The sequence below is a fragment of the Phyllobates terribilis genome, unplaced genomic scaffold (assembly GCF_046119375.1).
Source record: "Phyllobates terribilis strain yellow unplaced genomic scaffold, ASM4611937v1 Scaffold_205__1_contigs__length_3507201, whole genome shotgun sequence".
Lineage (NCBI taxonomy): Eukaryota > Metazoa > Chordata > Amphibia > Anura > Dendrobatidae > Phyllobates > Phyllobates terribilis.
The window spans coordinates 219953-292041 of NW_027362965.1; positions in this window are offsets into that span (position 1 = coordinate 219953).

The following is a 72089-nucleotide window of genomic DNA, read 5'->3' on the forward strand; positions in this document are numbered from 1 at the left end:
TCTAACAGTTGCTGGAGTTCAACCCTTTAGCCTTGTCATGTGTAGGAGTAAACAATCTTTTACGTAACAGCACCTGCGGTACCGAGGGCTGGCTGCAGCGCTGAGAGAGGGTGGAGTACGGTGAAACGCACAAACGGCTAGACCGTGAGTGAGGTGCAGGCGGAGATTTTTTGGTGGATTGAGAAACATGTGTTGTGCTCAGTTAAACAAACAAAGCAGGCATGTCTGCTTCTGTTACAGCTGGAGGACTCTCACTTAGCCTGACTGAAGCGACTATACAACCGCAGTTTCTGCAGTCGGAGACCTGCGTGACAATACTTGGTGCAGTAACAGAGGAGGAGGAGGAAGCAGCAGATGCATTTGATGGGGCGGCTGATGGTTGTCTATTGAAAACCAATTTTGAGTTCATCATGTTTGTGTACCCCTTTGTGGAGAGCAATATCAGCACTAAATAATTGATTTCACTGCAGTATAACTATACAAATGGATGGAGACCCAAACCTCTTCCACTACAGCCAACCAATAGATGGAGACCCAATCTGCATTCTCCACATTTCCAAAAATTAGTGGCAGACACTAACAATGTGTAATCAATTTCACTAGAGTAGAAATAGTGTAAATAAGACCTACACCTCTTCCAGTACAGCCAACCCAGGTGATGGAGACCTAACCAGGACTGTTCACATTTCCCTAAATTAGGGCCTAACACCACCGAAGTGGCATCAATTTCATTAGAGTATAAGTTTTGCAAAGGAAACCAAAACCTCTTCCACTACTGCCAACCCAATAGATGGAGACCCAATGAGGATTCTCCACATTTCCAAAAATTAGCGGCAGACACCAGCAAAATGGCATCAATTTCACTACAGTAGAAATAGTGTAAATAAGACCCACACCTCTTCCAGTACAGATAACCCAAGAGATGGAGACCTAACCAGGAGTGTTCACATTTCCCTAAATTAGGGCCTAACACCATAAAAGTGGCATCAATTTCATCAGAGTACAAATAGTTTAATGGAGACCCAAACCTCTTCCACTACAGCTAACCCAATAGATGTGACCCAATCAGGATTCTGGATTCTCCACATTTCCAAAAATTAGTGGCAGACTCCAGCAAAGTGTAATTAATTTCACTATAGTAGAAATAGTGTAAATAAGACCCACATCTCTTCCAGTACAGCCAACCCAGGAGATGGAGACCTAACCAGGACTGTTCACATTTCCCTAAATGAGGGCCTAACACCACCGAAGTGGCTTAAATTTCACTAGAGTATAAGTATTGCAAACGAGACCAAAACCTCTTCCACTACAGCCAACCCAATAGATAGAGACCCAATCAGTATTCTCCACATTTCCAAAAATTAGTGGCAGACAACACCGATGCGGCATTAATTTCATCAGACTACAAGTAGTTTAATGGAGACCCAAACCTCTCCCACTAGAGCCAACCCAATGGATGGAGACTAGTGTTGAGCGAGCACTAAAATGCTCGGGTGCTCAAACCTCGGGCCGAGCTCACCGTGATACTCGGGTGCTTGACCCGTGCAACGAGCCCAATGTTAGTCTATGGGAGACCCGAGCATTTTTGCGGCGCCACCCCCGGCAGTCTGTAGAAACCCTAAAAAGTGCCCAAAACGATAGTGACAGTGCTCAAATGACATGGGGACAGCATGGGGATTGCCCCAGGAAGCATTTCTGACCCCCAGGTCACTGCTGTCAACAACGTGGTCAGAGCTATTAAGCCACTTTTACGGGCTCACAATAAAACATTCCAAAAACGAAAGTGAAACGGTTTTCCTGTGAAATATGTAAAGGAACTTCCTTTCCAGGGTAAAAACTTGTGTATAAGGTAAAATAAATAACCAAAAACAAAAATACTCCTCCACACATTGGGCTATGTTCACAAGTAGCATTTTTTATGCGTTTTTGCACTTTTGTATTGCTTTCAACCGTGACAAATGCATTCACCGCAAAATGTCATTTTAACATTTTACAATCTTAACAGGCCATGTATTGTGTGACACATGCATACAGTGCTGAAAAGACATGGGAACAGCATGGGGAAGACCCCTGGAAGCATCTCTGACACCCAGGTCACTGCCTAAAAGTGTGCCCATCAGAAGTGATCCTTGCCGCATCAAAAGACGTAGACTTGCAACTATTCCCGTGCAAGTCCTTGTCCCAAGGCAGTGTTCAATTGTACCTTCCCATTCCTTGCAATGCAAGTGCAAGTATGCAGCCTGCCACCCACCCCCAGGCTGCAATACCATACTGCTTGCTTGCATTTGAAATTGGGTCTTTTAGACATGTGAAGGCGGAATCTGGCCACCATATCATGGCTGCGTCGGCAGCCTGGTATCCATACTCGGTCCCCAGCCGCCCCGCGGCCGGGTGTCCATACTCAGTCCCCAGCCGCCTTGCGGCCGGGTGCCCACAAGCAGTCCCCAGCCACCTGGGGGCGGCCGGGCGTCCATAAACGGTCCCCAGCCGTCCCTATTTGTCCTGGTGCGCCTTATACACAAGCGCGCATACCAAAACATTACCTGTGCTCTTAGTGGGAAGGACAGCCTAACCACAAACACGTGGACAAGTGAATGTGGCCAGGGATGGTCCATCTCACTGACGCCTTCACACTGGGTAAATATTGTGGAAGCCGGGACACAGTTGGACACTGGGATGCAACACGTCCTCCAGACATAGAGGATTGCAGGTCCTGGGTCAATCAGGCTTCCACACAAAGTTCAGAAGGTAGACAGAAGCAGTGGTCGGCCTCCTACACAACTTGTAAATTATTCATGATCATGAGGCAATCCATCTCCTTAGCTTTCTGCTCCTTGGAATGCAAGCACATGTATGTAGTAGCAGCTAGGCCTGAGGTAGTCAGCGTTTTGGCGCATATCCTACCTCCTCCGAGGATTGCTGGATGTTTTCCTGCTACTATCCAAGTTCTATGACTCCCGTTAAAACAAAGCTTCAGGTGATGAATGATGGATGAGGTGGTGGCAAAGGAGAAAGAGCAGGAGGAACAAGGACCATTCACATCAATATCAGGCCAACCACATGTCTTGTAGGATATGTTTCTGTAGCAAAAGGAGCGGTTCGGCTACACAGTTATAGGGCATACAGTGAGTGCAATGCTTACCAAAAATTACGAGGCACTCCAATGCCCCTTGGAAGTGACATGGAGTTCAGAGGGCCTTAACTAAACCTTTTTTTCCATTTATAGCAACTGGGTCTCCTGTGCACTGTTGGCCTAAGCAGTGAATGGAAGGCTTTCCAAAAATTATGAGGAACTGCAATGCCCCTTGAAACAGACGTGGATTACAGCATACTAAAAACCTTCTACCCATTATTGGGGAGTGGGTCTCACTTAGTGTTCGCCTATGCATTGAAAAGCAAAAGCTGACTAAAATTAGGAGGAAATGCAATGCCCGTTGGAAGAGTTGTGGAGGTTAGAGATAATTAAAAACAACATTACAATGCCCCTTGGAAGAGCTGTGGAGTTCAGAGTGGTTTAACAAGATGGTTTTAATGCCCCTTGAAAGAGACGAGGAGGTCACAGTAGCTTAACAAGACACTTTTAATGCCCCTTGGAAGAGTGATGAAGGTTACAGTGGAATAAAAAGACAATATCAATGCCCCGTGGAAGAGACGTGGAGGTCACAGTAGCGTAACAAAAAGGTTTTAATGCCCCTTGGAAGAGTGGTGGAGGTCACAGTGGAATAAAAAGACAATATCAATGCCCATTGGAAGAGACGTGGATGTCACAGTAGCTTAACAAGACGGTTTTAATGCCCCTTGGAAGAGACGTGGAGGTCACAGTAGCATAACAAAAAGGTTTTAATGCCCCTTGGAAGAGTGGTGGAGGTCGCAGTGGAATAAAAAGACAATATCAATGCCCCGTGGAAGAGACGTGGAGGTCACAGTAGCATAACAAAAAGGTTTTAATGCCCCTTGGAAGAGTGGTGGAGGTCACAGTGGAATAAAAAGACAATATCAATGCCCCTTGGAAGAGACGTGGAGGTCACAGTAGCTTAACAAGCGTTCTGGTTCAGCTCGTACCAGCAACTGCATAGCTGAGAAATGAGCCAAATTGCCAGACTGCAGCTGCTTGGCCACAAAGACAGCTACATCTGAATGCTTTTATACCAGCAAACATCATTGTAATCATCTGCTTTGGGCCCTGGAGCTTCAAGTTGAGTGCGTTGAGGTGTTCTGTGACATCTGCTAGAAATGCGAAGTCTGATAGAAAAGTTGGAAAGTAAAGTTGGAAAACGTCTTTATCTATCAGTGCCATAAAAAGCGCTATCTCCTGTTGTGGCGCCCCTGAGGGTTCAACCGCCACAGGGATGCTGCACTTCTTTAATGGAGTGTAGTGTTCCTCCTCTGAGGTAAGAACAGTGTGATAGTCGTGACCCAACCTTTTCATCCAACACCACATTTCTCCACCAGATGGGGCTAGTATGCACTAGGTACTGCTCCCCTGGTTACAGGGAGACTGGGGAACCAAGAGTGAGGGGAACCAGTTAGTGGGAGAGGGTGGAGGACTTACAAGCTTGTTACACTGTAAATTTCATATTTAATAAAGAGCCATCTTTGGTTTTGGTCGTTTTGTGCTGTCAAATACTGTGTGTAACCGTGACCTCCCACCCTGAGCGTGGATCCTGTGTGGACCTGCAGGGGAGGGAGACCTTGGGACGAGGGGCAGGTTGCAGACGGGGAATGTCTCAACCCGGCCAATGACCAGGACCAAGAAGGCCCGGAGCTTAAGAGTGTGGCTCCACAGCAAATGGATCCCAGGCAGGATGCAGACGGAGCGGTGTTCGCCACCTATCCTCGCCATGCTGATATATTCAGAGGGAGTCCGGCTGCAAGAGGGGTACCGGCCCCCGACACCCGACCTTGCTACTCCATGTCCTGGTTGGGAAAGCCCGGTAGGCCCTGAGGATCCCACTGGGCATCGGACGGAGTGGAGCTGACACCCATGCCCTCGTTCTGAGAGGAGCTCAGAGGGAGACCCGGCCTATTCGCACACACACGGACAGGAAAGGATTCGGTCTGTAGTTCAGGAACACTCTGGTGTAAGGTCCCGACTGAATGCTGGACTTACTTGGAGGGTGTCGGACCCCCGTCCCTGGTGACCGCAGGACTCCGCGGGGAAAAGGGAGTCGCCTTCCTTCTGCCATCTCTAAAGTGAGTAAAGCCTTCTAAGTTCACCGCTATGGCCTCCGGACTGTTTATTCTGCGCTACACCGCACGACGCGGCGCCCATTCTCCTCTACTGCTACTACCTCCATCCTGTCCCTCTGCCCTGAGGCCTTGCTCCGCCTGTGGGGAGTAGTAATAACTCTGGACGCCCTAACACCATGCCTCAGCGGACTGCAGCCGCGATGGTGGCCTTCACCAGGTGCCACAGGTGGCGTAGTCGTAAATCAGCCACTCAACCCGGATAAGCCCACACCATCCTTTTTAATGTGACGGCCCTGAGCACGGTCGTGTCCGGGCCATGGCTGCACCCCATCTCTCCATCACAGGACCCGACTCCGAGTCCCCCATCTCCCAGGGTAAAATAAAGGGCTTTTCGAGTAGAGGCGTCACAACCTGGCATAGTCGGCAGGATCGCGTGCCCGCAGCAAAGGAAGGAATTACCCATTGCTACCGGGTACTGTGTGCCTTACACCTTGAATTGTCGTTTTACACTTAAAATGGCGCCCGCCCAAGAAGAACAGGCGCCATAATGCTGTGAAAAGACTGTCTTTGAACACCTCCCATCGTGGGCTGGGCTCCCGCTTGGCGCCAAAAATGTGGACTGCCCCTTCCATCAGAGACTGTCCGCGGGGTAATACCCGTCAAACCGGATGGGCTGAACGAAGGCGGGCCTGTCAGCATTCCGCCCAGGAACCGCCCCGAAAGAGGAAGAGGAAGAAAAGCAACAAGGTGCGGCCATTGCAGTCGGAGCTTGGCAATCATCAGAGGCGGACATGGACGCTTCTGGAGAGCAAACCAAACGCACCTTATGAACCCGGTTCAGGCCCTTCACTTGGCAGAGAGCAAAGCAGCAGTTTCCTCACATCAGGAGATTTTGAATTTCTCCGGCAGGAAGCTCCAGGTCTCTTGCGGAGACAGAGAGAGGCCCAGGAGGCGGCGACGGCTGCGTGGCGGGAAGAGATGATGCTGCGTATCCGGGACCGCCGCCAAGGAGTTGAGGTCCCAGGACAAGGAGACGCGGTGACAGAGGTCGAGAGCGGCCCAGCGGGGGGTGAGTGTGCAACCCCTGCCCCGGCTGCAGAGCCTACCGTAACGATCCTGGACCTTATGACGGAGTATTTAAAGTATTTAATACCCCACGCGGCCACCTGGAAGCAGGCTTTGGCTCCGGAGCTGCAAGCGGCAGCTATAGGTTGGGACCTGCGATGCTGTCCTAACTCTGAACCCGAAGTGCCTGAAACTGCGGAGGAATCCACCCGCTCCAACCCGGACTGGTCCGCGTCTGTAGAGGACCCGCAGCAACCCGTCATGGCCCCACTACCCGCACCAGCAGTAACCTGGCCCGAGGCTGAGGAGTGGGCCTGGGACACCCAGGGGGGGACCTGATGGGCTTCCCCCGGGAGATCCGGGCTGAAGCGCGGAGGAGGAGCCAGTGGTGCAGTGACCAGATCTTCCAGCTCGCTCGGGAGCTACGTCAACGGGAGCTCCGCCGTGAACGTCTGGAGGTACGGGCCAAAGTTGCCAAATCCCGGGCTCGTCAGGAAGAGGCCACCCGTCCCAGTCCCCGAGTGGAAGGGCAAGTCGTCCGCTTCCACCATGAGGCGGGGTGGGGGTTTATCAGGAGTCCCCAGTACCAGGACGACGTCTTTGTCAGCCGCGGGACGTCGAGCCGCGTCTAAAGAAGGGACATCCTGGCCGGAACCTCTTCCCAGGCGACACAGTGACCTTTTCTCGCCACCAGGGGGAGTGAGGGTGGTATGCCCTGGATGTGCATAAAGTGTCCGGGAGCGACGCCACCCCGCGCCCAGCCTCAGGGGACCGGTTAGCATCTGTCGGGAGGAACGAGCCTTTTCCCAGGAGGCAGCCCGAGGTTTAAAGCAGTCCCCGGCTGTTGCAATTCGTTTATAAGTTTAAAGTGTTGACTTTTTCTATTTTTGCTTATTTTTATCCCCGGTTTCTAGAGACATGTGTCCCTGCGGACTGGCAGCAGACAGACTCTTTTCCCTTGTATATAGTTTGCATCATTTTAGGGGCTCCATATTGGTTTTATACAAAAACCGCGGATATTTCTACTGAACTGACTCTGCGTCTTTGCATCTTAACCCGTCTGTTTGCACATAAAGTCTCTGGAAAATGCTAGCACTTTTATAATTTTATACTTTTGTAATTTTCTACTGTATAACCTGTTATGCAATGTTTAAGAAGATGTGCCTCCCATAAAGGGAAGATAGTTCATGTTATATTAACCCTAGAACGCATGACCATAAAAATCTACTTTTTAACATACCTGGGGCCTTTTAGGCCCGTGTGCAAATAACATGGAATAACTCAAACAAAAATGACAAACAACTATATACCTGAGGAATACCTGGAGTTTCAAAATTCTAACTAAAGTAATCTTGCAGAAAATAGAAAACAATTAACAGGGCGGGCCTGCGAGGCCCCAGGTATGCGTTCTAGGGTTAAAAAGAAAATTTCCTGGGTGTTACTTCTTTTGCAGCACGTGGACGTGCTGTGTTTTACCAGGGGGGAATGTGGCGCCCCTGAGGGTTCGACCGCCACAGGGATGCTGCACTTCTTTAATGGAGTGTAGTGTTCCTCCTCTGAGGTAAGAACAGTGTGATAGTCGTGACCCAACCTTTGCATCCAACACCACATTTCTCCACCAGATGGGGCTAGTATGCACTAAGTGCAGCTTCCCTGGTTACAAGGAAACTGGGGAACCAAGAGTGAGGGGAACCAGTTAGTGGGAGAGGGTGGAGGACTTACAAGCTAGTTACACTGTAAATTTCATATTTAATAAAGAGTCATCTTTGGTTTTGGTCGTTTTGTCCTGTCAAATACTGTGTGTAACTATGACCTCCCACCCTGAGCATGGATCCTGTGTGGACCTGCAGGGGAGGGAGACACGGCCCTCGTACCCCGGCCTTGGGATGAGGGGCAGGTTGCAGACGGGGAATGTCTCAAACCGGCCAATGACCAGGACCAAGAAGGTCCGGAGCTTAAGACTGTGGCTCCACAGCAAATGGATCCCAGGCAGAATGCAGACGGAGCGGCGTACGCCACCTGTCCTCGCCATGCTGATATATTCAGAGGGAGTCCGGCTGCAAGAGGGGTACCAGCCCCCGACACCCGACCTTGCTACTCCATGTCCTGGTCGGGAAAGCCCGGTAGGCCCTGATGATCCCACCCGTGCCCTTGTTCTGAGAGGAGCTCAGAGGGAGACCCGGCCTATAAGCACACACAAGGACAGGAAGGGATTCGGTCTGTAGTTCAGGAACACTCTGATGTAGGGTCCCGACTGAATGCTGGACTTACTTGGAGGTTGTCGGACCCCCGTCCCGGGAGACCGCAGGACTCCGCGGGGAGCAGGGAGTCGCCTTCCTTCTGCCATCTCTAAAGTGAGTAAAGCCTTGAAAGTTCAACCCTATGGCCTCCGGACTGTTTATTCTGCGCTACACCGCACGACGCGGCGCCCGTTCTCCTCTACTACTACTACCTCCATCCTGTCCCTCTGCCCTGAGGCCTTGCTCCGCCTGTGGGGAGTAGTAATAACTCTGGCCGCCGTAACACCATGCCTCAGCGGACTGCAGCGGCGCTGGTGGCCTTTACCAGGTGCCACAGGTGGTGTAGTCGTAAATCAGTCACTCAACCCGGATAAGCCCACACCATCCTTTTTAATGTGACGGCCCAGAGCACGGGTCGGGTCCGGGCCACGGCTGCACCCCATCTCTCCATCACAGGACCCGACTCCGAGTCCCCCATCTCCCAGGGTAAAATAAAGGGTTTTTCGAGTAGAGGCATCACACTGTCTCAAAGCAAAAAATCTTTTCAACCCTCTTCCCCGACTCAACCATCTGACCTCGGTATGATACAGCAAATCTCCATATTCACTGTCCATATCAGACAGGAATGAAGTGAACGGCCTATGGTTAAGACCTCTTGCCCGTATAAAGTTGCCAGTCTTAACCACAAAGTCCATAACTTCTTTCATTTGTACACTTTTTCCGCACAGCGCCTCCCGATGCAGAATGCAGTGTATAGCACTGAAAGGATCTGACAATGAACGCTGGCCTCGTTTTGCTTTCAATAATCCCACAACACCAATGTTTTCAGAACACATTGCTGGTGCACCATCCGCTACCACAGACAGCAGTTTATCCCATGGCAGTCCTGCTGGGTTAATACAACCTTCAAGTTCTTTACAAATGTCACCACCGGTCGTTGTGCCTTTCATTGGTAATAAATCCAATAATTCCTGGGTTATGTTTAGGTTTCCCCACGAATGAACACAGCACAGTATGAAGTATCTGTTACCCCGGGGGTCTCGCCAAGCGCTATGGAAGATGCTTCAAAGCTTTGCGCTGCTGTAATCAGTTAGTGATGAGCGTCACTGGCAGAGTCACTGATTCTACTAGGAACAGGATTTGCCCACAAGCTTAGACCTTCAAACAGTTTATTGTGTCCGGACAAATAATTTCACTTGCTTTTATAAAACAGTCTTTAATAAACCGACCCTCAGTAAATGGTGGTGAATGTTTTGCTCTCATGTTACTGAGTAGAAAAGTGGCTTTTCCAGAAGCTTCACTTCACCTGTTAATACTTGAGAAGAAGTTTGGCTGTTTGTGAAGAGATGCTTTCAGCTGCTGAAGCTTTTCCTCTCTGTTTGCCAGACAGCGCTTCAGACTGTCCTCCATGCTGCCTCATGTAATGTCCACGCACACTGTACTCCTTAAGCACTGCGACAACCTGAAGACAAATCAGACACTGGGCTCTCTCCTACCTCTATGGCCCCGGAGGCACATACCTCCAAATCCCATTTTATATTGGTTCGGCCAGAAGCCCCGACGACGGGACCAACGAACATGGGGAAGAACACAATGTGAAAGGGGCCTTAGCAATATATGAAGCTGCTGTGTTCTGCTCGTACATTGCTTAGTTCACTGCCAGAGCAGTTTTCAGCTGATAAAGGGATGTGCCGGGCGCCCACTCCCCACTGATCTCATATCACTGATTTATTCAATGAAGCGGCCATATAATCATTAAAGGGGTTGTCAGACAATTTTATTTTGATGGCCTATCATTAGGACAGGTGATGGATATCTGATGGGTGGGATGTAACATCCAGCCCCCCCCACTAATCAGCAGTTCCTGGTGCCCGTGGTATGTGCTCACTTGCGGAGGGAACTACACAGCTGCCTCAACTGCAAAGTGGCCACGGCTGGGCACTTCATATCCACTCTTACTGAATAGACCTAGATTTGCATTACCCAGTTGCAGCCATTATTAAGGATAGGCCATCAATATAAAAGCAATGGACAATCCCTTTAAGTCCTGCAGAATCTCTTTATGTAGTTTCTCACCATAGCAATACCATACATGTCAACATTAAAGAGAACCTGTAATGTCAGAAAACGCTATTTACCTGCAGATTATTCCTGTATCTGACGTTTTCAGCTATACCATTTTTGGTATATGGCTTTTTGATAATTTTTTATTCTATTTTCTGTCAGTATGATGGAAAAGCTACATTTTTGGTGAGTTTATTATTTTTTATTCATCATAAGGCTATGATCACACATTAAGATTTTGCAGTGTTTTTTCTGCAACCAAAATCTGCTCTTGCTCAAAAGGGCTCTTTCACACATCAGTATCTCCAGTACGAGTGGTGACAGTTTCCACACATGCTGGAGACATTGATACACGTAGACCCATTCAAATGAATTGGTCTGTGCACATCTCAGTGTGTTTCCACATACTGACATGTCTGGTTTTTGCAGATGCACGGTCCGCATCCGTGTGACACGTACCGGTACCTGGGAATCAGCGCTACAGTTAGCGCTGTTCCCAAAGGCTGGGTCCTGAATGCTGCCCTCATCATGGTTCCCTTTCGGCGCTGCGATCAGCACCAGCAGGCACAATGATGAGGGTAGTAGTGTCTGATATCGCAGTGTCCACCTGTAAAAATAAGAATAAAAATAATCAAATTCATATACTCACCTCTCCTAGGGGTCCCCCGCTATAATCCTCTGACCGCTGATGCCGATAACCCGGGGAGAATGAGCGGCTCCGGAGCTGCGCTCAGTGAGTGACAGGACACGGCTCCTGAGCTCAGCTCCAGAGCCACTCATTCTCCCCGCCTCCTCGGTGTCAGAGGATTACACTGGGGGACACCTAGGAGAGGTGAGTATATGGATATTATTATTTTATTCTTAGTTTTACACATGGACACAGCGGGAGCAGACCCTACCACTACCCTCATCCTTGTCCCTGTTGGTGCTGATTGCAGCGCAGGAAAGGAATCATGATGAGGGCAGCGCTCAGTACCTGGCACTTGGGAACAGCGCTAACTGTACGCTGATTCCCAGGAGCCAGTATGTGTGATCTTGATGCGGCACATGGGCCGCACACGGATGCAACATGTAAAACGCATATGGACACGGATATCTTCAGTAACGGAAATATATGTGAAACCAGCCTAAAAAACAGGTATTGTGGTGTTTTTTGGTGGAGATTATAGGAATGTACAGTACGTTTAATAAAGTCAGTCTTATTCATCAAAAAAGCAGCAAAATCAGTGTTTTCCCACTTTCTTATTGCTATGAGTGAAAAACGTTGCAAAAACGCTTTTGTTCAATGCCCCCGTTGGGGCATACATTTGAACCTACAAGAAAAAGGGATACGGATAAATGTGCCTACAGGGCCATAGACTGTAATGATGCCGGCAGAGCAAATGTGCGCTCTGCATAATTTTCGTGAGTGCACATGTGGCGCCCCTGATGGTTCAGTCGCCACAGGGGTACTGCACCTCAGATAGAGGTGTGGTATCTCCGCTTTCAGGTAAGGATGGAGTACTACACAGGACCCCAACCACACACTCAACACTACACCACTCCAGTTCTGTAGGGGGCCTAAATGCACCATAGTGCCGCCCCGGTCCTGAACGGAGGAGTTGGGGGGAACCAAAGTGAGGGGGAACCAAGTAGTGAGTGAGGGTGGAGGAAGCACTTACTTAGCACATTAGCATATTCTATATAACGGGAGGCCATCTTAAGTTCAAGGTCTTTGGTTGTGGGTCTTCAGTCGGGGTCCAGCTGAGCCTGTAGCTGGCTGAAGGTCCACGGTCCCTGGTCTCAGGCCTTGAAACAGGGAGCGGGGCAGAGTATTACCCAAACCAGGGATTGAAGCTTGAAGAGGACAATTTGCATATTCCAGGTGCCTTCTGGGAAAAGCGAAGAGTCTCCTTCAGCTAGAAGATCGTTGGGTACAGCCGGGAACCAGCTGCTTGGAAAGCATCGCCAAACCAGGGATTGAAGCTTGAAGAGGACAATTTGCATATTCCAGGTGCCTTCTGGGAAAAGAGAAGAGTCTTCTTCAGCTAGAAGATCGTTGGGTACAGCCGGGACCAGCAGCTTGGAAAGCATCGCCAAACCAGGGATTGAAGCTTGAAGAAGACAATTTGCATATTCCAGGTGCCTTCTGGGAAAAGCGAAGAGTCTCCTTCAGCTAGAAGATCGTTGGGTACAGCCGGGACCAGCTGCTTGAAAAGCATCGCCAAACCAGGGATTGAAGCTTGAAGAGGACAATTTGCATATTCCAGGTGCCTTCTGGGAAAAGCGAAGAGTCTCCTTCAGCTAGAAGATCGTTGGGTACAGCCGGGACCAGCTGCTTGGAAAGCATCGCCAAACCAGGGATTGAAGTTTGAAGAGGACAATTTGCATATTCCAGGTGCCTTCTGGGAAAAGCGAAGAGTCTCCTTCAGCTAGAAGATCGTTGGGTACAGCCGGGACCAGCTGCTTGGAAAGCATCGCCAAACCAGGGATTGAAGCTTGAAGAGGACAATTTGCATATTCCAGGGGCCTTCTGGGAAAAGCGAAGAGTCTCCATCAGCTAGAAGATCGTTGGGTACAGCCGGGGCGGGCATCAGCGGAACGGCGCGCGAATTTGTTTAATTTGTTTATCCTAGGGTATCGCAAGAAAGAAGACAGACATCAAGTCAGCAGGGACAAGGAGCAGCATGGCAGATGTGACAACCTACATGGTGAGCTTTAACATGTGCTACATGTTCACAGATCGACCAGAAGCTGAAACCAACTTCACCTGCCAGAAGTGTAGACTACTGGCTCTTTTAGAAGAAAAGGTGCGGGGACTGGAAGAAAGAATTGCGACATTAAAACTCATCAAGGAAAATGAAGACTTCCTGGACAGAACAGAAGCGTCACTACTGGTCACGGAAAGTGAAGGAAGCGTCAGAAAGCCTCCAGAGGCAGACAAATGGAGGCAAGTGACCAAAAGAAGCAAGAAGACCATGGAGACACCACCAACCACACAACTGAGAAACAGATTCCAAGGACTTGTGGAGGACGAAGATGGCACACCTAAGGATGAGGCACTACCAGCAAGCAAAAAAGAAAAGAGCACCCAGAAACACCCAGAAGCGACAAGAAAAAGGACAGCCAAGAAGGGAAGAAGAGTGGTGGTGGTGGGAGACTCACTACTGAGAGGAACAGAAGCAGCTATCTGCAGACCGGATATAACCGCAAGAGAAGTATGCTGCCTCCAAGGGGCGAAGATCAAGGATGTTACCGATAGGATACCGAAGCTCATCAGTTCCAAGGATGTCCACCCATTTCTTCTGATACATGTTGGCACCAATGACACGACAAAGAAGGACCTACCGACAATCTGCAAGGAATTTGAAGCATTGGGGAAGAAAGTAAAAGAACTGGATGCGCAAGTAGTTTTTTCTTCTATCCTTCCAGTAGACGGGCATGGCGTCAGGAGATGGAACAGGATCCTTGATGTGAACAACTGGCTGAGACGATGGTGCAGACAACAAGGATTTGGATTCCTGGACCACGGTGTGAATTACCTCTATGACGGACTCCTTGCCAGAGACGGACTACACCTCAACAAACCCGGGAAACACACATTCGCCAGGAGACTCGCAACACTCATCAGGAGGGCGTTAAACTAGAAGAAGAGGGGATGGGAAGAAAAACGCTGGACACGAACATGCAACCAGAGAACATACTAATGAAAGATATGAAGTGCGACAAAGAAGGTCCAAGACAAGATACTTGGAAGGGAGGTAAGAAAATTTCTAATACAATCCACAGGGAGAAGATTGGAACAAAACAAAATCGTGTAAACTGCGTGCTAGCAAATGCCAGAAGCCTGACAAACAAGATGGATGAACTGGAAGCAGAAATATCTACAGGTAACTATGACATAGTGGGAATAACCCAGACATGGTTAGATGAAAGCTATGACTGGGCAGTTAACTTACAGGGTTACAGTCTGTTTAGCAGGGATCGAATAAGTCGGAAAGGGGGTGGAGTCTGTCTATATGTAAAGACGTGTCTAAAGCCTACAATACGGGAGGATGTATGGGAGGGAAATGAGGAGGTCGAGTCCTTATGGGTGGAGATACATGGGGCAAAAAACAATAATAAAATTATCATAGGAGTCTGTTATAAACCACCAAATATAGCAGAAGCCACGGAAAGTCTATTAATGAGACAAATAGACGAAGTAGCAAAAAATAACCAGGTGATTGTTATGGGGGACTTCAACTACCCCGATATAGACTGGGAAACAGAAAGCTGTAGATCTCAGAAAGGAAACAGGCTTCTGTCAATTATCAAAGACAATTATTTGTCACAACTTGTGCAGGAACCAACTAGAGGGACGGCCCTTTTAGACTTAATATTAACTAACAGGCCAGACAGAATAACTGAGGTGCAGGTCGGGGGGCACCTGGGAAATAGTGACCACAACATTATACAATTCCACATGTGCTTCAGTAGGTGCCCAGCAAGGGAGTCACAAAAACACTGAACTTCAGCTAAGAGATGCCCTTCAACTTATAGACTGGGATATGATCTTCAGTAATAGGAGCACGGATAGAAAATGGGAAATGTTCAAAACAGTCCTACATAGTCACTGTAGAAGGTCCATACCTTATGGGAATAAAAGGGCTAGGAATAGGAGGAAGCCAATGTGGCTAAATAAGGACGTCAAGAGGGCAATGAAAAACAAAAAAAGGGCTTTCGGTAAACTTAAACAAGAAGGCAGCGAGGAAGCGCTAATATCTTATAGGGAAAAAAACAAAATCTGTAAGAAACAAATAAGAATAGCAAAAGAGGAGACAGAGAGACTAATTGCTAAGAAAAGTAAAACCAATCCCAAACTGTTCTTTAACTCTATAAACAGTAAAAGGATTAAAACTGATGGAGTTGGCCCATTGAAAAATAACCTGGGTAAAATCATAGAGGGCGATGAGGGTAAAGCAAACCTACTCAATAGCTTCTTCTCCACTGTTTTCACAAAAGAAAACAATTTATCGGAGGAAATGCAGAGTGATAAAGTAAAACCTCCGCTAAATATCACCCACCTAACCCAGGAGGAAGCTCAGAAACGCCTTTATAATATCAAAATAGACAAGTCACCAGGCCCAGATGGCATACACCCCCGGGTACTAAAAGAATTAAGTAATGTGATAGACAGACCGCTGTATCTTATATTCAAGCACTCTTTATGGACAGGGACTGTCCCACTAGACTGGCGCCAAGCAAATGTGGTACCAATATTCAAAAAGGGGTCTAAAAGTGACCCTGGGAACTATAGAGCAGTCAGCTTAACGTCTGTTGTGGGTAAATTGTTTGAAGGATTTCTTAGAGATGCTATTGTAGAATATCTTAATGATAATAACTGTCTAACTCCATATCAACATGGATTCATGAGGGATCGCTCCTGCCAAACAAACCTGATGGCCTTCTGCGAGGAGGTGAGCTCACAGCTGGACCTGGGAGAGTTAGTGGAGGTTGTAGACCTTGACTTCTCCAAAGCGTTTGATACCGTTCCACACAAAAGGTTGGTATATAAAATGAGAATGCTTGGTCTGGGGGATAATGTGTGCAAGTGGGTAAATAGCTGGCTGAGTGATAGAAAGCAGAGGGTGGTTATCAATGGAGTAAGCTCAGGGGGTGTCAGGGTTACTAGCGGGGTGCCTCAAGGGTCTGTCTTGGGCCCTATATTATTTAATATATTTATTAATGATCTAGTGGAAGGGTTGCATAGTAAAATAGCAATATTTGCAGATGATACTAAACTTTGTAAAGTAGTTAATACAGATGAGGATAGGGCACAGCTACAGGAGGATTTAGATAAATTGGGGAGTTGGGCCAAAAAATGGCAAATGGGGTTCAATGCCGATAAATGTAAGGTCATGCACATGGGAAAGAAAAACAGCAGTCACCCATACATATTAAATGGGAAACCGTTGGGGAAATCTGACATGGAGAAGGACCTGGGCGTCTTGGTTAATAGCAAATTAAATTGGAGTGCCCAGTGTCAGGCAGCAGCTGCGAAGGCAAATAGAGTCATGGCATGCATCAGAAGAGGAATAGGGGCATATGATGAGAACATTGTTCTTCCTCTGTATAAAGCGCTGGTAAGGCCGCACTTAGAATATTGTGCACAGTTCTGGGCTCCGGTGCTCAGGAAAGACATATTGGAGCTAGAGAGGGTACAAAGGAGGGTGACTAAGGTAATAAAGGGAATGGAGGGACTAGAATACCCAGAGAGGTTGTCAAAATTAGGCCTATTTACGTTGGAAAAGAGAAGGCTTAGGGGAGACCTCATAAACATGTATAAATACATCAGGGGGCAGTACAGAGATCTCTCCCATGACCTGTTTATACCAAGGATGGTGACAAAGACGAGGGGTCACACTATGCGTCTGGAGGAAAGGAGGTTCCTGCACCAGCATAGAAGGGGATTCTTTACGGTCAGAGCCGTGAGACTCTGGAACTCTCTGGGAGAGGAAGTGGTGATGTCCAACTCACTTAATGAGTTCAAGAGAGGCCTGGACGCCTTTCTGGAGAACAATAAAATTACATCTTATGCTTAGTGATAGTTAATTAATCCAGGGATTTAATCTGACTGCCAGATTGGAGTCGGGAAGTGAATTTTTCCTCAATGATGTAAATTGGCCTATACCGCATGGTTTTTTTTTGCCTTCCCCTGGATCAACGCTGCGGAATAGCTGCAGTGCACAAGAAATAGGCTAAACTGGATGGACGCTTGTCTTTTTTCAGCCTTATAAACTATGTAACTATGTACTGGCTCTGTCCCTGGTCAGGGTCCATGCAAGAAGGCCCGTGAGGGGTGACCGGTCCCTGATTATCTGACTTTGCACTTCATGTCTTTGTCGGAAAAGTCCGGAGGCTTAGTGGATCCCAGGGGGATACCGACAGAGCGGAGTCGCCACCTGTATGCCCTAATCTGAGTTTATCCAGAGGGAATCGGCCTTACGCCACGTTCTCACCACAAGTCACCAAAAGGGCACCCAGTCGGTCCGGAAACTACACGTTACCCACAAGGGACATCGCAGTACCTACACGGGACTCAGTGGGGGACACAAGGTAGGAGAAGACGAGGGAGGAGAGGAACACACTAGAGAGGGGTCCTGACAGGTGCTCCTGATCTACTTGGAAAGTAATGAACCCCTTCCTGGTGGCCGCAGCTCGCCGTGTGAAAGCAGAGAGAAGCTTTGCATCTGATAAATCATCAAAGTGAGTAAAGACTCGGATGACTTCAACTACCGCCTCTGCCTATTCTTTCTTCCGCGGCACTGCACCCGTCATCGCTCTACATCTCACTACACTGCCCTGTGGCCCCGCTCCACCTGTGGGGAGCCGCACCAACTAAGCTGCCAGAACACCGGCCTCAGAGGACTGAAGCAGCACTGGTGATCCTCACCAGACACCACAGGTGGCGTAGTCGAACATTACAACCCCCCCTTTTTAGTGACAGCCCTGGGCCACGGACCGGGCCACGGCCACGACGACATCACCCCACACCATCTACTGGCCCAGCACCGAGTATTCCCCATTGTCCAGGGAGGGAGTCACACACGCCTACAGGAGGCGGACACTCAGACATAATAGACTGCATCTGAAAGTCCGCTTCCAGTAAGTGTACACTTCCGAAAATAATGCCAGCAGAACGCACGTTCGCTCTGTCAGCACCATTACAGTATATGGCCCCATAGGCACATATGTCTGAATCCCGTTTTGTGGGGGGTTTGGATATAGCCCCCGACAGGGACAATGAGCGTAATGTAAAAGCACAGTAAGCCAGGGATATGGCACAGATTTACAGTTTCGATCATTTCATATGGGAAGATACCACATAAGTGTACTTTTTTTTTTCACTTTCAAGTTTAGTAGCAGAATACTTTTATTTCATACTTTATTTAGATTTATTTTTTACGTAGCTTTAACTTTTACTTTACAGTCACTGATCTAATATCCTGCAATACTTCAGTACTGCAGAATATTAGGTCTGTCTGTTTTATATTGACAGTTCACATGTAGGACCCTGCATATTCCAGGCCCCAAAGATGGCTAACCTAAAGCCATTACTTGGCCTCAGGTTACCATAGGCTTAAGAGTAAGCCCTTCCCCTGCAATAGCCATCTAGATTCCGCTGTCACAATTGATGGCGGTATCTAAGGGGTTAAAAAGTATTGGTTACTACGCTGCATTGTGACATCATCACTTACCTTATATGGAAGCTGGCAGTGATGTCACACTGGTGAGTGATGTCACAATAGAGCGGAACCTATAAACATTCCGTCCCATCTCACACAGGTCAGACTTGGTATTTGTTCGTCTTCTGACAGCACTTACTTAGATCTTCTTCTTGTGGATTAGCGATTTACTTGTGGATTAGCGAATTATTTGCGATTTCCTTGTGGATTAGCGGTTTACTTGTGGATTAGTGGATTACATCTGGATTATCGAATTACTTCTGGATTATCGGATTATTTCTGGATTTTCTTGAAGTCATTGACTGAGGACTTCTCCATCTGGAGGTAAATCTATTCTGTGCTGTTAATTATAAGACTGCTCGTTTTTATCCCATCATTATTTTTTCCATATTATTATTTCCAAGACCCGTAACGTTATCATTTTTCGGGATCTGGGGCCGGGTGAGGGCTTATTTTTTGTGCACGGAGCTGTCATTTTTCATTATTTCGGGGGTAGATACAATGTTTTGATCGCCTCTAGTTGTATTTTATTGCAATATTGCGGTGGCCAAAATAACGTAATTCTGGAGTTTGGATTTTTTTTCTCGTTACGCCGTTTACTGATCTGATTACTTAATATTTTGATAGATTGAACATTTCTTAACGCGATGATACCAAATATGTGTATTTTTTTTTTATAAGCCGGCGATCTCAGGAGATTCACAATGAAAGGCACGGGGGTCTTCTGCAGACTCCGGTTTGTCATGACAGCCCACTGATGCCCTGCGATCACGTGACAACATCGCTGATGTGAACGTTGATAGATAGATGGAGATTATAAGGTGGGAGGGGGGATAAAGTGCAAAAATGCATTCATCTCTTGCTGTACTGTACGTATATATGTGAACCCTCTCCACATGTACAGCACTCTGGAATTACCAGGGTGGTCCGGTCTACAAGTCTGCAGTCACTCTATGATTCTCCGCCAGTGGGCGAGTGACTAGTGCTGGACTAGTCTTGTCTCTGGCTATGGTTTCCGGCTCGCTCTTCATTGTACATAATGTACCTTGCTGCAATTGTGCTGGCAGACTGCAGTTCATGCTCCCAGGGTTTGGGCCGGAGAAATCAGGTGACAGGTTCCCTTTAGAAATAAAGAATAGTAATAATAATGGCAGCCAGCTATTTACTGTGTATGGGGCATGGCAAGCTGCTCAACGTATTATGACCCCATGTATTATAGCATCAATATATCTTCATCTCCTTCAGATCTTCCTCCTGACTCTGACTGGTCAAGGACCACAGAGGGGACGTCAGTCACCACCGTGCATCAGCTGAGAAGAGACCTTCAGCGTGTACAGGACACAGCAGAGAGCCGGACATCTTTAGGGTGAGTATAATTGCGGAGGTGCTGGGCTCCTGTGTCCCTCTTGCTTAGACTGATTAGATAAGTGGAGGAGGTCGGACCATGGCTGTTGGCACCAAGTATTATGGCACATGGTACCACGTATTGTGGTACATGACACCATTTGTTATGGCATGATGTAAAATGGCATCAATATGTTTTCATCTTCTTCAGATTTTACTCCTGACTCTGTCTGGTCAAGGACCACAGAGGGGACGTCAGTCACCACCGTCCATCAGCTGAGAAGAGACCTTCAGCGTGTACAGGACACAGCACAGAGCCGGACATCTTTAGGGTGAGTATAATGGCGGAGGTGCTGACTGTTGGCACCGACCATTGATTTAGGCCGGGGTTGTACAAGCCAACTTATGGCATTTAACGACTATCATTCTGTTGCTTGTTGGCTGATTGTGTCACTTAATTGCCTATTTGAGCATTTCTTATTGCTGCAAAATACTGACCAAATACTGGACGTGTGAACATGGCTTAAAGCTGAAAATTATTTGGTTTAGATCTAAAATAAAACCTGTGTCAAGTTGTAGTTTGTGCTGATGGGGTCTACCATCGCTGTACACACATAACTGGGGACAATAAAATGGTAAAATCTAATCTGTGACTTGGATTATAGGTTGGAATAACACTCTACTGCTCGGAACTTATCACACTTTTCCTTCTGGAGCAGTGAAAACGCTACTTTAAAGTTTGTTTTTGGCTAAGAAACCTGATTTGCATTGTGGAATTCACCAGCTATTACTGTAAGTATTCTGAGGTTAATAGAACAAACATTTCCTGCTGAAAAATAAAAGAATAAAATCTGACCAATCTATTCTTCATTTTAGGGTGGATAAACTACTACAGAGCTGAAATCTTGACAAGAAGATCCCTGTCTATTACTAAGATATCAGCTGAATTCTTTATTGCTACTATTGACATCACATGTAAAAGTAGTTAAAGGGTAACTATAATATTGTGTAACATTTAAGCATAAGTGGCAATGTGTGCACTTGATGGGAGGAATAGCGCTCATTGATCATTTTATCATTGATTGATACAATTTGTTGAAGGTTCAGTTCCCATGTAAAGTAAATACTTTCTATATATTTGGCTGTTTCAGGTTGTCCTGCTTTATCTTCTCATCCCTGCTACTTATTTTGACTGTTACAAGGAACATATCTTGTTAGATGTAAGTGTTTTACTTTACTCAAATGTGAAAAAAATCAAAGCCGAGCTCTAAAAATGCCATTGCCTTCTATTTCCAGACAATCTTTTCCTTATACAAGGTTTGGCCTATAACCAATACATGCATGCCTGGGTTTAAGAGGACCTGTTGATTATTTTAGCTTTTTTCTTGTTTTTATGGTGGGGGTGATGTAGGTGCCCTTTCAGACTTTTGCTATGGGCCCCATGATTTCTATGGACGCCCTTGCACATATCTTATTTACATTTGCTTCATTCTTAAAAAAAAAATTCTTTGTTAGGAAGTTAGAAGGGTTAAAAGTTTAGCAGCAATTTTTCATTTTTTTAATGAAATTGACAAAACCTAGATTTTTCGGGACCATTTCACCTTTGAAGTAACTTAGAGGGGCCTATATGTCAGGAAAACCAGCAAACAAGACCCGATTTTAAAATCTGCACCCTTGATTGTATTCAAAACCTGCAGAAAGCTTGTTAACCCTTTAGAAAGAAATGAAAATGACATTTTCTGTGTAACATAGATGTTGCTTTAGTCCTAAACTTCTCATTTTCACAAGGGTAACAGGAGAAACTGGAAGCCACAATGAGTGGTACAATTTCTCCTGAGTGCAGTGATCTCCCATATGTGGGCAGAATCTACTCTATGGTAACGCGGCACGGCTCCAGAGGGAAGGAGCACGATATGATTTTTGGAGCAGGTTTTCTACTGGAATAGTTTGCAGAGGCCCTAAGTGCCAGAACAGCAGAATCCTCCTTCAAGTGACCCCATTTAGACATTACACATCTCTAGAAATTCATCTACTGTGAAAAAACAACTTTGACTTTATGGGTTATTTTTCAGTGGATATTACAGAGTAAAAATTGCAAATAGTGTTGTGCTCGTACATTGTAGCGCCCAATACATTGTATCCAGCTTGTGCTTCTGGAGACATGCACTCCGTAAATTAACTGGGCTCCCCCACTAGAGTAATGCCAAAAAGTGATAAACCGCAGATTAGTAACTACTGACGGGTTCTGATCTCTAATTACAATATGCAGATTGTTCATTCCATATGATTAAGTCCAGTAAGTTTTATGTTCTCCTCCCATAAGGAGGTGAACAGATCACTGTATCGGTATTAGTATCCTTGTACCGATCCTGCCAAAAACCAACATTACAAAACGAGTCTGCTCTTAGCTCAAACTTCAGAAATGCCACATAGTGATGTGTAATGGAATAAGAAGACCGAGGGCTTACCTTACCCTGCACGGTGAAGCCCCCTGTGCCAATGGGTAATGTATGTAAAGAAAACCCACAGCATCCATTGGTTTTCAATATGGCGTTGGCTGCATCCTCATCTGTTCTCCAGCTGTAATGTGAAATATCATTTTATTATTTGCATTTATATTGTAGAAATAATGATAATTTACCTTCAATTAATGAATGTTAATTCCATTGATAATTTACATGACATTTCTTCTAACATAATATTCCTTTCTTGGCAGATTTCCTCTGATTACATGATGAAGCATTCCAGCATGGCATCCAGCGATCAACATAAAGACCTGTTGGCCTTGCTGGATCTGCTCGCTGTCCCACTCCTGGAGGACACTATTCCAGGCATTGTCACATCATATGAGCCTGAAGAAATGAAGACCATGACCAGCGTGCTTATAGAACATCTGCATGATCTGGATGGACAGGATTTGGTGAATGCCCTCCTGTTCTTGGCAACTGTAACATCTGCCAGAGTGGACGCTGAGAACTTTCTGACTGATGAGCTGATTGATGAGACCTACTGTCTGATGCTCAAAGCAGAAAGTGAGAGACATCAGGGAATAACTGGTGCAGCTATGACGCTCCTGGCTAACATTGCTGTATACCGCTCTGAAGACGTCATGGAGCTCTTGGAAATCGATGAGGAACATCTACAGAGCAGCGAACTGAAAACACTGGATCTGATTTCCACCAAAACCATCAGAGTTTGGAATGAGATAATTGCAGCGCAGAATATACTGACAGTGGATGACTTGATTGTCCATACACAACACCAAGCTGGACCATCTGACAGCTTTGATTTTTATTATCATCTTCTGCACCCTAGCTATGGGTTCATTAACCATCAGGATGACTCTCATGTCCTCCAAGACACAGACACAACCCAGGCTGCGATGTGTCGTTACATTACTTGTGTCTTAACTGATGAGGAAAGGAAAAAGGTCATCCATTACCTGCTTATAGCAATGAGATCTGCTGTAAGAACCAGCAAACTCATCAGCATCATGTTCTTCTCGGAGCTCCTACTTCATCCTGAGCTCCTGGAGGGGAAAATGGCAAAAGACTTGATCTTATTCATGGCTTCAAAGATGGATAGCTCGGACGAGCTTGAGGTCTGTCTTGCTGTAGAAGCTATGGGAAATGCTAGTATAGGTGCACCAAGACAGGTGCATCAACTGAAAGACGTCATCTATGGCTGCCTTTACAGTAAATTATCTGGTAATCGAAAGCTAAAAGTTGTCATCAAAAGCTTACAAGCCCTATCAAAATTTGTCACACTGCTGAAAAGATCAAAACTTGGCAGGAAATTTGGGAAGATTGTCAATCGTTGTACTGACTACCTAAACGCCCCAAACCCACTGATCCGCACATACTCTACTTCACTATTTGCAGATCTCGCCCAGAACTGCAACAGGGACAAGAGAGGCTTCAGTCACCACGTCAGGAGATGCCTGCCTGACTTACTGATAAAGTTACACAGCAAAGACCAGCAGGTTAAGGCATCCGGTATTGCAGCCTTGTTGCATTGTCTGCCTTACATCGGATGTAACAACGTAGAAGAACTGTTATGTGCTGATGGCGAAAAGTCCTGCAAAATATATGAACAACTCGGGCAAAAAGAACCTGCCCTTCTGGTGAAGATGATGATCCACAGTACCGAAATGCTGTATATGGTAGACGAGGTAGACGCTGTACTGAAACACCTCACTATGATCAGAGACGCTTTACCCTATGAAGAACTCTATCCGTCAAAATTAGAAGACGTGTTTAAAGGGTTGAGGAGACTCACAAGTCAAATCTATAATCCAGTGGTGCAGGAGGCAAGTAACCATGCCGTGGACATCCTGGCCACCAAGTGGAAAAGTATTGGAACTGCTAAAGTGGCTAAAGTTGGAACACGCAGTAACGAAATCTATGAACAACTGAAAAGAGTGGAAGTCATATTTTACGAGACTTCAGTGTGAAACATCTATCAATGGACATCCTGTGCACAAAGTGGAGAAGTACTGGGACTGTTAGCAGGATGGAGAAAACTTGATAGTCCCCAAATGTATATATTTTTAAATAAATATTATAAAAAATACTCTTTGTTTGTTTTATTGCTGATAGTAACTAGCTATGTCTTCTACATTTCAAAACTGTACCTATATCGTAGAGATGAGCGAATAAATTGGAGTGGAATTCTACTTGAATTTTACAAAAATCCACATTCACCAAAATGTAGAGTGTTTGTAATTTGCTTCCAAGCGGATTCAGCAAAATTTATTTTGCAGAACCATAAAAGGCCATCAAAATGTAAAAAGATAAATACCGGCTCCTCCGCTCCTCATCGTAACCTGTCCAGTCATCTTCAGATCACCGACGCTCTTCACAGCGTGCACGCAAAGTCACGACCTCGTGACACTTGGCACAAGCTTGCACATAACCTTCCCGGGGCTCATCAGACCAGGACGTCCGGGCCCAACATGAGAGGCCCAAGGAAATCAATGTAAGCGGTGGCAATCTGAAGATGCAATGAGTACGGATGGGTGACTGTAAGGAGGGAGAGTCCGGAGAGGTGAGCAGTGAAGCCAGTATAAGTATTTTTCCTTTTTTTTACATATTACGTTTATTATGTTCTGAAGTTTGGAGAGACCCCAGAGTATATTACAGGATATTAAACTCTCTGAGAAGAACGGCTTTAAATCGACGTTCCTGGGAAAATCTGCACTAACAGGCTTATTGTAATATTACCTGATCCACTGATGTCTACCAGATACACATATTTTGGCAATAGACAATAGACATCTACGGAGAATGATCCAGCACTGTCTTGATTAATCTGCCTATGTATGTTATGGCATAAAATAGATGGTCCCAGAATTAGGATACTGATAACATATGAAGTCAGGAAATCAATTTCAGATCAGTTGTGGATCAGGCAACAGTCACCCTTGGAGATCCGATGTTAGCAGGTCCCTGGTAGCAGAATTTATTCAATGTATGGAGCTGGAACAGCACAACTCCATTGTGTAATGGTTGTTCAAATGCTGAGGGACCTGATAACCTAGCTCTATCAGTAGCCCTATATCTGGCCCTGTACCTTACCCTAACACTAACCCAACCCTAGCTAGGGTTAGAAAAGGGGTGTGTGTGTAAGAACATAAAATAATGAATACAGACGAGCAGATTACATTTACATTTACCAGCTTCACCAAACTTCTCCAAGACATTTGATTTCATCCAAATCAATGGCACTTCAAATCCCCTAGATGCCCTGATAAAACATATATGACAGTCCTCACTATTCTCCTCCCTCACTATTCTCCTCCCAGTTGTGTTGTCACACACTATCTGTACAATTTTTCAGTGTTTTATGGCTTTTTCTCCGTATCTGGATGGCTAGGCTGTGAGCTGTGATGTCTTCTCACTATGCATACGTCTTGTACGTACAGAGGTGTTGCACAACCAAGAAAACTTGTTGATTGCTGTGGATCCAACCTAACCATAAACCTAGATGGGAGGAAGAATGGCGAGTGAGGAAAGAGTGTCCTACAATCTGATGGCTAGTTACAATATGCAGATTGTTCTTGCCATATAATTAGGGCCAGTAAGTTTTGTGGTGTTGCCCTTCAATAAGGAAGTGAACAGCGCACTGCACTGGCATTAGTATCCTCGTACGGATACTGCCGAAAATCAACACTAAAGTAGGTGTCTACACTTAGCTCTAACTTCAGCAATGCCACATAGTGATGTGTAATGGCATAAAAAGGCCAATCCACTTCAGGGCTTACCTTCCGGAGAAGCCCCTATCTGATCAGAGATGGCAGACAAAGGTAAGCAGCAGCATGTTTCACAACACATTGCAGTATCAGAATTTTTAGGCTAACTAAATTGTTTCAACGGCCTAAAAATTATCCCTTTTTTGGGGAGTTGGGAGGAAGAAAAGATGCAGGTCTTGCTGTCGTTTATAGACAGGTGGTGAAACTGGAAGTATCCGTGGCATTTTCACATCGTTAAGTGTAATAATTATCCCTGTTTGAGTGGCTTTGCCCTTTTCTAAATGAATAAGTGATGTTCAAATAATTTCTATTTAATAGGGAGACAAAACAGGTGTACTGTGATGTTTTAATTGTGAAAAAATAATGGCCTCCCAACCAGAAGTGAAAAAAATATCCCTTTTCTTGTGGCCTGCAATTGGTTTACTAGTTACAAAATCATTTGGGAAATACAAAGGCTTTTTATCAAGCCATCCAAAAATGATCCCTAAAGTGGCACTGTTTTGAGGACGAAAAAGTCCTGGCTTGTTGTCAATAAGTAATTTTAAAAATAAGCCCTATTCTCACAACTCTTTTTGAGGGTACAAACGCATGAGAGTACGTTTCCAAGCATCAGAAGTACAGTCAAGCACTATGAAACACAGTAGGCAGCCAGGAGGTGTGTGGCTAGCATGGCGGTGCAGTGGCTGCGGCATCAGCAGCACGGTAGAGAGTTAGGACGGCTCAGGCAAGGACATGCTTAGCAGTTTAGGCCCAGAAATGGCAGCTGTACAGTCAAGCACTATGAAACACAGTGGGCAGCCAGGAGGTGTGTGGCTAGCATGGCGGTGCAGTGGCTGCGGCATCAGTAGCACGGTAGAGAGTTAGGACGAGTCAAGCAAGGACATGCTTAGCAGTTTAGGCCCAGAAATGGCAGCTGTACAGTCAAGCACAATGAAACACAGTGGGCAGCCAGGAGGTGTGTGGCTAGCATGGCGGTGCAGTGGCTGCAGCATCAGAAGCACGGTAGAGAGTTAGGACGAGTCAGGCAAGGACATGCTTAGCAGTTTAGGCCCAGAAATGGCAGCTGTACAGTCAAGCACTATGAAACACAGTGGGCAGCCAGGAGGTGTGTGGCTAGCATGGCGGTGCAGTGGCTGCGGCATCAGCATACGACGGCTCAGGCAAGGACATGTGACTCTCCCCCTGGACCGTGGGGCACTCGGATCCGGGCGGTAGGGAAACGATGGGAGTAGTAGTGGCAACCCGGTTCCGTGGCTCAGGGTGGTCAGACCAATGGTAGCTTGCTATGCTCTATTGATAATGTCCGACTACGCCACCCGTGGATTGCGGTTATTAGGAACTGCCGCTGCATGCAGACCGCTGGGGCTGATGAGGTGTGCAGCTAGGGTAGTGTGACTCCCCACGGGAAGAGTGCGGCCCCAGGGCAGTAATATGGATGTTGGGAGTGATGGTAGTGAGAGCCCCAGTGCTGATAGTGCTGGAGGAGCAAGGAGCACACAGACAACAGGTTGCAGTCCAGGGTCTTTACTGAAACAGGTAAACTGACCCATAAACAGTCCCAGCTAGGAGGGGACCTGGATGTCTGAGAGCAATGGGGAAATTGGCCCTGGTCAGGGTGAGGGTGTAGGCCTACCGTGCTTTCTGCGCTCCTTCTGACTATCTCCTCCTTATAGGATAACAGCCCACGCTTCTGAGCTTTCCGTGTATTCTCGCCTGTATGGCCTGCGACATGGGTTCCTTTCTGCTCCCAGCCTGGTACGGCTTTGCTGGTCCCTTCTGTTGTGGCAGGGCCTCCAGGCTTCTTAGGCCAAGGAATATACAGTCCCCTGCAAACTGGTTATCTGCTGGAGAATGTGGAATCCTTCCAGCCTCAGACACCAAAGTCTAGTAAATTAAGTCCTTTCTCTGCCAAGACAGGCTCACTTCGCCTCTTGTCTCTGGCTTGTGGCTCTCCTCCTGCCACACTTCCTCTTAGGTGCAATACAACTTTCTGTCCCTGCTCTGCTCTGGGACAAGTCTCAGTCCTGAGACAGGCCATCAAGTTCTCCCTAACCCTGCCCCCAGCACCAGCTTTTATAGGGGCAGCCTGCTCTCCCTACTGGCCTGAGACAGGAGGCATTGCATGCTAATGTTCCCCTGACTAGAGAACCTCCCCCCTGCTCTGAGACACAGCTTTAATTACACTTGTGGCATCCAGGCCAGGGTGACACATTCCCCCCTAGTGAAATTTAGTACTCCGAGACTAAACAGTAACAAGAACAATATGCATGACCATAAAACATTAGTATACAAGCGACGCACAGATTGAGTTCTTAAGGTCACAGTGTGGCCTGTGACCGGGTGTCCATATCACCAGCACAACGGGGATCCTTAACCAGGTGGGGGTCTGTCCTACCCCAAGTCCTTTACAGTCTTAGTTCATTCCTGGGTTAGGCTCCGAACGCAGTCCATACAAGGTCCCGGTTATAAAAAGTCCATAACCTTTGAGTCCTTACGGTAGCTGCAAGAAACTGAAACACAGAATTACCAAACAAGCATGTAACTTGGCAAACATTTCAACATTTGGTAACAGGGTTATTTACAATTTTAGTGCACCCTATATTTTCCAGCGAGCGGGTATCTGTCCCTTTGTGCTCCTGGTTGACCTACGTAGCCCACTGTCTGGTGGTGGACCAACCTGGCTTTCCCCACTAGCGTTAGGGGTACAGCTACCAGCTGGGTGTACAGGTAGGGCAGGCAGCTGTCTGCGGGTCCTTTGGCTTACCGCAGGCATGGCAGGCTCACTGTCAGCAGAGGGTTGACTCTCCTGGGCTGCTGGTACAGGCTCTTCTGCCTCTGGAACTGCTTGCTCCTCTTCACCTTCCGCCTCTGGTGTTGGTTGTTGCTGGGCCGGTTGCAGGAAATGCAGGACGGGTACCACTATGGCATCATTTATGCGAGTCCAGGACTGAGGAAACTCTCCGAGAACGGTGCTGATCATTTCTTCCTTGTCCTCTGCGGGTTCAAGGTCACTCTGATCCTCTTCTGCACTACGGAGTTGCTCGGGGCACCTTTTGAGGTGGTCTCTGGAGACGACACTAGTGGTTTCTCCTCAGTCCTTGGTGATTACGCACACCTTTGGGTTGTCGTGGTCAGACTGCAGTACGGTGTAGGGTTTCCTTTCCCACTGGTCGTCCAACTTATGTAGCCTTCTCTTCCGCTTCAGGACCTGCTCACCAGGTTCTAGGGGACCAGCAGGGGCGTGTTGGTTGAAGAGTCTTTCTTGCCTTTCTCTCACCTGGGCCAGGCTCTTCTCCACACTCTCCTGTACCTTCTTGTACTGCAGTTGCCTTTCCGTATCCCAATCCGCATCCGGGGAGGTGTCATCAGGCGTTAGGACTCCCATCTCCAGGTCTACGGGCAGCTTACCTGGTCTGGCTCGCATCAGGCAAGCCGGGGTGCAGTTTGTAGCATTCACCGGGATATTGTTGTATAGGTCTATCAGGTCCGGCAGTTTTTCTGGCCACAGGCTGCGTTCCTCCAGGGGCAACGTCTTCAGGAGATCAATGACTATATTGTTCATCTTCTCACACATCCCGTTGGTTTGTGGGTGGTAAAGCGTTGTACGAATTTTCTTACAGCCATAGAGGTTGCAGAACTCCTGGAAGATTTCAGCCTCGAACGCTGGACCCTGGTCTGTCAGAACCTGCTCCGGATACCGGTGTGGACGACAGAAGTATTGTTGGAAGGCTCTGGCCGCTGCTTGGGCTGTCAAGTCCTTTACCGGGACCACCACTAGAAAACGGGAATAGTGGTCCACGATTGTCAGGGCATAGATGTATCCTGACCGGCTGGGAGCCAATTTGACATGGTCCAGAGCTACCAGCTCAAGAGGCTGCGTGGTGACGATGGGCCTCAAGGGTGTCTTCTGGCTGGCACGGTCCTTCCTCCTTAGGTGACAAGGGCCACAGTCTCTGCACCATTTTTCTACAGCTCCTCTCATGCCGACCCAAAAGAATCTTCCTCTTAGCAGGAACTCCAGTTTCTTCCAACTGAAGTGCCCCGCTCTGTCATGGTAAGCCCCCAGGACCATAGCTGCATCCCGCCTTGGGACCACGACTTGCCAGGTCAGCTCGTGCGTCCGGTGGTTGACAATCCTTCTGCACAACTTGCCTTCGTAGAGGAACAGCTTGCTCTTCTCCTTCCATAGCTGCTTGGCTTCCTCTGGGGCATCTGGATCTAAGCGGGCGTCTTCTCGGGTCAGCAGATCTTTCACCAGGCGGACTGCAGGGTCACTATCTTGGGTCTCGGCCCAGCTGTGGTGAGGTAGGGGATTGATCATCATGGTTGTTAGATCCTCCTCCTTCACACGGTGGGAGTATTGAGCGGCTCCATACCGGTGAAACGCGGGGAGTTCTACCTCCTCCAGCTCTTCTGGGTCTTCGTCACCTTCAGGTAAATGCGGCATCCTCGATAGGGCGTTAGCGTTGGCATTGGTTTTGCCGGCCCGGTACTTGATCACGAAGTCATAGTTGGAGAGACGGGCCATCCACCGCTGTTCCAGGGCACCCAGTCTTGCATTGTCCAGGTGTGTCAACGGGTTGTTGTCCGTGTACACGGTGAACTTTGCGGAGGCCAGGTAATGCTTGAAGCGTTCCGTCACGGCCCATACCACCGCCAAGAATTCTAGCTTGAAGGAGCTGTAATTCTCCGGGTTCCTCTCGGTGGGCCTCAGCTTCCGACTGGCGTATGCGATCACCCGTTCTCTGCCCTGTTGGTTTTGCGACAGTACGGCTCCCAGTCCCACATTACTGGCGTCTGTGTGGAGAATGAAAGGCTGGCCGTAATCAGGGTAGGCCAGGATCTCATCCCCCGTGAGGGCCATCTTTAGCTGGCGGAAGGACTCCTCTTCCGGTTTATCCCACTTGAAGGGTGGCTTTTGGCTCCTGGACTTAGACTGTCCGATTAGGAGGTCCTGCATAGGAGCTGCCATCTTAGTGAAACCGGGGATGAACCTTCGGTAGTAGCCTACCAACCCGAGAAACTGTCTCACCTCTTTGATGTTCGAGGGGCTTGGCCAGCTCTTGATTGCCGTGACTTTGTCAGGGTCGGGTGCCACTCCTTCCGCGCTTACCACGTGCCCTAGGTACTGGACCCTTGGTTTCAGCAGGTGACACTTCGATGGTTTCACCTTCAGGCCATAGCCTGCCAGGGCTTCGAAGACCTCGGCCAGGTGCTTTAGGTGGTCGTCGTAGGTCTTCGAATAGACGATCACGTCGTCCAGGTAAAGGAGGACCGTCTCGAAGTTTCGGTGCCCTAGACAGCATTCCATCAGCCGCTGGAAGGTCCCTGGTGCATTGCAGAGCCCGAAAGGCATACAGTTGAATTCGCTCAGTCCCATTGGGGTGGTGAAGGCGGTCTTCTCCTTGTCAGCCTCTGCCACAGGAACCTGCCAGTATCCGCTAGTAAGGTCAAAAGTAGAAAAGAAGTAAGCAGATTTTAGTGCGGCTAAAGACTCCTCTATTCTAGGCAGCGGATATGCGTCTTTGTGGGTGATACGGTTGATTTGTCTATAGTCCATGCACATTCTCATGGTGCCGTCTTTCTTTTTCACCAGAACCAAGGGGGCTGCCCAGGGGCTACAGCTATCTCTAATGACCCCAGCTTCCTTCATTTCTCTTAGCATGCCCTTTGCGTTCTGATAATGTGCAGGGGGTACAGGTCGGTGTCTTTCTTTTATCGGTGGGTGGCTCCCTATGGGGATGTGGTGCTCTATCCCTTTTACTCTGCCGAAGTCTAGCGGGTGCTTACTAAAGACTCTCTCGTACTCCTGTACCACCCGGTAGACTCCTTGTTTTTGGTGCAGGCGAGTGGAGTCAGCACCCACGTGGAGTTTCTGGCACCAGTCCTCCTTTTGTTTCTGGGAGCCATTACCCTCCGCCTGAGGAGATGGAGGCAAGGGTTCCACAGCCCTGATAGCTTTGTGTTCGACAACAAACAGTTTGGCGAGTGTAGCGTACCTGGGTAAGTGTACTTCCCTCTCCCCAATGTGGAGGATGCGGACGGGCACCCTCCCATGACGGACATCAACCACCCCCCGGGCTGTCAAAATGGTGGGCCTGCTGTCTGAGTACACGGGTTCTACCATGGCTTGGTAGTCTCTACCTCTCAACCCGATTGCAGTCCGACACCAGATCATCATTTCACTTTTGGGAGGCATGGAAATGGGGAATGGGTCACTCAGTCTTACGCTACCGATCTCACCACCAGACAGTTCTACCTGCTGCCGTCTCATCAGGGCTTTTATCTCCTTGTTGAGGACTCTCTGTTGGCTGGAACTAGCATTCACCGCCACCTGTTGTAGAATTACAATTACCTCTGAAAGACAATTTTCAATTACGTTAGTATTTTAGGGTGACTTTCACGACGGTCAATGTCCACAATAATCACTCCCTGTGCCGGTAGTTCAACTTTACCAATTTTAATGGTCATCTCCTTGAACCCCATCTGCGGCACGGGTAAGCCATTACTGGCGATGATGCTCAAGTTACTGTCTGGATACCGTGTGATATCAGCATCAGTCCAATACTGCTTAAAAAGTACATAAGGGATAGTGGTTACTTGCGACCCAGTATCCAGCAAGGCGCTCATGGGGATACCGTCCAGCACCACGGGTAAAACCGGGCGCCCCCCAACGTACTTATCACGCCAATTATAAGGGCCTGGTGATCTTATGCCTGGGGTTTGGCCCTCTGCCCCAGGTTGGACCCGTTTAAATTACAGTACCTGGAAATGTGTCCGGGCTGGTTGCATCGATGGCAAATGGGCTGTCCATCCTCTGCGTAGCGGTCTGTGGGCCTCCCTCGGAACGACGGGATCCTCCTCTGTCGACGCCATGGGACATCCTCCGGACTTGAAGCCAACTCGATGGGTCTTGACGGGTCCACTTGCAACGCCTGGACGGTCCTGGTCAACGCTGCGACGCTCCTGGTCAGCTCCTGGACTTGGTGGTGCAGGTCTTTCGACGGGGCTTGGTTCAGGGCCTGTGCATCAGCCCCCACGGGATCCATAGAGGAGGGCGCCGCCTCCTGGTGGTAGGTGAGAGCAGGGCGCCGGGGGTTTATAGCGCCACTGGTTGTAGATTCACGGAGCACCCTTATGGCCCTGTCCTTAAATTGGGCAAAGGTCAGGTCGGGGTTCTGAAAGAACATGAGGCGCAGTTGGGCCCTGTCGGCGCTGGACAGCAGACCTTCTATGAATTGTTCTGTTAGCAGTTTATCCATTTCCTGCACACTGCCAGGGTCAGTTTGTTGGATGGTCCTTAGGGCTTCCTGCAGATTTAGGGCATAGTCTCTGATGCTGTCCTGTGCCCGCTGCTTACACCCATAGAACCTCATTTTAATTTCAGCGGAGGTACGTGTGTCAAAGGTACCCCGCAGCAGGGCCAGAATACCCTTCACGGTTCTTTTCTCCTCAGTGGGCCATGATTTTACCTCCCTCTGGGCTGTGTTAGAACCTTGCTCTTAGGTTTTTTCCTTTGCTGGTCACATGACCTTGTTGGCCTATTTAATCCTGCTCCGCCCTTCTGGCTTTGCTGGACTTCATTGTTTAACTACTTTCTAGCTAGCCTGTGCTCTGTATCTAACTCTGTTAGTTTGCTTGGTCTACGGACCTCTATGTTCTATATATTTTGTTTGTTCGTCTGTCTGCTACTATTTCTGTTAGGAGGTGTCCCATTTTCCTCCCAGTCCTTAGTACTTGTAGGGATTCCTTCCCCACATCTATAGGTCTCCGTACAGACTAGCTTAGGACTTTAGCAGGTCTGATCGCAGGATCAGGTTCTCTGTTACATCGTAGGGATTAAGCTGAGTTCTATCGTAGGGACAGATCTCCTCTCTTTCCTTAGCTCTGGTAGCAGAACATAACAGTAAGTCCAGACCAGCAAATGCTCTAAGGAAAGATTTTTTCTGTTCCATCATGGTGTCGGTTCTGGATTTGGCTAAACACCTGCAGGGACTCTCTTTGGAGGTGACTGAGCTCCGTCAACACGTGAGTAACTGTCCTGGAGAACATTTCTTGGAGCCTAAGGTACGTTTGCCGGATTTATTTTTTGGTGAACACCGAGAATTTTTTTCATTTAAAAATGCTTGCTTATTGTATTTTCGTTTGAGACCCAAGTCCTCTGGGGATGATTCCCAGCGCATAGGGTTTATAATGTCACTTTTGCGCAAAGAGCCTCAGGAGTGGGCCTTTTCTTTGCAACCTAGTGATACATGCTTCAGTTCAGTGGATAGTTTTTTTTCTGCCTTGGGACTATTATATGATGATCCTGACCGTGTCTCATCAGCTGAGACTGAGTTAAGACGTTTGAGACAGGGATCAGGTAATGTGGAAAAATATTGTACTCATTTTCGTCGATGGTCTACTCAAACAGGGTGGAACGATTCTGCTCTGAAAAGTCTATTTCTTGCTGGGCTCAGTGAAAGGGTTAAAGACCTGCTAATTGCTTATCCTACACCTGAAGATTTGCAACAGGCTATGCAATTAGCTATACGGGTGGATAGGAGACTGCGTGCAAGGGTTAATGAGAGCAAATCCTCTGCTATGTCAGTTTCTGGTTATGAGAATGTGTGTACTAACAGTGGTGAATCGATGGAGATTGGAGCGATGGCACCTCGCTCTCAAGAAAAAGATCGCAGATTTTCTGAAGGCTTGTGTTTCTATTGCGGAAAATCTGGTCATTTAATTAAAGACTGTGAGCTTCGTATCAAGAAAGAAAAAAAAATGGTCAGTCATGCCCGTATTGCCTGTTTAAATTCCAAGGGTGTATTTTTAGCTGCTTCCACGATTGCTCAGGAAAAATTAATGGAATTTCGGGTGTTTGTTGATTGTGGGTCTACTCTGAATGTAATTGATGGGGGATTCTTGGAAAGACTCAATTTAAAACCCGAACCTTTATCATCCCCCATTGCTGTGGTTTCTGTGGATGGTTCCCCTTTGAAGAATATTACTCTCAAGGTCTGTGAATTTCCTCTCACTATTAATGGTGTTCACCATGAGAAATTGGATTTGGTAGTGTTGAATAACTTGCCTTCTCCAGTAATATTGGGATTGCCCTGGTTAAAATTTCACAATCCTGTACTGGATTGGTCTACCAGTGAAATTAAATCCTGGAGCCATAAATGTTATGACAAGTGTTGTAACGGGCGTATTGCAGCTTTGGATAGGGGAGAATTGCCTGTTCCTATTCAGGATTTTTGGAGAGTTTTTTCTGAGAAGGAATCGCAGGTTTTGCCTCCCCATAGAGACTATGATTGTTCTATTGAATTTGTCTCTGGAGCGACTCTTCCTAAAAGTCGTTTATTTAACCTTACTATTCCTGAGAGAAAGGCTTTGGAGGAATACATACAGACAAGCTTGGCCGCCGGTCACATTAGGCCCTCTAAGTCTCCTGTGGCGGTTGGATTTTTTTTTGTAAAAAAAAAGGACGGCGGTTTACGTCCTTGTCTGGATTTTCGTGAGATTAACAAAATTACTGTACGCAATCCTTACCCACTGCCATTGATTTATGATCTGTTTAACCAGTTAATGGGGGCCAAGTGGTTCTCTAAAATCGACCTTAAGGGGGCATACAATCTGTTGCGCATGAAGGAGGGTGACGAATGGAAGACTGCTTTTAACACTCCTGTGGGTCATTTTGAGAATCTGGTTATGCCTTTTGGTCTTACTAATGCTCCTGCATTTTTTCAGAATCTTATTAATGACATCCTTAGACCTTTGATCGGCAAAAATGTGGTTGTGTATTTGGATGACATTTTGATTTATTCGCCGGATCTGGAGTCTCATTGGCGGAGCGTACGTGAGGTATTACAGTTATTGATGGACAATTCGCTTTTTGCTAAGCTGGAGAAATGTGAGTTCGCTGTACAGAGAATTAGTTTTTTGGGCTACATTATCTCCAGCGAAGGTTTTGAGATGGACCCGGTTAAAGTTCAAGCTGTACAGGAATGGCCTAGGCCTATTGGTTTGAAATCGATGCAGAGGTTTTTGGGTTTCGCCAATTATTACAGAAAATTCATAAAAAATTTTTCTAGTATTGTCAAACCTCTGACCGATCTCACCAGGAAAGGTGCTGATGCGGTTCAGTGGTCTTCTGAGGCCATTGAAGCTTTTGTGTATCTCAAGGAGAGGTTCACCTCTGCTCCCATCCTTATGCAGCCTCATGTGACTAAGCCGTTTTTGGTTGAGGTTGATGCTTCCTCTGTGGGGGTTGGCGCAGTATTGTCTCAGGATAACGGGGATGGATTACATCCCTGTGCCTTTTTTTCAAAAAATTTTTCGGAGACTGAACTGAATTACGATATTGGTAATCGGGAATTATTGGCTATTAAACTCGCATTTGAACACTGGCGCCACTTCTTGGAAGGTGCGGAATTTCCCGTTCAGGTTCTTACGGATCATAAAAATCTGATATATCTTGATGCTGCCAAGCGCCTGAATGCCCGTCAGGCTAGGTGGGCACTGTTTTTCTCGCGGTTTAATTTCTCCGTTACTTACATCCCTGGTACTAAGAATGTTAAGGCGGATGCCTTGTCTCGCAGTTTTTCTCCCATAGTCGGTGCTGAGAAAGAGGAGAACATTTTACAAGAAGGTGTTGTGATAGCTGCTTTGGACTCCGTTTTGGAAGATGAGATTCTTAAAGCACAGGAGAATGCCCCATCTAAAACTCCTCATGGGAGGTTGTTTGTGCCTGGGACCTTTAGGAGAGATTTGTTTGTTGAGTGTCACGAATCTCGGTTGGCAGGTCATCCCGGAATATCTGAGACCAAGAGACTGGTGGGTCGCAGTTTTTGGTGGCCTGGATGGCAGAAGGAAGTCATTAAGTGGGTGCGCCAATGTACTATATGTGCTAGATCTAAGTCCTCACATACTCCTGCTGCGGGGTTGCTTTGTCCTTTGGAGGTTCCCAGTGCTCCTTGGACACATTTGGCTATGGACTTTATAACTGACCTTCCCCCCTCTGAGGGTTTTACTGTCATCTGGGTGGTCGTGGACCGTTTTAGCAAGATGTGTCACTTGGTTCCCTTCGTCAAACTGCCCTGCGCTAAAACTCTCGCTAAGGCCTTTGTCAAGGAAATTGTCAGACTTCATGGCATTCCTACTGACATTGTTTCTGATAGAGGTCCTCAGTTCGTGGCTCGTTTTTGGCGTGCCTTTTGTGACAGGTTGGGAGTTCATTTGTCGTTCTCGTCAGGATATCATCCTGAATCTAATGGCCAGACAGAAAGGAAAAACCAGGATGTTGAGCAGTTCTTGCGTTGTTTTGTGGCAGACAATCAAGAGGGGTGGTCTGAGTTTCTGCCACTTGCTGAATTTGCTCTGAACAATCATACATCTTCTTCTGCTGGTTGTTCGCCTTTTTTTTGTTGTTCTGGGAGACATCCGTCGTTTGGGTCGTTCTCCAAGTTGGGATCTGCCGTGCCTGAGGAGGAGAATTTTTCCGGTGATTTGGAGAGAGTTTGGACGGATGTGCGTGGTAATCTTCAGGAGGCCAACAGAAAATCTAAAGACTACTTTGATAGGAAACGACTGGAGGTTATGTTCGCTGTTGGTGACATGGTTTGGTTGTCCTCTAGGAATCTGCGGTTGAGGATTCCTTCTAAGAAATTGGGTCCCAAGTTTGTAGGGCCCTTTAAGGTGCTTTAGGTTGTCAACCAATCTGCTGTTAGGTTGGAGGTTCCTACCTCCTGGAGAATTAATCCGGTATTTCATGTCTCTCTGTTGAAAAAAGCTGTTGTATCGGATTGTGACGCCTCTGCCTCTGTTCCCCCGGTGGTGGAGGACGGGGAATATGAAATTTCTCGCATCCTTAACTCTAGACGGTATAGAGGTAGTTTGCAGTATCTTGTGGCCTGGAAAGGTTTCGGACCCGAGGATAACTCTTGGGTGAGGTCGGATGATGTTTCCGCGTCCAGACTTATCAGAGCGTTTCACAGGAGATTTCCTGATAAGCCTGGTCCTAGGGGATCCGGAGGATCCTCTTAGAAGGGGGGGTACTGTTAGAACCTTGCTCTTAGGTTTTTTCCTTTGCTGGTCACATGACCTTGTTGGCCTATTTAATCCTGGTCCGCCCTTCTGGCTTTGCTGGACTTCATTGTTTAACTACTTTCTAGCTAGCCTGTGCTCTGTATCTAACTCTGTTAGTTTGCTTGGTCTACGGACCTCTATGTTCTATATATTTTGTTTGTTCGTCTGTCTGCTACTATTTCTGTTAGGAGGTGTCCCATTTTCCTCCCAGTCCTTAGTACTTGTAGGGATTCCTTCCCCACATCTATAGGTCTCCGTACAGACTAGCTTAGGACTTTAGCAGGTCTGATCGCAGGATCAGGTTCTCTGTTACATCGTAGGGATTAAGCTGAGTTCTATCGTAGGGACAGATCTCCTCTCTTTCCTTAGCTCTGGTAGCAGAACATAACAGGCTGCGCCAGTTAACTGCCCTGTTAATATGCTGACCTTCTGTTCCTCTGTCAGGGGGTAAACCTGGAACAAACTGTACAGCCTTTCCTTAAAGTCAGTTAGGGCATGGGGCTCCCCTGAGTACTTGTGCAGCCAGGCCGCTCCAGGGATGTAGGGCAGGGAAAATGGCATCACCGCTGCTGCAGCTGCGTTGGTGATAGTGGGCGCCTCTGTATCCGACATCTTCCTCCCCCCTAGTTAAGCGTGGCCTACCTTCCGACGTTCCTCTTCTGTAGGCCGCGGCTCTGCTGCTGCTGCTCTGGACGAGGACCTTGCGTCGCGTCCTGATGACGTGAGCGTCATTCTCTCTCCCTTCTAGGACCTTGCGCATCGTCGGTGCATGGGGCGGAGCTTCGGATCTCGCGCGGTTTGGACGTCCACACCCCTCTTCTTCCCGCGCGGTGTCCTGAAGATGGCATCCGACGGTGGGAAAACGACTTCGGATGGCGGGAAAACAGCTGAAGATGGCGGGAACCGACTGAAGATGGCGGGAAACGGCTCCGGATGGCGGGAAAACTCTTTTCAGGTAAGTGCAAAGTCTTTTCTAGGTAAGCAATACCAGATTGTGGCGGGTTGGTTGCAATCCTGCCGACTACGCCAAAGCTGACTCGCCCCCTGGGCCGTGGGTCACTCGGATCCGGGCAATAGGGAACGATGGGAGTAGTAGTGGCAACCCGGTTCCGTGGCTCAGGGTGGTCAAGCCAGTGGTAGTCCGTTATGTGCTATTGATTATGTCCGACTACGCCACCCGTGGATTTGCAGTCATTAGGAACCGCCACTGCATGCAGACGGCTGGGGCTGATGATGTGTGCAGCTGGGATAGTGTGACTCCCCACGGGAAGAGTGCGGTCCCAGGGAAGTATAATGGATGTTGGGAGTGATGGTAGTGAGAGCCCCAGTGCTGATAGTGCTGGAGGAGCAAGGAGCACACAGACAACAGGTTGCAGTCCAGGGTCTTTACTGAAACAGGTAAACTGACCCATAAACAGTCCCAGCTAGGAGGGGACCTGGATGTCTGAGAGCAATGGGGAAATTGGCCCTGGTCAGGGTGAGGGTGTAGGCCTACCGTGCTTTCTGCGCTCCTTCTGACTATCTCCTCCTTATAGGATAACAGCCCACGCTTCTGAGCTTTCCATGTATTCTCGCCTGTATGGCCTGCGACGTGGGTTCCTTTCTGCTCCCAGCCTGGTACGGCTTTGCTGGTCCCTTCTGTTGTGGCATGGCCTCCAGGCTTCTTAGGCCAAGGAATATACAGTCCCCTGTGAACTGGTTATCTGCTGGAGAATGTGGAATCCTTCCAGCCTCAGACACCAAAGTCTGGTAAATTAAGCCCTTTCTCTGCCAAGACAGGCTCACTTCGCCTCTTGTCTCTGGCTTGTGGCTCTCCTCCTGCCACACTTCCTCTTAGGTGCAATACAACTTTCTGTCCCTGCTCTGCTCTGGGACAAGTCTCAGTCCTGAGACAGGCCATCAAGTTCTCCCTAACCCTGCCCCCAGCACCAGCTTTTATAGGGGCAGCCTGCTCCCCCTACTGGACTGAGACAGGAGGCATTGCATGCTAATGTTCCCCTGACTAGAGAACCTCCCCCCTGCTCTCAGACACAGCTTTAATTACACTTGTGGCATCCAGGCCAGGGTGACACACATGCTTAGCAGTTTAGGGCCAGAAATGGCAGCTGTACAGTCAAGCACTATGAAACACAGTAGGCAGTCAGGAGGTGTGTGGCTAGCATGGCGGTGCAGTGGCTGCGGCATCAGCAGCACGGTAGAGAGTTAGGATGGCTCAGGCAAGGACATGCTTAGCAGTTTAGGCCCAGAAATGGCAGCTGTACAGTCAAGCACTATGAAACACAGTGGGCAGCCAGGAGGTGTGTGGCTAGCATGGCGGTGCAGTGGCTGCGGCATCAGCAGCACGGTAGAGAGTTAGGACGGCTCAGGCAAGTACATGCTTAGCAGTTTAGGCCCAGAAATGGCAGCTGTACAGTCAAGCACTATGAAACACAGTGGGCAGTCAGGAGGTGTGTGGCTAGCCTGGCGGTGCAGTGGCTGCGGCATCAGCAGCATGGTAGAGAGTTCGGACGGCTCAGGCAAGGACATGCTTAGCAGTTTAGGGCCAGAAATGGCAGCTGTACAGTCAAGCACTATGAAACACAGTAGGCAGTCAGGAGGTGTATGGCTAGCATGGCGGTGCAGTGGCTGCGGCATCAGCAGCACGGTAGAGAGTTAGGATGGCTCAGGCAAGGATATGCTTAGAAGTTTAGGCCCAGAAATGGCAGCTGTACAGTCAAGCACTATGAAACACAGTGGGCAGCCAGGAGGTGTGTGGCTAGCATGGCGGTGCAGTGGCTGCGGCATCAGCAGCACGGTAGAGAGTTAGGACGGCTCAGGCAAGGACATGCTTAGCAGTTTAGGGCCAGAAATGGCAGCTGTACAGTCAAGCACTATGAAACACAATGGGCAGTGAGGAGGTGTGTGGCTAGCATGGCGGTGCAGTGGCTGCGGCATCAGCAGCACGGTAGAGAGTTAGGACGGCTCAGGCAAGGACATGCTTAGCAGTTTAGGGCCAGAAATGGCAGCTGTACAGTCAAGCACTATGAAACACAGTGGGCAGCCAGGAGGTGTGTGGCTAGCATGGCGCTGCAGTGGCTGCGGCATCAGCAGCACGGTAGAGAGTTAGGACGGCTCAGGCAAGGACATGCTTAGCAATTTAGGGCCAGAAATGGCAGCTGTACAGTCAAGCACTATGAAACACAGTGGGCAGCCAGGAGGTGTGTGGCTGGCATGGCGGTGCAGTGGCTGCGGCATCAGCAGCACGGTAGAGAGTTAGGACGGCTCAGGCAAGTACATGCTTAGCAGTTTAGGGCCAGAAATGGCAGCTGTACAGTCAAGCACAATGAAACACAGTGGGCAGTCAGGAGGTGTGTGGCTAGCATGGCGGTGCAGCGGCTGCGGCATGAGCAGCACGGTAGAGAGTTAGGACGGCTCAGCCAAGGACATGCTTAGCAATTTAGGGCCAGAAATGGCAGCTGTACAGTCAAGCACTATGAAACACAGTGGGCAGCCAGGAGGTGTGTGGCTAGCATGGCGGTTCAGTGGCTGCGGCATCAGCAGCACGGTAGAGAATTAGCACAGCTTAGGCAAGGACATGCTTAGCGGTTTAGTCCCAGAAATGGCAGCTGTACAGTCAAGCACTATGAAACACAGTGGGCATTCAGGAGGTATGTGGCTAGCATGGAGATGCAGTGGCTGCGGCATCAGCAGCACGGTAGAGAGTTAGGACTGCTCAGGCAAGGACATGCTTAGCAGTTTAGGCATAGAAATGGCAGCTGTACAGTCAAGCACTATGAAACACAGTGGGCAGTCAGGAGGTGTGTGGCTAGCATGGCGGTGCTGTGGCTGCGGCATCAGCAGCACGGTAGAGAGTTAGGACGGCTCAGGCAAGGACATGCTTAGCAGTTTAGGGCCAGAAATGGCAGCTGTACAGTCAAGCATTATGAAACACAGTAGGCAGCCAGGAGGTGTGTGGCTAGCATGGCGGTGCAGTGGCTGCGGCATCAGCAGCACGGTAGAGAGTTAGGACGGCTCAGGCAAGGACATGCTTAGCAGTTTAGGGCCAGAAATGGCAGCTGTACAGTCAAGCACTATGAAACACAGTAGGCAGCTAGGAGGTGTGTGGCTAGCATGGCGGTGCAGTGGCTTCGGCATCAGCTGCACGGTAGAGAGATGGGACGGCTCAGGCAAGGACATGCTTAGCAGTTTAGGCCCAGAAATGTCAGCTGTACAGTCAAGCACTATGAAACACAGTGGGCAGCCAGGAGAAGTGTGGCTAGCATGGCGGTGCAGTGGCTGCGGCATCAGCAGCAGGGTAGAGAGTCAGGACGGCTCAGGCAAGGACATGCTTAGCGGTTTAGGGCCAGAAATGGCAGCTGTACAGTCAAGCACTTTGAAACACGGTGGACAGTCAGGAGGTGTGTGGCTAGCATGGCGGTGCAGTGGCTGCGACATCAGCTGCACGGTAGAGACCAAGGACGGCTCAGGCAAGGATATGCTTAGCAGTTTATGCCCAGAAATGGCAGCTGTACAGTCAAGCACTATGAAACACAGTGGGCAGCCAGGAGGTGTGTGGCTAGCTTGGCGGTTCAGTGGCTGCGGCATCAGCAGCACGGTAGAGAGTTAGGACGGCTCAGGCAAGGACATGCTTAGCAGTTTAGGCCCAGAAATGGCAGCTGTACAGTCAAGCACTATGAAACACAGTGGGCAGCCAGGAGGTGTGTGGCTAACATGGCGGTGCAGTGGCTGCGGCATGAGCAGCACGGTAGAGAGTTAGGACGGCTCAGGCAAGGACATGCTTAGCAGTTTAGGCCCAGAAATGGCAGCTGTACAGTCAAGCACTATGAAACACAGTAGGCAGCCAGGAGGTGTGTGGATAGCATGGCGGTGCAGTGGCTGCAGCATCAGCAGCACGGTAGAGAGTTAGGACGGCTCAGGAAAGGACATGCTTAGCAGTTTAGGGCCAGAAATGGCAGCTGTACAGTCAAGCACTGTGAAACACAGTGGGCAGTCAGGAGGTGTGTGGCTAGCATGGCGGTGCAGTGGCTGCGGCATCAGCAGCAGGGTAGAGAGTCAGGACGGCTCAGGCAAGGACATGCTTAGCGATTTAGGGCCAGAAATGGCAGCTGTACAGTCAAGCATTATGAAACACAGTGGGCAGTCAGGAGGTGTGTGGCTAGCATGGCGGTGCAGTGGCTGCGGCATCAGCAGCACGGTAGAGACTAAGGACGGCTCAGGCAAGGACATGCTTATCAGTTTATGCCCAGAAATGGCAGCTATACAGTCAAGCACTATGAAACACAGTGGGCAGCCAGGAGGTGTGTGGCTAGCATGGCGGTGCAGTGGCTGCGGCATCAGCAGCATGGTAGAGAGTTGGGACGGCTCAGGCAAGGACATGCTTAGCAGTTTAGGGCCAGAAATGGCAGCTGTACAGTCAAGCACTATGAAACACAGTAGGCAGTCAGGAGGTGTGTGGCTAGCATGGCGGTGCAGTGGCTGCGGCATAAGCAGCACGGTAGAGAGTTAGGATGGCTCAGGAAGGATATGCTTAGAAGTTTAGGCCCAGAAATGGCAGCTGTACAGTCAAGCACTATGAAACACAGTGGACAGCCAGGAGGTGTGTGGTAGCATGGCGGTGCAGTGGCTGCGGCATCAGCAGCACGGTAGAGAGATAGGACGGCTCAGGCAAGGACATGCTTAGCAGTTTAGGGCCAGAAATGGCAGCAGTACAGTCAAGCACTATGAAACACAGTAGGCAGCCAGGAGGTGTGTGGCTAGCATGGCGGTGCAGTGGCTGCGGCATCAGCAGCACGGTAGAGAGATGGGACGGCTCAGGCAAGGACATGCTTAGCAGTTTAGGCCCAGAAATGGCAGCTGTACAGTAAAGCACTATGAAACACAGTGGGCAGCCAGGAGAAGTGTGGCTAGCATGGCGGTGCAGTGGCTGCGGCATCAGCAGCACGGTAGAGAGTTAGGACGGCTCAGGCAAGGACATGTTTAGCAGTTTAGGCCCAGAAATGGCAGCTGTACAGTCAAGCACTATGAAACTCAGTAGGCAGCCAGGAGGTGTGTGGCTTGCATGGCGGTGCAGTGGCTGCGGCATCAGCAGCACGATAGAGAGTTAGGACGGCTCAGGCAAGGAAATGCTTAGCAGTTTAGGCCCAGAAATGGCAGCTGTACAGTCAAGCACTATGAAACACAGTGGCCAGCCAGGAGGTGTGTGGCTAGCATGGCGGTGCAGTGGCTGCAGCATCAGCAGCACGGTAGAGAGTTCGGACGGCTCAGGCTAGGACATGCTTAGCAGTTTAAGCCCAGAAATGGCAGCTGTACAGTCAAACACTATGAAACACAGTAGGCAGCCAGGAGGTGTGTGGCTTGCATGGCGGTGCAGTGGCTGCGGCATCAGCAGCACGATAGAGAGTTACTACGGCTCAGGCAAGGAAATGCTTAGCAGTTTAGGCCCAGAAATGGCAGCTGTACAGTCAAGCACTATGAGACACAGTAGGCAGCCAGGATGTGTGTGGCTAGCATGGCAGTGCAGCGGCTGCGGCATCAGCAGCATGGTAGAGAGTTCGGACGGCTCAGGCAAGGACATGCTTAGCAATTTAGGCCCAGAAATGGCAGCTGTACAGTCAAGCACTATGAGACACAGTAGGCAGCCAGGATGTGTGTGGCTAGCATGGCAGTGCAGTGGCTGCGGCATCAGCAGCACGGTAGAGAGTTAGGACGGCTCAGGCTAGGACATGCTTAGCAGTTTAGGGCCAGAAATGGCAGCTGTACAGTCAAGCACTATGAATCACAGTGGGCAGCCAGGAGGTGTGTGGCTAGCATGGCGGTGCAGTGGCTGCGGCATCAGCAGCACGGTAGAGAGTTAGGACGGCTCAGGCAAGGTCATGCTTAGCAGTTTAGGCCCAGAAATGGCAGCTGTACAGTCCAGCACTATGAATCACAGTGGGCAGCCAGGAGGTGTGTGGCTAGCATGGCGGTGCAGTGGCTGCGGCATCAGCAGCACGGTAGAGAGTTAGGACGGCTCAGGCTAGGACATGCTTAGCAGTTTAGGGCCACAAATGGCAGCTGTACAGTCAAGCACTTTGAAACACGGTGGTCAGTCAGGAGGTGTGTGGCTAGCATGGCGGTGCAGTGGCTGCGACATCAGCAGCACGGTAGAGACCAAGGACGGCTCAGGCAAGGATATGCTTAGCAGTTTATGCCCAGAAATGGCAGCTGTACAGTCAAGCACTATGAAACACAGTGGGCAGCCAGGAGGTGTGTGGCTAGCTTGGCGGTGCAGTGGCTGCGACATCAGCAGCACGGTAGAGACCAAGGACGGCTCAGGCAAGGATATGCTTAGCAGTTTATGCCCAGAAATGGCAGCTGTACAGTCAAGCACTATGAAACACAGTGGGCAGCCAGGAGGTGTGTGGCTAGCATGGCGGTGCAGTGGCTGCGACATCAGCAGCACGGTAGAGCCAAGGACGGCTCAGGCAAGGATATGCTTAGCAGTTTATGCCCAGAAATGGCAGCTGTACAGTCAAGCACTATGAAACACAGTGGGCAGCCAGGTGGTGTGTGGCTAGCATGGCGGTGCAGTGGCTGCGGCATCAGCAGCACGGTAGAGAGTAAGGACGGCTCAGGCAAGGACATGCTTAGCAGTTTAGGGCCACAAATGGCAGCTGTACAGTCAAGCACTTTGAAACACGGTGGTCAGTCAGGAGGTGTGTGGCTAGCATGGCGGTGCAGTGGCTGCGACATCAGCAGCACGGTAGAGACCAAGGACGGCACAGGCAAGGATATGCTTAGCAGTTTATGCCCAGAAATGGCAGCTGTACAGTCAAGCACTATGAAACACAGTGGGCAGCCAGGAGGTGTGTGGCTAGCTTGGCGGTGCAGTGGCTGCGACATCAGCAGCACGGTAGAGACCAAGGACGGCTCAGGCAAGGATATGCTTAGCAGTTTATGCCCAGAAATGGCAGCTGTACAGTCAAGCACTATGAAACACAGTGGGCAGCCAGGAGGTGTGTGGCTAGCATGGCGGTGCAGTGGCTGCGACATCAGCAGCACGGTAGAGCCAAGGACGGCTCAGGCAAGGATATGCTTAGCAGTTTATGCCCAGAAATGGCAGCTGTACAGTCAAGCACTATGAAACACAGTGGGCAGCCAGGTGGTGTGTGGCTAGCATGGCGGTGCAGTGGCTGCGGCATCAGCAGCACGGTAGAGAGTAAGGACGGCTCAGGCAAGGACATGCTTAGCAGTTTAGGGCCAGAAATGGCAGCTGTACAGTCAAGCACTATGAAACACAGTGGGCAGTCAGGAGGTGTGTGGCTAGCATGGCGGTGCAGTGGCTGCGGCATCAGCAGCACGGTAGAGAGTTAGGACGGCTCAGGCAAGGACATGCTTAGCAGTTTAGGCCCAGAAATGGCAGCTGTACAGTTAAGCACTATGAATCACAGTGGGCAGCCAGGAGGTGTGTGGCTAGCATGGCGGTGCAGTCGCTGCGGCATCAGCAGCACGGTAGAGAGTTAGGACGGCTCAGGCTAGGACATGCTTAGCAGTTTAGGGCCAGAAATGGCAGCTGTACAGTCAAGCACTTTGAAACACGGTGGACAGTCAGGAGGTGTGTGGCTAGCATGGCGGTGCAGTGGCTGCGACATCAGCTGCACGGTAGAGACCAAGGACGGCTCAGGCAAGGATATGCTTAGCAGTTTATGCCCAGAAATGGCAGCTGTACAGTCAAGCACTATGAAACACAGTGGGCAGCCAGGAGGTGTGTGGCTAGCTTGGCGGTTCAGTGGCTGCGGCATCAGCAGCACGGTAGAGAGTTAGGACGGCTCAGGCAAGGACATGCTTAGCAGTTTAGGCCCAGAAATGGCAGCTGTACAGTCAAGCACTATGAAACACAGTGGGCAGCCAGGAGGTGTGTGGCTAACATGGCGGTGCAGTGGCTGCGGCATGAGCAGCACGGTAGAGAGTTAGGACGGCTCAGGCAAGGACATGCTTAGCAGTTTAGGCCCAGAAATGGCAGCTGTACAGTCAAGCACTATGAAACACAGTAGGCAGCCAGGAGGTGTGTGGATAGCATGGCGGTGCAGTGGCTGCAGCATCAGCAGCACGGTAGAGAGTTAGGACGGCTCAGGAAAGGACATGCTTAGCAGTTTAGGGCCAGAAATGGCAGCTGTACAGTCAAGCACTGTGAAACACAGTGGGCAGTCAGGAGGTGTGTGGCTAGCATGGCGGTGCAGTGGCTGCGGCATCAGCAGCAGGGTAGAGAGTCAGGACGGCTCAGGCAAGGACATGCTTAGCGATTTAGGGCCAGAAATGGCAGCTGTACAGTCAAGCATTATGAAACACAGTGGGCAGTCAGGAGGTGTGTGGCTAGCATGGCGGTGCAGTGGCTGCGGCATCAGCAGCACGGTAGAGACTAAGGACGGCTCAGGCAAGGACATGCTTATCAGTTTATGCCCAGAAATGGCAGCTATACAGTCAAGCACTATGAAACACAGTGGGCAGCCAGGAGGTGTGTGGCTAGCATAGCGGTGCAGTGGCTGCGGCATCAGCAGCACGGTAGAGAGTTAGGACGGCTCAGGCAAGGACATGCTTTGCAGTTTAGGCCCAGAAATGGCAGCTGTACAGTTAAGCACTATGAAACACAGTGGGCAGCCAGGTGGTGTGTGGCTAGCATGGCGGTGCAGTGGCTGCGGCATAAGCAGCACGGTAGAGAGTTAGGACGGCTCAGGCAAGGAAATGCTTAGCAGTTTAGGGCCAGAAATGGCAGCTGTACAGTCAATCACTATGAAACACAGTGGGCAGTCAGGAGGTGTGTGGCTAGCATGGCGGTGCAGTGGCTGCGACATCAGCAGCACGGTAGAGACCAAGGACGGCTCAGGCAAGGACATGCTTAGCAGTTTATGCCCAGAAATGGCAGCTGTACAGTCAAGCACTATGAAACACAGTGGGCAGCCAGGAGGTGTGTGGCTAGCATGGCGGTGCAGTGGCTGCGGCATCAGCAGCACGGTAGAGAGTTAGGACGGCTCAGGCAAGGACATGCTTAGCAGTTTAGGCCCAGAAATGGCAGCTGTACAGTCAAGCACTATGAAACACAGTGGGCAGCCAGGAGGTGTGTGGCTAGCATGGCGGTGCAGTGGCTGCGGCATCAGCAGCATGGTAGAGAGTTGGGACGGCTCAGGCAAGGACATGCTTAGCAGTTTAGGGCCAGAAATGGCAGCTGTACAGTCAAGCACTATGAAACACAGTAGGCAGTCAGGAGGTGTGTGGCTAGCATGGCGGTGCAGTGGCTGCGGCATAAGCAGCACGGTAGAGAGTTAGGATGGCTCAGGAAGGATATGCTTAGAAGTTTAGGCCCAGAAATGGCAGCTGTACAGTCAAGCACTATGAAACACAGTGGACAGCCAGGAGGTGTGTGGTAGCATGGCGGTGCAGTGGCTGCGGCATCAGCAGCACGGTAGAGAGATAGGACGGCTCAGGCAAGGACATGCTTAGCAGTTTAGGGCCAGAAATGGCAGCAGTACAGTCAAGCACTATGAAACACAGTAGGCAGCCAGGAGGTGTGTGGCTAGCATGGCGGTGCAGTGGCTGCGGCATCAGCAGCACGGTAGAGAGATAGGACGGCTCAGGCAAGGACATGCTTAGCAGTTTAGGCCCAGAAATGGCAGCTGTACAGTAAAGCACTATGAAACACAGTGGGCAGCCAGGAGAAGTGTGGCTAGCATGGCGGTGCAGTGGCTGCGGCATCAGCAGCACGGTAGAGAGTTAGGACGGCTCAGGCAAGGAAATGCTTAGCAGTTTAGGCCCAGAAATGGCAGCTGTACAGTCAAGCACTATGAAACACAGTGGCCAGCCAGGAGGTGTGTGGCTAGCATGGCGGTGCAGTGGCTGCAGCATCAGCAGCACGGTAGAGAGTTCGGACGGCTCAGGCTAGGACATGCTTAGCAGTTTAAGCCCAGAAATGGCAGCTGTACAGTCAAACACTATGAAACACAGTAGGCAGCCAGGAGGTGTGTGGCTTGCATGGCGGTGCAGTGGCTGCGGCATCAGCAGCACGATAGAGAGTTACTACGGCTCAGGCAAGGAAATGCTTAGCAGTTTAGGCCCAGAAATGGCAGCTGTACAGTCAAGCACTATGAGACACAGTAGGCAGCCAGGATGTGTGTGGCTAGCATGGCAGTGCAGCGGCTGCAGCATCAGCAGCATGGTAGAGAGTTCGGACGGCTCAGGCAAGGACATGCTTAGCAATTTAGGCCCAGAAATGGCAGCTGTACAGTCAAGCACTATGAGACACAGTAGGCAGCCAGGATGTGTGTGGCTAGCATGGCAGTGCAGTGGCTGCGGCATCAGCAGCACGGTAGAGAGTTAGGACGGCTCAGGCTAGGACATGCTTAGCAGTTTAGGGCCAGAAATGGCAGCTGTACAGTCAAGCACTATGAAACACGGTGGACAGTCAGGAGGTGTGTGGCTAGCATGGCGGTGCAGTGGCTGCGGCATCAGCAGCACGGTAGAGAGTTAGGACGGCTCAGGCAAGGACATGCTTAGCAGTTTAGGGCCAGAAATGGCAGCTGTACAGTCAAGCACCCTTGTTTTGGATTGTTCTGGAAAAAAACGTTAAGGAACATCCTTTCCAGGGTAAAGACTTCCATATAAAGCAAAATAAACAACCCCCCAAAATAATGCTCCTCCACACCCTTGGGCTATGTTCACACGTAGCTTTCTTGCACTTTTGCATTGCTTTCAATGGTGAAAAATGCATTCACCGGGAAATGTAATTTTAACATTTTATTACCTTACCTGACCATGTTGTGTGTGAGACATCATCAGACACATCCTGTTTCATTTATTGAGGGACTCTGAAAGTCACAAACACTATTTTTACAGCCTTACTATTCTTAAAGGGCCAGCAGTCGGCTATGCTTTGTTGTTCCCATTATTAAAACCCCTTTCCGACGTGGTCAGTAACAGTACGCACCACGTCAGAAAGGGGGCTCCGGCGATGAACCGGACACACTCCGGCGGTGAACCGCACTGAACCCGGCACATGTCAGCTGATTCTTACAGCTGACATGTGCCTGCAACATCCGCGGGTGGAATCGCGATCCACTCGCTGCTGTTAGCCAGCTAAATGCCGCTGTCAATCTCAGACAGTGGCAATTAACAGCGCCACGCCGGAAGCGCGGCCTTAGCCCCGCCCATCAGTGACCCTGTCACGTGATCGCAGGTCACTGATGAATGTGTATGGCAACCCTGAGTCTGCAGCAGACCCCTGTGGTTGTCATGAAAAGATTGCTATGAGCGCCACCTAGTAGTTGGCGCTCATAGCACAGGAGCATTTCTCTTGCATACAGGCGATCTGCTATCGCCTGTATGCAGTAGAAGCAATCAGAAAACGGCAGCTTCTAGTCTCCTATGGACACTATTGAAGCATGCAGAAAGTGTAAAAAAATGTTTTTAAAAATATAACAAAAATAAAAAAATATAAAACTTTAAATCACCCCCCTTTTGCCCCATTCAAAATAAAATAATAATAAAAAAAACAACATACACATATTTGGTATCGAATTCTGAATCGCCCAATCTATCAATATAAAAAAAGAATTAATCCGTAGCGATAATAAAATTCCAAACGCCAGAATTGGCTTGGGGGCGGAGGTGATAAAGCGGATTGGTAGGTGGAGTTCGGACCGTTATTTGACGTATATTCGGCATTAAATACCCCAGGACTTTGTTATTTGCGAGTTGTTGAATAGTTGTTGAATATGCTTGTTTATTATTCTTTTAGGTGGCGTTCCCTTGTTAGCCTGGATTTTCGGACATTCATATGTGCATTGGGGGGGCGCTGTGTGCTGACGTAAGGCGTGACGGTAGGCAATTGGGCTTTCCGAGGGGACAAGTGGTTATCAGGTGGCTAGGTTTTAGGGGGATGGTATGGAGCCGGTTTATGTCTGAGTTTCATAAAGCGGCGAGATTGGACAGAACACCTGATATTCTGGTTGTGCATTTGGGAGGGAACGATTTGGGGGCAAGGCCCATGAGAGAGTTAATTCGGGATATAGTGCCTAGGAAGAAATGGCGGGCGGTCAGATCAGAAAAAGATATAAATAGAGCAAGAGTAAAATTAAATAGGGCCGTGTCCAGCTTTGTTTCAAGGAATGGTGGGATAAGTGTTAGGCACTTTGAGTTGGAATCGGGGGTTGGTAATTTTTGGTTAGAGGACGGTGTTCATCTCAATGCAATCGGTATCGATCTTTGGGCCCTTACAATACAGGAGGAGATGGAAAGGGCATTGGTGGCTTTGGGGCACTCACGTGCCTAAGGTTTCAGGGCTGTTCGTGGTTGGCGGGGGGGGGGGGTTCTTGGAGTTGGTACCAAATTGTCAGTGGAAGGAATTGGGAAAATTACAGGTTGTTTAAATTGAGTGGGGGGGTGATCTGGCAGTCGGTTCTGGGCTCTGGACGGGATTTTACCCCGGGAGCATTTAGTTGGTTGGTCTTTCACAGAATGTGGAAGTTTTGGTGTCCTCGAGCTGGTGGTGCACGGCTGATGGTAACATGGCGATTGATTTTTGAAGTTGATTTAAAGCCAGATCTATTAGCTCCAAGAACCCTCCCTCCATATATATAGATATACTGTGTATATATATATATATATATATTTATATATATACTAGATGGTGGCCCGATTTGAACGCATCGGGTATTCTAGAATAGGTATGCGGCCGACGGGGCGCAATTAGCGGAGCGGCGTTTAAATTTGGCGCCCAAATCGCTGATTGGTCGCGTTCGGCAACCGCGACCAATCAGCAAAGTGGTGTTTAAATTTGGCGGCAATATGGGTGATTGGTCGCGGGCGGCGGCCGCGACCAATCTGCGAACTGTGTTAGTGAGGACTGGAGAGCGTGTTTAAATTTGGCACCAAACTCGCTGATTAGTCGCGACCAATCAGCAGAGCGGTGTTTAAATTTGGCGCCAATACTGCTGATTGGCCGCCGACGCGACCAATCAGCAGAGCGATGCAGAGCGGGGTTTAAATTTGGCCCCAAAGTCGCTGATTAGTTGCATCTGACGGCCGCGACCAATCAGCGATTTTGGCGCAAAATTTAAAAAACGCTCTGTTGATTGGTCGCGGTCGCCGGCCTCGACCAATCAGCAGAGCGTTGTTTAAATTTGGCACCAATCTCGCTGAATGGTCGCGGATGGCGGCCGCGACCAATCAGCAGAGCGGTGTTTAAATTTGGCGCCAAAATCGCTGATTGGTCGCGTGCGGCGGCCGCGACCAATCAGCGAACCGTGTTAGTGAGGAATGGAGAATGTGTTTAAATTTGGCACCAAAATCGCTGATTAGTCGCGACCGCAACCAATTAGCAAAGAGGTGTTTAAATTTGGCGACAATGCTGCTGATTGGTCGCAGCCGGCGACCGCGACCAATCAGCAGAGCGATGCAGAGCGGTGTTTAAATTTGGCGCCAAAATCGCTGATTAGTCGCGGCTGAAGGCCGCGACCAATCAGCAGAACGTTTTTTAAATTTTGCACCAATACTGCTGATTGATCTCGGCCAGCGACCGCGATCAATCAGCAGAGCATTGTTTAAATTTGGTGCCAAGCTCGCTGATTGGTCACGGCTGGCGTCCGCGACCAATTAGCACAGCAGTGTTTAAATGTGGCGGCAAGATCGGTGATTGGTCGCGGCCGCTATTTAAATGTGGCGCCCAAATCGGTGATTGGTCGCGGGCAGCGGCCGCGACCAATCAGCAGAGCGGTGTTTAACTTTAGTGCCAAGATCACTGATTGGTCGCGTGCGGAAAGCGCGACCAATCAGCGAATCGTATTGGTGAGGAGCGGGGAGCGAAATCGTATTAGTGAGGACCAGGGAGCGCCGCTGCCTGTGCGGCTACTTCGGCTGCGAGAACCCGGGACATGAGCGACTGCTCGCAGCAGAAGTATCCCGACCCGCAGCGCCGCTCCCCGGTTCTCCCTTCACACCCTAGCCGCTGATGTCCCCACAGTATCAGCATGGTGTTACAAATATCCGGACATTTGTGTTAAAAATAGCTGATTGGTCGCTGGCGCTGCCCGCGACCAATCACCGATTTGGGCGCCGAATTTAAATATCGGCCGCGACCAATCAGTACAGCGGTGTTTAAATGTGGAGCCAAGATCGGTGATTGGTCGCGGCCGATATTTAAATTTGGTGCCCAAATCGGTGATTGGTCGCGGGCACCGCCGGCGACCAATCAGCGATTTTTAACACAAATGTCCGGATCTTTGTAACACCATGCGGATACTGTGGGGACATCAGCGGCTAGGGAGTCAAGGGAGGACCGGGGAGCGGCGCTGCGGGTCGGGATACTTCTGCTGCGAGCGCCCGCTCATGTCCCGGGTTCTCGCAGCGGAAGTATCCGCACAGGCAGCGCCGCTGACATCCATGCGGCTAGGGTGTGAAGGGAGGACCGGGGAGCGGCGCTGACCTCTAATTGGTCGCGGCCGCTATTTAAATGTGCCGCACAAATCGGTGATTGGTCGTGGTCTTGGCCCGCGACCAATCACTGATCTTGCGGCTAAAGTTAACCACTACTGTGCTCATTGGTCGCGGACGCTGCCCGCGACCAATCACCGATTTGGGCGCCAAATTTAAATATCGGCCGCGACCAATCACCGATCTTGGCTCCAGATTTAAACACCGCTGTGCTGATTGGTCGCGGCCGATATTTAAATTTGGTGCCCAAATCGGTGATTGGTCGCGGGCACCGCCAGCGAACAATCAGCGATTTTTAACACAAATGTCCGGATCTTTGTAACACCATGCGGATACTGTGGGGACATCAGCGGCTAGGGAGTCAAGGGAGGACCGGGGAGCGGCGCTGCGGGTCGGGATACTTCTGCTGCGAGCGCCCGCTCATGTCCCGGGTTCTCGCAGCGGAAGTATCCGCACAGGCAGCGCCGCTGACATCCATGCGGCTAGGGTGTGAAGGGAGGACCGGGGAGCGGCGCTGACCTCCAATTGGTCGCGGCCGCTATTTAAATGTGCCGCACAAATCGGTGATTGGTCGTGGTCTTGGCCCGCGACCAATCACTGATCTTGCGGCTAAAGTTAACCACTACTGTGCTCATTGGTCGCGGACGCTGCCCGCGACCAATCACCGATTTGGGCGCCAAATTTAAATATCGGCCGCGACCAATCACCGATCTTGGCTCCAGATTTAAACACCGCTGTGCTGATTGGTCGCGGCCGATATTTAAATGTGGCGCCCAAATCGGTGATTGGTCGCGGGCAGCGTCGGCGACCAATCAGCACAGCGGTGTATAACTTTTGCGCTAAGATCAGTGATTGGTCAGGTCCGAAGACAGCGACCAATCATCGAATCGTCTTGGTGAGGACCGGGGAGCGCCGCTGCCTGTGCGGGTACTTCCGCTGCGAGAACCCGGGACATGAGCGGGCGCTCGCAGGAGAAGTATCCCGACCTGCAGCGCTGCTCCCCGGTCCTCTCTTCCGCATGGAGGTCAGTGACGCCGGCGGTCAATCCGCTGCTACCGGCCGGGAAATGAGCGCCTCGCGGCGCTCATCTCCCGGCTGCATCGCCGCTCAGCTCCGTCCCGCAGATGAGCCGTTAACGGCCGCCATCTTTTTTCAGAAATCCCGCGGCGCTGATTGGCTGCTGCCGGACCAATGAGCGACACGGGATTTCCTGGACAGACAGACAGACACACAGACAGACAGACAGACGGGATAAGACGATTATATATATATAGATATATATATTTATTTCATTGTTATTTTGATTGTTATGTGGCACCCCTGAGGGTTCAGTCGCCACAGGGGTACTGCACCTCAGAAAGAGGTGTGGTATCTCCTCTTCCAGGTAAGGATGGAGTACCACTCAGGACCCCAATCACACACTCAACACTACACCACTCCAGTTCTGAAGGGGGCCTAAAGCACCATAGTGCTGCCCCGGGCCTGAATGGAGATTTGGGGGGAACCAAAGTGAGGGGGAACCACGTAGTGAGTGAGGGTTGGGGAAGCACTTACCTAAGCACTTTACTAGAATTCTATATAACTGGAGGCCATCTTTATAGCGAGGTCTTTGGTTGTGGGTCTTTGGACGGTAGTTAGCACAAGGCTGCAGCCGGCTGAGGGTCCACGGTCCCCGGTCTCAGGCCTCGAGACGGGGAGTGGGGCAGAGTTATTACCGGCTCTGTCCCTGGTCAGGGTCCTGAGCAGAGAAGGCCAAGGAGGGGAGCAAAGGAGATAGGCTCCACAGGCGAAAGGATCCCAGGGGGATACGGAAGGAGCGGAGTCGCCACCTGTATGCCTTATTCTGGCCTAGCCAGAGGGACTCTGCCGCAAGAGGGGTGACCGGTCCCCGACTATCTGACTTTGTACTTCATGTCTCTGTCGGAAAAATCTGGAGGCTTATGTGGATCCCAGGGGGATACGGACGGAACGGAGTCGCCACCTGTATGCCCTAATCTGAGTTTATCTAGAGGGACCCGGCCTTACGCCACAATCTCACCACAAGTCACCAAACAAAGGGCACCAAGTCGGTCCGGGAACTACACGTTACCCACAAGGGACATCGCAGTACCCGTGCGGGACTTAGTGGGGGACTCAAGGCGGGAGAAGTTGACCAAGAGAGGAGCACACTAGAGCGGGGTCCTGGCAGGTGCTTCTGAACTACCTGGAAAGTGCTAAACCCCACCCTGGCGGCCGCAGCTCGCCGTGTGACAGCGGAGAGAAGCTCTGAGCTAACTAAACAACAAAGTGAGTAAAGACTTGGATGACTTCAACCACCGCCTCTGTCTGTTCTTTCCTCCCCGACACCTCACCCGCCATTTCTCTACACTCTCTAACTAAGCTACCTTGAGGCCTCGCTCCACCTGTGGGGAGTCGCACCAACTAAGCTGCCAGAACACCGGCCTCAGTGGACTGTCGCAGCGCTGGTGATCCTCACCAGACACCACAGGTGGCGTCACGAACATTCCGCTATCCCACACAGTAATCATCATCTCCCCCGCTCTTTATTGACCACCCTGGGCCACGGGGCGCAGGCCAGCCGCCGTGATCTTCCCCCAAGAACCTAAAAGAGGGCCCGTCACCTGAGTAACCCCCACTGCCCAGGGGGCGCGTCAGTTATTTGTTGCTTGTTAATAAACGGCCGTTGTGGCCAAATTTATCCAACGAATAACAGGTTATAGCATTTTTATTTTGGGACGGGATCAAGGGATCCCTGGGTATGATGGGAAAAGGTAAGCCATCAGGTAAGAATCCATATTGGCCGTAACAGGTCATAAATCTTACCTCTGTTGTTGCAACGCGTATCCTATCTATAGACTTCAGTGCAGAGAAATCCATCCACTCCCTTGGAAATCCTTATGTCCAGGAAGTCAATGGTGGTCTGACTGTATGAGGAGGTAAAAAGAAAACCAATACAGCTAAACAGAGGTTTTTTTTTTAAATTTAACAACTCTTTATTTCATACATAATTAAAAACAACAACAATAAAAAGGCATGAAATATTGCAGTAATGGGCATCAAGTGGCGTGACCAATAAACACTATGTCTTTATTTACACACAGGACACATAACATATATATCTAAAGTGCATAGTGCTGGGAAAATACTAAAATTTCACCACCTAGTGGTGATAGTTATACACAACAGGCAACCAAAGTTTATTTAAATAAATCACACAGGAATCAATGTTTTTACCACAGATTTTTATGCACTATTGCCGTCCTATCAACTGTCATACTGATGGTGTAACATGGGCATTGGAAAAATACAAAATCTAGAAGAATAATAGTAATATAGTAAATCTACGCCCAGGGAGCACCATCAGAACGCACAGATCCTCATGCATAATCTATAACATAATTAACCAAGTAAGGGAGAAATGGTCAGCCACACAGAAATGTCCCCCTTAACGTGCGTTTCGCACGAGCTTCTTCAAAAAGGGAAGTGAAGAGGGAAAGGAAGCCCAGACTCTAGGGAAAGGGGGAAGTGGAGACCTCCTAGCTGATAGAATATCACCCTGTCTCCCCTAACATTCCTATATTGGCTCTTCACCAATCGCTGCACGTGTTCCTCGCCCTGTCTTTTCCTGGCATTTGCCTAAGGCTAGAGAAGGGAAGAGATGAGCACTAGTCGATCCCCCTGAATACTAAAGACAACAAGGGAGGACAAACAGGGGGAAATTTCTTAGCTTTAGATGACTCCAGACAAATGCGCACACATCCTCAGCACCAGAGAGGAAGAAGTACTGCTCTTGCTAAAGCCTTCACAAGGGGTAATGAATATCGCCGGCACCTCCCTCTGGAACAAAGCAGGTATTTATACACCCAGGCCAGGGTGCTAATTAGTCAGAGGAAGGTAATAGCTGGGTCCTAGAGATAGCCTCTAAGAAGGTGTCTGCAATGCCAAACGGAGAGGTCTCCTGCAAACCAATGCAGGGCGACTGTCAGTCACTTCTGACACACCCCTGATAGTAGCCCCCCTCTACAACTGGCCTTCAGACACTCAGGATAGATTCTGAGGGTGCGAGAGTGGTGGAAGGGAGGTCACAGAGCAAAAGCTGGTAGTAAAATAGGCAGGAGATGATGAGGGCATGCCCTGGTGTTTTTCTAGATGCATGGTTGAGGAATGTGCGGATCCCCGAGATACTTTGGAGTTGGAGTCAGCGGCAAGTAGAAAAGGCTTGGATCTGAAGGACAGATCAGAGTCAAGCTTGCGGGACTGGGGAGAGTGGGCAGCCATTCACTTTGATGGATAGGTCAGTTGGGGGGGAATGAATGAGATGGTGGAAAGACGATGCATTCGGTTTTATCCATATTAACTTTTACAAATCTAGCAGAGAAGAAAGATGAAATACAGGACACACATTGTGGAATTCTGGTTAGTAAGGAGGTAATATCAGGTCCAGAGAGGTAGATCTGTGTGTCATCACCATAGAGGTGATACTGAAAGCCATGAGGCCATGAACTGTCCCAGGCCGAAGGTGTAGATGGAAAAGAGCCTGGGTCCCAGAATATTACCCGTGCCCTCCCCAGTGCACCTATTGGGATGAACCACCTAAAAACAAACACGTGGACAATTGAATGTGGCCAGGGACGGTACGGAGCCAGTCCATAGCTTGTCAGTGAGAGTTGTATTTCACCACAGCCATATTCTTTAGCTTGGTGAAAGGACTTGGGAAACCGTATCTACTCCAGCTGTCATTTCTCCCAGGAAGTCCTCTAATGCAGTTTCTTGCATAAGCAATGGCAGTCCTTCCAACATCAGCTCACACTTCTCGTTGGTGCTTAGCCACAGAGAAAGATCTTTTTTTTTTTTTTTTTTTACGCCTTGAGTTTAATCACTATAGAGTTGGACAATGGCCTGATCTGCAATGCGTTTTGAGAAATAACGTGCATAAGCAAAGCCACGGATTAGGCCACTGAAGACCATTAAGCAAAACTCATACAGCTTTCCCACAGACTGAAAGAGGGGTTTCAAGGATTCCAAGACAGGTAAGACTTCCCTGTCCTCCCCAAGAGGACGACTGTCCATGTTCTCCTCCTCATCCTCCTCCTCCTCATTATCACCTAATCCGCACTGAGATTAGATGAGGCTGGGCTGCATAGTTCCTTGCTCCGCCTGAATGCCTCCTCTTTAACTGTGAGCAGCGAGCGTTTCAGTAGACAGAGAAGCGAGATGGTGACGCTAGTTATGGCATCATCACCACTCACCATCTTGTGGAGTCCTCAAAGTTTTGGTGGACGGCACAGATGTCAAACATCCATGTCCAATCATCAGCTCTTATGTGCGGAGGCTGACCTAAATGCCGATGGGCGTGTTGAAGCTGGTACTCAACAACTGCCCGCTGCTGCTCACAAATCCTTCCCAACATCTGTAACGTTGATTTCCAACATGAGGTGACATCGCACAACAGTCGGTCAGCTGGAAGCTGCAATTGCTGCTGAAACACGGCCAGGGTGGCGGAAGCTATTACTGACTTTCTCAAATGGGCACACACGCGTTGTAGTTTCTCAAGCAGCTGTGGCAGATGTGTGAGGTTTTGAGAAATCGCTGAACTACATTTAGCACTCTCTCATTGCTTTATATACCATGGTACTAAGAAAACCAATTTCGATTCTATCTTCAGTACCCCTGTGACAAAAATATCTGCACCAAAGAATTAATTTCACTAGAGTAGAACTAGTATAATGGTGACCAACAACTCTTCTACTGCAGCCAAACCCAATGGAGACCCAATCAGGATACTCCACATTTACAAAAATTAGTGGCAGACGTCATCAAAGTGGCATCGATTTCACCAGAGTAGAAGTAGTTTAAAGGAGACAGAAACCTCTTCCACTACAGCCAAACCCAATAGATGGAGTCCCAATCAGGATTCTCCACATTTCTAAAAATTAGTGGCAGATACCAGCAAAGAGGCATCAATGTCACTACAGAACAAATAGCATAATTAGGACTGACACCCCTTCAACTACAGCCAACCCAGTAGATGGAGACACAATTAGGACTGTTCACATTTAAGAAAATTAGGGCTTAAGACCCATCCGTGGCCTACAGATTGGAGTTGCTGTTATGATCTGCTACAAGCACTAAGGAAAGAAAGGAGATCTGTCCCTACAATAGAACTAAGCTAGATCCCTACGATGTAACGGGGAACCTGATCCTGCGATCAGACCCGCTAAAGTCCTCGGCTAGTCTGTACGAAGACCTATAGATGCAAGGGAGGGATCCCTACAAGAACTAGGGACTGGGATAAAGTTGGACACCTCCTAGCAGAAATTGTAGCAGTAAAAGACAAACACACAACATAGAACATAAAGGTCCGAAGACCTAGCAAAACTGACTGAGAAAGGTAACTAAGCACCAGGCTAACTTAAGAGTAGAAATTACAATGAAGTCCAGCAAGGCCAGGAGGGCGGAGCAGGATTAAATAGGCAAAAAAGGTCATGTGACCAGCAAGATAGAAAAAACCTAACAGGAGAGTTCTAACAGTACCCCCTCTTCTATGAGGATCCTCCGGATCCCCTAGGCCCAGGCTTATCAGGATACCTCTTGTGAAACGCTCTGACAAATCTGGAAGCAGAAACATCATCCGCCCTCACCCATGAGTTATCCTCGGGTCCGAAACCCTTCCAAGCGACGAGATACTGCAAACTCCCTCTATACAGTCTAGAATTTAGGATGCGGGAAATTTCATATTCCCCATCCTCCACCACCGGAGGAACAGTGGCAGAGGCGTCACCATCCGACACATCAGCTCTTTTCAACAGAGAAACATGAAATACAGGATTAATCTTCCAGGAGGTAGGAACCTCCAACCTAACAGCAGATTGGTTAACTATCTGAAGCACCTTAAAGGGCCCTACGAACTTGGGACCCAATTTTTTAGAAGGAATCCTCAATCGCAGATTCTTAGAGGACAACCAAACCATGTCACCAACAGCAAACAAAACCTCTTGCCATTTCCTATCAAAGTACCTCTTAGATTTTTTGTTAGCCTCCTGAAGATTACCACGCACATCCGTCCAAACTCTCTCCAAATCACCGGAAAAACTCTCCTCCTCAGGTACAGCCGATACCAATTTGGAGAATGACCCAAAAGACGGATGTCTCCCAGAACAACAAAAAAAAGGCGAACACCCAGCAGAAGAGGATGTATGGTTGTTAAGAGCAAATTCAGCAAGTGGCAGAAACTCAGACCACCCCTCTTGATTGTCTGCCACAAAACAACGCAAGAACTGCTCAACATCCTGGTTCTTCCTTTCTGTCTGGCCATTAGACTCAGGATGATATCCAGATGAAAACGACAAATGAACTCCCAACCTGTCACAAAAGGCACGCCAAAAACGAGCCACGAACTGAGGTCCCCTATCAGAAACAATGTCAGTAGGAATGCCATGTAGTCTGACAATTTCCTTGACAAAGGCCTTAGCGAGTGTCTTAGCGCAGGGCAGTTTGATGAAGGGAACCAAGTGACACATCTTGCTAAAACGGTCCACGACCACCCAGATGACCGTGAAACCCTCAGAGGGGGGAAGGTCAGTAATAAAGTCCATAGCCAGATGTGTCCAAGGTGCATTAGGAACCTCCAGAGGGCAAAGCAACCCCGCTGCAGGAGTATGTGAAGACTTAGATCTAGCACACACCGTACATTGACGCACCCACTTAATGACTTCCTTCTGCCATCCAGGCCACCAAAAACTACGACCCACAAGTCTCTTGGTCTCAGAAATTCCTGGATGACCTGCCAACCGAGACTCATGACACTCAACAAACAAATCTCTCCTAAAGGTCCTAGGCACAAACAACCTCCCATGGGGAGTGTTAGATGGGGCATTCTCCTGTGCTTTAAGAATCTCATCTTCCAAAATGGAGTCCAATGCAGCAATCACAACACCTTCTTGTAAAATGCTCCCCTCCTCCTCAGCACCGACCATGGGAGAAAAGCTGCGAGACAAAGCATCAGCTTTAACATTCTTGGTACCCGGGATGTAAGTAACGGAAAAATTAAACCGCGAGAAAAAAAGTGCCCACCTAGACGGTCATTCAAGCGCTTGGCAGCATCAAGATAGATCAGATTTTTATGATCAGTGAAAACCTGAATGGGAAATTCAGCACCTTCCAAGAGATGACGCCAGTGTTCAAATGCGAGTTTAATAGCCAGCAATTCCCGATTACCAATATCGTAATTAAGTTCAGTCTCAGAAAATTTTTTAGAAAAAAAAGCCCAGGGATGTACTCCATCCTTGTTTTTCTGAGACAACAACTCACCGACCCCCACCGAAGAAGCATCAACCTCAAACAAAAACGGCTTAGTCACCTCAGGCTGCATAAGGATGGGAGCAGAGCTGAACCTCTCCTTTAGAAACACAAAAGCTTCAATGGCCTCAGTAGTCCACTGAACCGCATTAGCACCTTTCCTGGTGAGATCGGTCAGTGGTTTGACAATAATAGAAACATTTTTAATGAATTTTCTGTAATAATTGGCGAAACCCAAAAACCTCTGTATTGATTTCAAACCAATAGGCCTAGGCCATTCCAGAAACGCCTGAACCTTCACAGGGTCTATCTCAAAGCCCTCGCTGGAGATAATGTAGCCCAAAAAACTAATTCTCTGTACAGCGAACTCACATTTCTCCAGCTTAGCAAAAAGCGAATTGTCAATTAATAACTGTAATACCTCACGTACGCTCCGCCAATGAGACTCCAGATCCGGTGAATAAATCAAAATGTCATCCAAATACACAACCACATTTTTGCCGATCAAAGGTCTAAGGATGTCATTAATAAGATTCTGAAAAAATGCTGGAGCATTGGTAAGACCAAAAGGCATAACCAGATTCTCAAAATGACCCACAGGAGTGTTAAAAGCAGTCTTCCATTCATCACCCTCCTTCATGCGCAACAAATTGTATGCCCCCCGGAGATCAATTTTAGAGAACCACTTGGCCCCCACTAACTGGTTAAACAAATCAGGAATCAATGGCAGTGGGTAAGGATTGCTCACGAAAATCCAGACAAGGACGTAAACCGCCGTCCTTTTTTTTAACCAAAAAAAAATCCAACAGCCACAGGAGACTTGGAAGGCCTAATGTGACCAGCGGCCAAGCTTGTCTGTATGTATTCCTCCAAAGCCTTTCTCTCAGGAATAGTAAGATTAAATAAACGACTTTTAGGAAGAGTCGCTCCAGGGACAAATTCAATGGTACAATCATAGTCTCTATGGGGAGGCAAAATTTGTGACTCCTCCTCAGAAAAAACTCTCCAAAAATCCTGAATAGGTACAGGTAATTCCCCTTTTTCCACCGCAGCAATACGTCCGTTACAACACTTGTCATAACACTTAGGGCTCCAGGACTTAATTTCATTGGTAGACCAATCCAGTACAGGATTGTGCAATTTTAACCAGGGTAATCCCAAAATTACTGGAGAAGGCAAATTATTTAATACCACCAAATCCATATTTTCTTGGTGAATACCATTAATACTGAGGGGAAATTCACAGACCTTGTGAGTAACACTCTTCAAGGGGGAGCCATCGACAGAAACCACAGCAATAGGGGATGACAAAGGTTTGGGTTTTAATTTAAGTTTTTCCAAGAATCCCCCATCAATCACATTCAGAGTAGAACCACAATCCACAAATATCCGAAATTCAATTAATTCTTCCTGAGCAGCAGTAGCAGCAGAAAGAAATACCCCCTTAGTATTTAAACAGGCAATACGGGCGTAACTGACCTTTCTTTTTTCTTTGTTCATATGAAGCACACAGTTCTTAATAAAATGGTCAGATTTCCCGCAATAAAAGCACAAACCTTCAGAAGATCTGCGGTCTTTTTCCTGAGAGCGGGGTGCCATCGCCCCAATCTCCATCGGCTCTCCAAAGTCAGTACAGACCCTCTCAAGACTCGGAGCTGACATGGCAGAGGATCTTCTCTCATTAACCCTTGCACGCAGTCTCCTGTCCACCCTTATAGCTAACTGCATTGCCTCCTGCAAGTTTCCAGGTGTGGGATAAGCAATCAGCAAATCCTTAACCCTTTCACCTAGACCCACAAGAAACAAACTTTTCAAAGCTGAATCATTCCACCCCACCTGGGCAGACCACCGACGGAAGTGAGAACAATAATTTTCCACATTACCTGATCCCTGCCTCAAACGTCTCAATTCAGTCTCAGCTGATGAGACACGATCAGGATCATCATACAACAACCCCAAAGCAGAAAAAAAACTATCCACTGATCTAAAGCATGGATCACTAGGTTGGAGAGAAAAGGCCCATCCCTGAGGTTCTTTGCGCAAAAGTGACATTATGAACCCTATGCGCTGTGATTCATCACCAGAGGATCTGGGTCTCAAACGAAAATACAACAAACAAGCATTTTTAAAGGAAAAAAATTCTTCTTGATCACCAAAAAATAAATCAGGCAAACGTACCTTTGGCTCCACAAAATGTGCTCCAGAACAGCTACTCACGTGTTGTTGGAGCTCGGCCACCTCCAAAGAGAGTCCCTGCAGGCGTTGAGCCAAATCCTGAACCGACACCATGATGGAAACTGGAAGTCTTTCGTTAGAGATATTTTTGGGCTGGACTTACTGTTATGATCTGCTACAAGCACTAAGGAAAGAAAGGAGATCTGTCCCTACAATAGAACTAAGCTAGATCCCTACGATGTAACGGGGAACCTGATCCTGCGATCAGACCCGCTAAAGTCCTCGGCTAGTCTGTACGAAGACCTATAGATGCAAGGGAGGGATCCCTACAAGAACTAGGGACTGTGATAAAGTTGGACACCTCCTAGCAGAAATCGTAGCAGTAAAAGACAAACACACAACATAGAACATAAAGGTCCGAAGACCTAGCAAAACTGACTGAGAAAGGTAACTAAGCACCAGGCTAACTTAAGAGTAGAAATTACAATGAAGTCCAGCAAGGCCAGGAGGGCGGAGCAGGATTAAATAGGCAAAAAAGGTCATGTGACCAGCAAGATAGAAAAAAACTAACAGGAGAGTTCTAACAGTTGCTGGAGTTCAACCCTTTAGCCTTGTCATGTGTAGGAGTAAACAATCTTTTACGTAACAGCACCTGCGGTACCGAGGGCTGGCTGCAGCGCTGAGAGAGGGTGGAGTACGGTGAAACGCACAAACGGCTAGACCGTGAGTGAGGTGCAGGCGGAGATTTTTTGGTGGATTGAGAAACATGTGTTGTGCTCAGTTAAACAAACAAAGCAGGCATGTCTGCTTCTGTTACAGCTGGAGGACTCTCACTTAGCCTGACTGAAGCGACTATACAACCGCAGTTTCTGCAGTCGGAGACCTGCGTGACAATACTTGGTGCAGTAACAGAGGAGGAGGAGGAAGCAGCAGATGCATTTGATGGGGCGGCTGATGGTTGTCTATTGAAAACCAATTTTGAGTTCATCATGTTTGTGTACCCCTTTGTGGAGAGCAATATCAGCACTAAATAATTGATTTCACTGCAGTATAACTATACAAATGGATGGAGACCCAAACCTCTTCCACTACAGCCAACCAATAGATGGAGACCCAATCTGCATTCTCCACATTTCCAAAAATTAGTGGCAGACACTAACAATGTGTAATCAATTTCACTAGAGTAGAAATAGTGTAAATAAGACCTACACCTCTTCCAGTACAGCCAACCCAGGTGATGGAGACCTAACCAGGACTGTTCACATTTCCCTAAATTAGGGCCTAACACCACCGAAGTGGCATCAATTTCATTAGAGTATAAGTTTTGCAAAGGAAACCAAAACCTCTTCCACTACTGCCAACCCAATAGATGGAGACCCAATGAGGATTCTCCACATTTCCAAAAATTAGCGGCAGACACCAGCAAAATGGCATCAATTTCACTACAGTAGAAATAGTGTAAATAAGACCCACACCTCTTCCAGTACAGATAACCCAAGAGATGGAGACCTAACCAGGAGTGTTCACATTTCCCTAAATTAGGGCCTAACACCATAAAAGTGGCATCAATTTCATCAGAGTACAAATAGTTTAATGGAGACCCAAACCTCTTCCACTACAGCTAACCCAATAGATGTGACCCAATCAGGATTCTGGATTCTCCACATTTCCAAAAATTAGTGGCAGACTCCAGCAAAGTGTAATTAATTTCACTATAGTAGAAATAGTGTAAATAAGACCCACATCTCTTCCAGTACAGCCAACCCAGGAGATGGAGACCTAACCAGGACTGTTCACATTTCCCTAAATGAGGGCCTAACACCACCGAAGTGGCTTAAATTTCACTAGAGTATAAGTATTGCAAACGAGACCAAAACCTCTTCCACTACAGCCAACCCAATAGATAGAGACCCAATCAGTATTCTCCACATTTCCAAAAATTAGTGGCAGACAACACCGATGCGGCATTAATTTCATCAGACTACAAGTAGTTTAATGGAGACCCAAACCTCTCCCACTAGAGCCAACCCAATGGATGGAGACTAGTGTTGAGCGAGCACTAAAATGCTCGGGTGCTCAAACCTCGGGCCGAGCTCACCGTGATACTCGGGTGCTTGACCCGTGCAACGAGCCCAATGTTAGTCTATGGGAGACCCGAGCATTTTTGCGGCGCCACCCCCGGCAGTCTGTAGAAACCCTAAAAAGTGCCCAAAACGATAGTGACAGTGCTCAAATGACATGGGGACAGCATGGGGATTGCCCCAGGAAGCATTTCTGACCCCCAGGTCACTGCTGTCAACAACGTGGTCAGAGCTATTAAGCCACTTTTACGGGCTCACAATAAAACATTCCAAAAACGAAAGTGAAACGGTTTTCCTGTGAAATATGTAAAGGAACTTCCTTTCCAGGGTAAAAACTTGTGTATAAGGTAAAATAAATAACCAAAAACAAAAATACTCCTCCACACATTGGGCTATGTTCACAAGTAGCATTTTTTATGCGTTTTTGCACTTTTGTATTGCTTTCAACCGTGACAAATGCATTCACCGCAAAATGTCATTTTAACATTTTACAATCTTAACAGGCCATGTATTGTGTGACACATGCATACAGTGCTGAAAAGACATGGGAACAGCATGGGGAAGACCCCTGGAAGCATCTCTGACACCCAGGTCACTGCCTAAAAGTGTGCCCATCAGAAGTGATCCTTGCCGCATCAAAAGACGTAGACTTGCAACTATTCCCGTGCAAGTCCTTGTCCCAAGGCAGTGTTCAATTGTACCTTCCCATTCCTTGCAATGCAAGTGCAAGTATGCAGCCTGCCACCCACCCCCAGGCTGCAATACCATACTGCTTGCTTGCATTTGAAATTGGGCCTTTTAGACATGTGAAGGCGGAATCTGGCCACCATATCATGGCTGCGTCGGCAGCCTGGTATCCATACTCGGTCCCCAGCCGCCCCGCGGCCGGGTGTCCATACTCAGTCCCCAGCCGCCTTGCGGCCGGGTGCCCACAAGCAGTCCCCAGCCACCTGGGGGCGGCCGGGCGTCCATAAACGGTCCCCAGCCGTCCCTATTTGTCCTGGTGCGCCTTATACACAAGCGCGCATACCAAAACATTACCTGTGCTCTTAGTGGGAAGGACAGCCTAACCACAAACACGTGGACAAGTGAATGTGGCCAGGGATGGTCCATCTCACTGACGCCTTCACACTGGGTAAATATTGTGGAAGCCGGGACACAGTTGGACACTGGGATGCAACACGTCCTCCAGACATAGAGGATTGCAGGTCCTGGGTCAATCAGGCTTCCACACAAAGTTCAGAAGGTAGACAGAAGCAGTGGTCGGCCTCCTACACAACTTGTAAATTATTCATGATCATGAGGCAATCCATCTCCTTAGCTTTCTGCTCCTTGGAATGCAAGCACATGTATGTAGTAGCAGCTAGGCCTGAGGTAGTCAGCGTTTTGGCGCATATCCTACCTCCTCCGAGGATTGCTGGATGTTTTCCTGCTACTATCCAAGTTCTATGACTCCCGTTAAAACAAAGCTTCAGGTGATGAATGATGGATGAGGTGGTGGCAAAGGAGAAAGAGCAGGAGGAACAAGGACCATTCACATCAATATCAGGCCAACCACATGTCTTGTAGGATATGTTTCTGTAGCAAAAGGAGCGGTTCGGCTACACAGTTATAGGGCATACAGTGAGTGCAATGCTTACCAAAAATTTCGAGGCACTCCAATGCCCCTTGGAAGTGACATGGAGTTCAGAGGGCCTTAACTAAACCTTTTTTTCCATTTATAGCAACTGGGTCTCCTGTGCACTGTTGGCCTAAGCAGTGAATGGAAGGCTTTCCAAAAATTATGAGGAACTGCAATGCCCCTTGAAACAGACGTGGATTACAGCATACTAAAAACCTTCTACCCATTATTGGGGAGTGGGTCTCACTTAGTGTTCGCCTATGCATTGAAAAGCAAAAGCTGACTAAAATTAGGAGGAAATGCAATGCCCGTTGGAAGAGTTGTGGAGGTTAGAGATAATTAAAAACAACATTACAATGCCCCTTGGAACAGCTGTGGAGTTCAGAGTGGTTTAACAAGATGGTTTTAATGCCCCTTGAAAGAGACGAGGAGGTCACAGTAGCTTAACAAGACACTTTTAATGCCCCTTGGAAGAGTGATGAAGGTTACAGTGGAATAAAAAGACAATATCAATGCCCCGTGGAAGAGACGTGGAGGTCACAGTAGCGTAACAAAAAGGTTTTAATGCCCCTTGGAAGAGTGGTGGAGGTCACAGTGGAATAAAAAGACAATATCAATGCCCATTGGAAGAGACGTGGATGTCACAGTAGCTTAACAAGACGGTTTTAATGCCCCTTGGAAGAGACGTGGAGGTCACAGTAGCATAACAAAAAGGTTTTAATGCCCCTTGGAAGAGTGGTGGAGGTCGCAGTGGAATAAAAAGACAATATCAATGCCCCGTGGAAGAGACGTGGAGGTCACAGTAGCATAACAAAAAGGTTTTAATGCCCCTTGGAAGAGTGGTGGAGGTCACAGTGGAATAAAAAGACAATATCAATGCCCCTTGGAAGAGACGTGGAGGTAACAGTAGCTTAACAAGCGTTCTGGTTCAGCTCGTACCAGCAACTGCATAGCTGAGAAATGAGCCAAATTGCCAGACTGCAGCTGCTTGGCCACAAAGACAGCTACATCTGAATGCTTTTATACCAGCAAACATCATTGTAATCATCTGCTTTGGGCCCTGGAGCTTCAAGTTGAGTGCGTTGAGGTGTTCTGTGACATCTGCTAGAAATGCGAAGTCTGATAGAAAAGTTGGAAAGTAAAGTTGGAAAACGTCTTTATCTATCAGTGCCATAAAAAGCGCTATCTCCTGTTGTGGCGCCCCTGAGGGTTCAACCGCCACAGGGATGCTGCACTTCTTTAATGGAGTGTAGTGTTCCTCCTCTGAGGTAAGAACAGTGTGATAGTCGTGACCCAACCTTTTCATCCAACACCACATTTCTCCACCAGATGGGGCTAGTATGCACTAGGTACTGCTCCCCTGGTTACAGGGAGACTGGGGAACCAAGAGTGAGGGGAACCAGTTAGTGGGAGAGGGTGGAGGACTTACAAGCTTGTTACACTGTAAATTTCATATTTAATAAAGAGCCATCTTTGGTTTTGGTCGTTTTGTGCTGTCAAATACTGTGTGTAACCGTGACCTCCCACCCTGAGCGTGGATCCTGTGTGGACCTGCAGGGGAGGGAGACCTTGGGACGAGGGGCAGGTTGCAGACGGGGAATGTCTCAACCCGGCCAATGACCAGGACCAAGAAGGCCCGGAGCTTAAGAGTGTGGCTCCACAGCAAATGGATCCCAGGCAGGATGCAGACGGAGCGGTGTTCGCCACCTATCCTCGCCATGCTGATATATTCAGAGGGAGTCCGGCTGCAAGAGGGGTACCGGCCCCCGACACCCGACCTTGCTACTCCATGTCCTGGTTGGGAAAGCCCGGTAGGCCCTGAGGATTCCACTGGGCATCGGACGGAGTGGAGCTGACACCCATGCCCTCGTTCTGAGAGGAGCTCAGAGGGAGACCCGGCCTATTCGCACACACACGGACAGGAAAGGATTCGGTCTGTAGTTCAGGAACACTCTGGTGTAAGGTCCCGACTGAATGCTGGACTTACTTGGAGGTTGTCGGACCCCCGTCCCTGGTGACCGCAGGACTCCGCGGGGAAAAGGGAGTCGCCTTCCTTCTGCCATCTCTAAAGTGAGTAAAGCCTTCTAAGTTCACCGCTATGGCCTCCGGACTGTTTATTCTGCGCTACACCGCACGACGCGGCGCCCATTCTCCTCTACTGCTACTACCTCCATCCTGTCCCTCTGCCCTGAGGCCTTGCTCCGCCTGTGGGGAGTAGTAATAACTCTGGACGCCCTAACACCATGCCTCAGCGGACTGCAGCCGCGATGGTGGCCTTCACCAGGTGCCACAGGTGGCGTAGTCGTAAATCAGCCACTCAACCCGGATAAGCCCACACCATCCTTTTTAATGTGACGGCCCTGAGCACGGGTCGTGTCCGGGCCATGGCTGCACCCCATCTCTCCATCACAGGACCCGACTCCGAGTCCCCCATCTCCCAGGGTAAAATAAAGGGCTTTTCGAGTAGAGGCGTCACAACCTGGCGTAGTCGGCAGGATCGCGTGCCCGCAGCAAAGGAAGGAATTACCCATTGCTACCGGGTACTGTGTGCCTTACACCTTGAATTGTCGTTTTACACTTAAAATGGCGCCCGCCCAAGAAGAACAGGCGCCATAATGCTGTGAAAAGACTGTCTTTGAACACCTCCCATCGTGGGCTGGGCTCCCGCTTGGCGCCAAAAATGTGGACTGCCCCTTCCATCAGAGACTGTCCGCGGGGTAATACCCGTCAAACCGGATGGGCTGAACGAAGGCGGGCCTGTCAGCATTCCGCCCAGGAACCGCCCCGAAAGAGGAAGAGGAAGAAAAGCAACAAGGTGCGGCCATTGCAGTCGGAGCTTGGCAATCATCAGAGGCGGACATGGACGCTTCTGGAGAGCAAACCAAACGCACCTTATGAACCCGGTTCAGGCCCTTCACTTGGCAGAGAGCAAAGCAGCAGTTTCCTCACATCAGGAGATTTTGAATTTCTCCGGCAGGAAGCTCCAGGTCTCTTGCGGAGACAGAGAGAGGCCCAGGAGGCGGCGACGGCTGCGTGGCGGGAAGAGATGATGCTGCGTATCCGGGACCGCCGCCAAGGAGTTGAGGTCCCAGGACAAGGAGACGCGGTGACAGAGGTCGAGAGCGGCCCAGCGGGGGGTGAGTGTGCAACCCCTGCCCCGGCTGCAGAGCCTACCGTAACGATCCTGGACCTTATGACGGAGTATTTAAAGTATTTAATACCCCACGCGGCCACCTGGAAGCAGGCTTTGGCTCCGGAGCTGCAAGCGGCAGCTATAGGTTGGGACCTGCGATGCTGTCCTAACTCTGAACCCGAAGTGCCTGAAACTGCGGAGGAATCCACCCGCTCCAACCCGGACTGGTCCGCGCCTGTAGAGGACCCGCAGCAACCCGTCATGGCCCCACTACCCGCACCAGCAGTAACCTGGCCCGAGGCTGAGGAGTGGGCCTGGGACACCCAGGGGGGGACCTGATGGGCTTCCCCCGGGAGACCCGGGCTGAAGCGCGGAGGAGGAGCCAGTGGTGCAGTGACCAGATCTTCCAGCTCGCTCGGGAGCTACGTCAACGGGAGCTCCGCCGTGAACGTCTGGAGGTACGGGCCAAAGTTGCCAAATCCCGGGCTCGTCAGGAAGAGGCCACCCGTCCCAGTCCCCGAGTGGAAGGGCAAGTCGTCCGCTTCCACCATGAGGCGGGGTGGGGGTTTATCAGGAGTCCCCAGTACCAGGACGACGTCTTTGTCAGCCGCGGGACGTCGAGCCGCGTCTAAAGAAGGGACATCCTGGCCGGAACCTCTTCCCAGGCGACACAGTGACCTTTTCTCGCCACCAGGGGGAGTGAGGGTGGTATGCCCTGGATGTGCATAAAGTGTCCGGGAGCGACGCCACCCCGCGCCCAGCCTCAGGGGACCGGTTAGCATCTGTCGGGAGGAACGAGCCTTTTCCCAGGAGGCAGCCCGAGGTTTAAAGCAGTCCCCGGCTGTTGCAATTCGTTTATAAGTTTAAAGTGTTGACTTTTTCTATTTTTGCTTATT